Consider the following 72,089-nt stretch of genomic DNA (forward strand, 5'->3'; position numbering starts at 1 on the left):
AGAACTATGTTGAACAGAAGTGGAGAGAGAGGGCATCCCTGTCTTGTTCCAGATTTTAGAGGGAATGCCTTCAGTTTTTCTCCATTCAGAATGATGCTAGCCTGAGGCTTAGCATAGATTGCTTTTACAATATTGAGGTATGTTCCTGTTATCCCTAGTTTTTCTAGAGTTTTGAACATAAAGGGATGCTGTACTGTGTCGAATGCTTTTTCCGCATCTATCGAGATGATCATATGGTTCTTATTTTTAAGTCTATTGATATGGTGAATAACATTTATTGATTTCCGTATATTGAACCAGCCTTGCATCCCAGGGATGAATCCTACTTGATGATGGTGCACAATTTTTTTGATATGTTTTTGTATCTGATTAGCCAGAATTTTATTGAGGATTTTTGCATCTAGGTTCATTAGAGATATTGGTCTGTAGTTTTCTTTGAAGTGTCTTTGTCTGGTTTAGGTATCAGGGTGATGTTGGCCTCATAGAATGAATTTGGAAGTTCTCCCTCTTTTTCTATTTCCTGAAGTAGCTTGAAAAGTATTGGTATTAGTTCTTCTTTAAAGGTTTTGTAAAACTCTGCTGTATACCCATCCGGTCCTGGGCTTTTCTTAGTTGGTAGTCTTTTGATGGTTTCTTCTATTTCCTCAATTGATATTGGTCTGTTTAGGTTGTCTATATCCTCCTGACTCAATCTGGGCAGATCATATGACTTAAGAAATTTATCTATGCCTTCACTATCTTCTAATTTATTGGAGTATAAGGATTCAAAATAGTTTTTGATTTTCTTCTGTATTTCTGAAGTGTCTGTTGTGATATTGCCTTTTTCATCCCGTATGCTAGTAATTAGAGTTCTCTCTCTTCTTCTCTTCGCTAGCATGGCTAAGGGTCTGTCGATTTTGTTTATTTTTTCAAAGAACCAACTTTTAGTTTTGTCAATTTTTTCAATTGTTTCTTTTGTTTCGATTTCATTAATTTCAGCTCTGATTTTAATTATTTCTTGCCTTCTACTTCTTTTGCTGTTGTTTTGCTCTTCTTTTTCTAGGATTTTGAGATGAAGTATGAGATCATTTATTTGTTGTTTTTTTCTTTTTTTTAAGGAATGAACTCCAAGCAATAAATTTTCCTCTTAGAACTGCTTTCAATGTGTCCCATAGATTCTGATATGTTGTGTCTGTGTTTTCATTTATCTCTAAGAATTTTTTAATTTCCTCCTTGATGTCTTCTATAACCCATTGATCATTCAGTAACCTATTGTTCATTCTCCAAGTGATGTATGCTTTTTCCTTCCTTCTTTTATTGTTGATTTTCAGTTTCATTCCATTATGATCAGATAAGATGCATGGTATTATCTCTACTCCTTTATATTGTCTAAGAGTTGCCCTGTGACATAATATATGATCAATTTTTGAGAAGGATCCATGTGCTGCTGAGAAAAAAGTGTAACTGCTTGATGTTGGGTGGTATATTCTATATATGTCAATTAAGTCTAGGTTGTTAATTGTGTTATTGAGTTCTATAGTTTCCTTATTCAACTTTTGTTTGGAAGATCTGTCCAGTGGCGAGAGAGGTGTGTTGAAGTCTCCCATGATTATTGTATGGTGGTCTATTAGACTCTTGAACTTGAGCAGAGTTTGTTTGATGAACATAGCTGCACCATTGTTTGGGGCATAAATATTTATGATTGTTATGTCTTGTTGGTGTATGGTTCCCTTAAGCAGTATGTAGTGTCCCTCTTTATCCCTTTTGATTAACTTTGGCTTGAAATCTATTTTATTTGATATGAGTATGGACACTCCTGCTTGTTTCCGAAGTCCATATGAGTGATATGATTTTTCCCAACCTTTCACCTTCAGCCTATGTATGTCTTTTCCTATCAAATGCATCTCCTGTAGGCAGCATATTGTTGGGTCTTGTTTTGTGATCCATTCTACTAGCCTGTGTCTCTTAATTGGTGAGTTTAAGCCATTAACATTTAGGGTTATTATTGAGATATGGGTTGTTGTTCCAGCCATATTTGTTTATTTCTGTTACTAAACATGGTTTGTTTTCCTCTTTGATTATTCCCCCCCCTTTACTGTCCTACCTCCCACTGTTGGTTTTCATTGTTATTTTCCATTTCCTCTTCCTGTAATGTTTTGCCGAGGATGTTTTGAAGAGATGGTTTTCTAGCTGCATATTCTTTTAACTTTTGTTTGTCGTGGAAGGTTTTAATTTCATCTTCCATCCTGAAGCTTAATTTCGCTGGATACACAATTCTTGGTTGGAACCCATTTTCTTTCAGTGTTTGAAATATGTTATTCCAAGATCTTCTAGCTTTCAGAGTCTGTGTTGAAAGATCAGCTGTTATCCTGATTGGCTTACCCCTAAATGTAATCTGCTTCCTTTCTCTTGTAGCTTTTAAAATTCTCTCCTTATTCTGTATGTTGGGCATCTTCATTATAATGTGTCTAGGTGTGGATCTCTTATGATTTTGCACATTCGGCGTCCTGTAGGCTTCTAGGATTTGGGATTCTGTCTCATTCTTCAAGTCTGGGAAGTTTTCTCGTATTATTTCATTGAATAGACTGCTCATTCCTTTGGTTTGGAGTTCTGTACCTTCCTGTATCCCAATGACTCTTAAGTTTGGTCTCTTAATGTTATCCCATATTTCTTGGATGTTCTGCTCATGGTTTCTTAACAGTCTTGCTGAGCTGTCTATGTTCTTTTCCAGTTGAAATACTTTGTCTTCATTGTCTGATGTTCTATCTTCTAAGTGTTCTACTCTGCTGGTAGTATTCTCCATTGAGTTTTTAAGTTAGTTTATTGCTTCCTGCATTTCTAGGATTTCTGTTTGTTTGTTTATTATAACCTCTATCTCCCTGTATAGTTGATCCTTTGCTTCCTGGATTTGTTTGCGTAATTCATTGTCAAAGTGATCTTTCATTGTCTGATTTTGCTGTCTAATGTCTTCCTTGAGACTCCAGATCATCTGAAGCATGTATATCCTGAATTCTTTATCTGACATTCCATCTGCTGCAGCTGTTACCTATTCTAAAGTTGCGTTGACCTGCATTGCTTGTGGTCCTTTCTTTCCTTGTCTTTTCATACTGCTTGTGTTTCTTTCCTGCAGGCGCGGGCGGCGGCTCTGCTCTCTCCTTATTCCAATTGGGGTGTCGTGACTACCACGCCGGCAGGTCACTGGGCCTGTTCTGGGAGCTGGCGGCGGCTCTATTCTGCCCCTACTCCAATTGGGGTGACGAGTGTACCACGCCGGTAGGCCACCGGGCCTGATCCGCCGGTCGGTTGCAGGTTTGCGTACCCTGCAGGCACGGGCGGCGGCTCTGCTCTGCCCCTACTCCAAATGGGTTGACGTGTCTGTCGTACCGGCAGGCCACTGGGCCTGTCCCGCTGGTCGGTCGCAGGTCTGCCCACCTTTCGGGCACGGGTGGTGGCTCTGCTCTGCCCCTACTCCAATTGGGGTGTCGTGACTACCCCGCCTGCAGGTCGCTGGGCCTGTTCCTGGCACGGGCAGCGACTCTGCTCTGCCCCTACTCCAATTAGGGTGATGTGTGTACCACGCCGGCAGGCTCCTGGGCCTGATCCGCCGGTCTGTCGCAGGTCTGCCTACCTTGCAGGCGCGGGCGGCGGCTCTGTCCTGCCCCTCCTACCACGCCTGCGGACCGCTGGGCCTGATCTGCAGGTTGGTCACAGGTCTGCTCACCCTGTGGGCACGGTTGGCAGTTCTGCTCCGCCCCCACTCTAATTGGGGTCACGTGACCACCACACCGGCAGGGCCTGATCCGGGCGTGGGCGAAGGATCTGCTCTGCCCCTACTCCAGTTGGGGTGACGTGTGTACCACGCTGGCAGGCCGCTGGGCCTGACCCGCCAGTCTGTCACAGGTCTGCTTACCTTGCCGGCGCGGGTGGCGGCTCTGCCCTGCCCCTCCTACCACGCCTGTGTACCACTGGGTTGCGGGTCTGCCCACCTTGCGGGCGCGGGTGGTGGCTCCGCTCCGCCCCCTCTCCAATTGGGGTCACATGATCACCACGCCAGCGAGCCGCTGGGCCTGCTCCGGGCGCTGGCGGCGGCCCGGCTCCTCCCCTCTGGCTCGACGACAAATCGAGAGAGACTCGGGTGTCTGTGCCTCACCCCCCCTACCAGGAGACCAACTGTTTCTGTCGCCGTTGGTATTGATGAAGTTCTCTCCTCCGCCGCTTTCTGATGACATCAGATCTCTGCCATGTTGGTATCCTATGCGAATGGCAGCATTTCGTTCCCCTTGCCGGGCAACCAAAGCAACGGGTGAGTCCTGACCGGCCCTCAGCAGGACCCGGACCGAGAAGCAGTTTCCGCGGGCTCCTAGCCCTGGGCCAGGGCAGTTCCGGGAGCCGGAACTCGGCCGCTCCGTGCTTGGTGTATGCTCCGATAAGAGCAGGCTCCAAGAAGCAGCCCCCGCGGGCTCAGTTCCAGGAGCCGGAACTGGGTCGCTCCGTGCTCGGTGTATGCTCTGATAAGAGCAGGCTCCAAGAAGCAGTTTCCGCTGGCTCCTTAGCCCAGGGCCAGGGCAGTTCCAAGGGCCGGAACTCGGCCGCTCCGTGCTCGGTGTATGCTCTGATAAGAGCAGGCTCCAAGAAGCAGCCTCCGCAGGCTCCCCAGCCCTGGGCTAGGGCAGTTCCGGGAGCCGGAACTCGGCAGCCCCGCGCTCGGTGCTCGCTCCGATAAGAGCAGGCTCTAAGAAGCACCCCGGCACTGAGCCCGAGCAATCTGTCCACAAGCTGCAGGCGAATGGCAGCCTGAAGTTACCTGTTCTATGGCTGAATGAGCTGCGGTCAGTCGAAAACAGGGATGGTGACGTCAGCTCTCCAACATGGTGGCTGCTGGCCTCCTCTGTGGTCTGACCGGTGTGGAGAACTGAGATGGACCGCTTCTTTCTCCCGTCTTGAACCCAGAATTCAGCCATGAGTACGATGCTTGCACGGCTGGCAGAAACTGCAGCGCTGTATCCCTGCGTCGCTATCTCCTCGTTTCCCAGCGCGTGCTGCAGACTCTAGCCGCAGGGTGATTTGCTGAATAAGCAGTGTTACCCTCCGTGCGACAAATCTCTCGCGTTTGAGTCCCCGTAGCCGATCCTCGTGCGATGGAAATCCTTCCTCCAGGTTCCGGAGCACCCCACTATTGCTGGAAATTCCTAACAAGATAGCCTTTAGCCGTCCTGACTTGTCATACTCCCACACAGTGACGCAGCACACGGGGGCAATGCACTCCCCTCGCCGCCATCTTCCCGATCGAATTATTATTGGTTTTAATACTTGTGCTATATGAGTCTTATTAAGGAAGTTGGGGCCTAATCAGACTTGATTGAGATTTGGGCCTACTTTTTCTTCCATTAGACACAATGTCTCAGGTTTAATTCCTAGGTCCTTGATCCACTTTGAGTTGAGTTTTGTGCATGGTGAGAGATAGGGGTTTAATTTCATTTCATTGCATATGGATTTCCAGTTTTCCTACCACCATTTGTTGAAGAGGCTATCTTTTCTTCAGTGTACATTTTTGGCACTAATATAAGATAACTATCTAATATAACTGTAATTATGTGGGTTAGTGTCTATGTCCTCTATTCTGTACCATTGGTCTACAAGTTTATTTTGTGCCAATATCATGCTGTTTTTGTTACTATTGCTCTGTAGTATAGTTTAAGGTCTGATATAGTGATGCCACCTGCTTGACTCTTCTTGCTAAGGTTGCTTTACTATTCTGGGTCTCTTATTTTTTTCCAGATGAATTTCATAACTGCTTTATCTACTGCTATGAGGAATACCATTGGGATTTTGATTTGAATTGCATTAAATTTGTATAGTGCTTTTGTAGTATGGTAATTTTGACAATATTAATTCTGCCTATCCAAGGAGAAGGGAGATCTTTTCATCTTCTAAGGTCTTCTTTAATTTCTTTCTTTAGTGTTCTGTAGTTTTCATTGTAGAGGTCTTTATCTCTTTCATTATGTTGATTCCCAATTATTTTTATTTTATTTTATTGAGGCTATTATAAATGGGGTAGTTTTTCTCATTTCTCTTTCAGAAGATTTGTCACTGATATATAGAAATGCCTTTTATTTATGGGTGTTGATTTTGTATCCTGCTACCTTGTTGAATTAATTTACTAGTTCTACAAGTTTTCTGGTAGAATTTTTTGGGTCTTCTAGGTATAGAATTATATCATTGACAAATAGTGCTAATTTGAGTTCTTCTTTTCTTATTCGTGTCCCTTTAATTTCTTTTGTCTCTCTAATTGCTCAGGACAGTGTTTCAAGAACTATGTTAAATAGAAGTGGTGAAAGAGGGCATCCCTGTCTTGTTCCAGTTTTTAGAGGGAATGCTTTAAATTTTTCTCCATTTAGAATGATGTAGGCCTGTGGCTTAGCATATTTAGCTTTTATGATGTTGAGATTTGTTCCTGTTATCCCTAGTTTTTCTAGTGTTTTGAACATGAAGGGGTGCTGTATTTTGTTGAATGCTTTCTCTGTGTCTATTGAGATGATCATATGATTCTTATTTTAAGTCTATTGATGTGATGAATTACATTTATTGATTTCTGTATGTTGAACCAACCTTGCATCCCTGGGATAAACCCCACTTGATCATGGTGCTCTATCTTTTTAATATTTTTTTTAAAAATTGAATTTGCTGGAATTTTATTGAAAATTTTTGCATTGGAGATATTAGTCTGAAGATTTCTGTCTTTAGTGTGTCTTTGCCTGGTTTTGGAATCAGGTTTATATTGCCTCATAGAATGAGTTTGGAAGTGCTCCCAATTTTTCTGTTTCATAAAATAATTTTAAGAGTATAAATATTAGTTCTTCTTTTATAGGTCTTGTAGGACTCAGCTGTGTGTCCATCTGGCATCTTGGTTGGTAGGCTTCTGATGGCATCTTTTATTTTATTGCTTGAAATTGATCTGTTTAAATTGTGTATATCATCCTGATTTAATTTGGGCTAATCGTTTGACTCTCGAAATTTGTCAATGCCTTCAATATTCTCTATTTTATTGGAGTACAAGCTTTCAAAATAATTTCTAATTATCTTCTATATTTCTGTAGTGTCTGTTTTGATATTTCCTTTTTCATCATGCATGTTAGTAATTTGAGTTTTCTCTCTCCTTCTCTTTGTTAGTATGGCTAAGAGTTTGTCAATTTTATTTATTTTTTGAAGAACCAACTTTTTATTTTGTCAATTTTTAAATTGTTTCTTTTGTTTCAATTTCATTGATTTCAGCTCTGATTTTAATTATTTCCTGTCTTCTATTGCTTTTGGTGTTGATTTGTTCTTCTTTTCTAGGGCTTTTAGATGTAATATAACTCATTTATTTGTTGACTTTTTCTTCTTTTAAGGAATAATCTCCATGCAATGAACTTTCTTCTTAGTAGTGCCTTCATAATGTCCCTGAGATCTGATAGAATGCAGAATAGTGTCTCTACATTTTTTGTATTTGTTTAGAGTTGCTTTGTGTCCTAATATATGGTCTATTTTAGAGAAGAATCCATGTGCTGCTGAGAAGAAAATATATTCACTCATTGAAGGATGAAACATTCTATATATGTCAGTTAATTCTAACTTATTGATTGTATTATTGAGTTCTATAGTTCTTTTCTAGCTGGTTTGGAAGATCTATCCAGTGGTGAAAGGAGTATGTTAAAGTCACCCAGAATTATTGTATTGTGGTCAATTTGACTCTTGAACTTGAGAAGAGTTTGTTTGATAAACATAGAGGCTCCATTGTTTGAGGTATATATATTTATAATTATTATGTCTTGTTGGTGTATGGTTCCCTTGAGCAGTATTAAATGTCCTCCTTTTTCCTTTTTGATTAACTTTAGCTTAAAGACTATTTTATCTTATACGAGGATGGAAACCCCTGCTTGCTTCTGCAGTCATATAAGTGGTATAATTTTTCCCAACCTTTCACCTTCAGTCTGTGTATGTCTTTTCCTATGAGATGAGTCTCTTGGAGGCAGTATATTGTTGGGTCTTATTTTTTTATCCAACCAGATAGCTTATGTCTTTTGATTGGTGAGTTTAGGCCATTAACATTCAGGGTTATTATTGAGACATGATTTGTATTCTCAGCCATTTTTGTTTATTTTTAGTATTTAACTTGACTTGGTTTCTCCTTTGATTAGTTTTTCCTTTAGTGTAATACCTCCCTCTGCTGATTTTCATTATTGTTTTTCATTTCCTCTTCATAGAATATTTTACCAAGAATGTTCTGTAGTGCAGGTTTTGTAGCTGAAAATTCTTTTAACTTTTGTTTATCATGGAAAATTTTTATTTTATTCTCAAATCTAAAGCTTAATTTTGCTGGATACAAGATGCTTGGTTGGCATCCCATTTTCTTTTTAAAGCTTGGTATATGTTGTTCTAGGATCTTCTAGCTTTCAGGATCTGTGTTGAAAAATCTGCAAATAACCTCATTGGTTTTCCCCTATATGTAATCTGATTTCTTTCTCTTGTGCCTTCTAATATTCTCTCCTTATTCTGTATGTTAGGCATTTCCATTATAATGTGCCTTGGTGTGGATCTGTTGTGATTTTGTACATTTGGTGCCCTGTAAGCCTCTTGAATTTGGTTTTCCAATTTGTTCTTCATGTTTGAAAAATTTTCTGATATTATTTCATTGAATAGATTGTTCATTCCTTTGGTTTGGACCTCTATGCCTTCCTCTATCCTAATAACTCTTAAATTTGTTCTTTTTATTTCTTTCCATTTTCACTGTGTGGTCTACATTATTTTTCAAGATTATATATTTTGTCTTCATTGTTTTCCAAGTGGTGTAATCTGTTGGTGATGCTTTAAATTGAGCTTTTAAATTGGTTTATTGTTTCTTTCATTTCAAGGATTCCTGGTTTTTTTTTTTTTTAGAACCTCTATGTCCCTATTGAAGTAATCCTTTGCTTCCTGTATTTGTTTATGTAGCTCTTTGTCAAAATGATCTTTTGCTGCCTGTATTTGCTCCCTGATATCATCCTTTAATTCACAGAACATTTTAATTATGTACATCCTGAACTCCTTCTCTGTAATTTCATCTGCTCTGCTGGTTATAGATTCTAATAATGTGGTTTCTTGATTTGTTTGGGGCACTTTCTTCCCTTGTCTTTTCATGTTGTTTGTTTGTTTTTCCTTCTAGCACTGTGGATCTGAGGTGTTACTGTTTTTACCCTATAAGCTTATGGTGCCCCTGTAGGGTTCCAATACCTCTCCTTTGAGGAGTAGGGCAATGTTAACAGACCCCGATATAAACAATATACCGCCTAAAAACAAATAGTTGCTAATAGAAGTTTACAGTTTGGCCACAATTACAGAAATGGTGAATTTAATTATTATCTATAATATAATCAGTAGGTTTGTAAAAGTTTCTGATGGTGGACAAAGAACCGGGGGTAAGGTGTAGGAAGATATGCTGAGGAGGTAGGAGGTGAGGATATAGAGTTATTATAACTTAGGAAGTGTGAAAGAGAAATCTGAAGAAGAAGGTTATTAGCAGGAGAATAGAAAGTAATTTTGGGTGGACAAGTAAGTGAGAAGATAGTAGAGTACATGAAACAAACACATATATTTTAAGAAAAATAAAAAAAAAATATTAAAATAGTAAAAATTGGGGGAAAAAGAAATATACAAAAAAAAAAAAAGAAAAAAGAATTTACAACACAACTGTAATATACTATTCACTTGTTTCAGTCCTCAATATCCTAATCCATGTAAAGTACTTGCTTTCACATATGTTGTGGATGTGAGGGTGGAGAATAGATAGGGAGAAGAAAGAAAAAAAGAAAAAAAAAATCTTGAAGGAAAAATGAGGATTGTTTTTGTTGGAGATGAGTATCTTTCCTGCTTCCCCTCTCATCCAATAGGTGGGATTGTCTGTTGTTAACCGGTATCTCTGCCCTCAGGATGGTGAAGGTAACCAGGGAGGGTGGGTTAGTCCTGGGTGGAGGGCATCTGGAAGTAGGATGTGACACCTGTTGTCCCGAAGGGAGACTGCACCCAGGAATCTCTTTTTGGGCCCATTCCTGTGATGTGAGCATTTGGTATTATCTCCTTATCTTGCCTAAAAACCTCCCAGTTCCTGGACTCTGTTAGTCTCTAAACTGTATCACATGCACCCTCTCCCATACTGCTTCCTAATGAGGGACTTTTCTCTCCAGGGCTCTTGTGTATGGTGTTTTGGGCATGCTTCGCACCTGCCCTGCTGAAAGCTGTTTTTTTTTTTTTTTTTATTGGGCAGTCACTGTGCCAGGGTAGTGGCTGCTGGGGAGAGGGGGAGTTAGAAGAAACTGGGTACCTGGCTGGCTGGAGTTCCAAACTGGGAGTTGCTCCCAGTAAAGATGGTGATGAAGGTGACCCAATGAGTTCAGAGACTGGGTCTGTGGTGTGCAGTGTGTGGCTGTGGCTGTGTTCAGAGCCTGTGTGAAGTTCCCTGGTGCAGGCAGGTTACAGCGCATGGGGGACTATCTCCATTGCTGCAGAGTCCCAAGATTGAGGTGACCAGGGGAGCCCCACATTGGTTGATGGGGGCCCACACAGAAGTGGCAGCAGGAGATCCTGCATATGGGTAGCTGCCAGGTGTCTTTCATGGGAGCTGTGTCTTCGATTTCTGCTTGGGTGGATGGCTGAAAGTCTTGAGCTGGTGCTGATGCCGATGGTCCCACTTGGCTACCCAGTAGTACTACATGGGCGAGTAGTTGGGAGACCTACTCTGATGCTGAGGCCTGGAACCCTGCATGGGCACAGAGGCCATGATTCCTGTGCAGAAGCAGGAATATCGCTTGCAGAGAAGCAGTATTCTCACTTCTTGAGTCCCAGGTCACAGAGCGACACAGAATGCTGCCTCCCTCTGGCCCTCCATCTTGGATCCCCTATGTTACAGCAATTTAGAGGAGAAATTTAGTAGGCAGAGGTTGTGTGGTGTATGTCACTAAATACAAAGAGAATTCTAGAATGCCACAACAACCAGATCAAATGATGGTAGTAAGGAAGACTGCAAAAATGTAGCTACTTGAAAAAAAGGGGTCTGCACAGTTTGAATGCTGGCTAATAGACTAGCAGCATATCCATCGCCTGGGGACTTGTTAGAATCTCAGGTTTCACCACAAATGTACTGAATTAAAACCTGCCTTTCAACAAGATTACTCAGGTGGTTCATATGAACACTAAAAATTGAGAAACTGGGATTGCTAAGTTTGTTTCCAAGTGCTGATTATCAAACCAAGACCATTTTAGCTAAATAAGAATGCCTGGAGAGTTTGCTAAAAATAGAAATTCTCAGCACCCTTCATCAGAGGTTTTAATTCATTAGGTTTCAAGCCCAGGAATATTAGCAGGTTACCCACTTCATTCTCCCCAGGGATTGTGATGCAACATTGCCCTAGGCTTAGGACAATGTATCCCAAATTTGATTTCATCTAGTTCTAGATCAGTGATGCTCAACTTTGGCTGCACATTACAATCCTTAGCGAAATTCTAAAATATGTTGACAGCTGGGCCCCACCTGGAGAGATTCTGGTTTATCTGCACTTATTGTAGAACTCAGGAATCTGTTTTTAAAGGTTTCTAGTTGACTTTAATGGGTGACCAGTATTGAGAAACACTATTTCTTTAAATATTGTTAAAATAGTTCAGCTGAGAAAAATTGAAAAAGACTTTGTGTGTGTAACATGCGTGTGTGTGTGTATGTATATATATTACATATAGAAATATGTTATATATATTACATAGAAGAGTTAAATGTAAGATGGATCTTATAGGATGATTAATTTTATTGTGGTGGAAGAGGTGGATTAAAAGAGACAGGAATGTGGAAACCATCTGTGATAATGTAGTTGAGAACTGTGGAAACAGAATTTAAAATATAAAGGATTTAAAATACAAAGAATTAAATGAAGAAAATATGACTGTGGGGGTAGTTCATGCAAAATCCTTGACCAAATTCAAAAGAGAAACAACATGCTTACTAGGAAAAAATGTAGTCTGGTTATGGTTGTTGTTTTAAGGAAAGTGTTTTCATTGCTGTTTCCAAAAAGGACTGACAAGAACAATGTAGAGGAGGAAATCTTCATCTGCCACTCATAGTTTCAGAGGTCTCAGTCCATAGATGGCCAACTCCATTGCTGTGGACCTGAGATAAAGCTGAACATCATGGCAGAAGGACATGGTGGAGGAAAGCAGTTCAGGAGATGGCAACAGGGAAGCAGAGAGAACTTCACTCATCAAGGACAAAATAAAACTCAAAGGCATGCCCCTGTGGCCTGATTTCTCCATCCATATCCTATATACCTATAGTTACCACCCAGTTAATCCATCAGCGGAGTAAGCTATTTATTAGGTTAAGGCCAATCATTTCACCTCTGAAAATTCTTGCATTGTCTCACACATGAGTTTTTTGGGGACACCTCATTTCTAACCATAATAGTAAGATCCACACACCAGGTGAAGTCAGCAAAGATATTAAAGATAGAAAACAATTTTTTTTGTACAGTAAAATTATAGACCCAAAATTCAAGAACTTCTATTTGGTGATATTTGTCAAAAGGTGGTATGACTTAAAATAAAACCCAAGACCAGTTTTAGAAAAAAAGGGCCAAGACAAGCAATATCCTTCTGTTTTGAGAAACAATCTTTTTTTTTTTTTGGAGTCCCGTGTGAATAGAGGGTCTGGAGAGGGAGGAAGATCAGGATGCTTAATCTTAATCATTAACCTTTAGTAAAGGTTATTTAGTCTATTTAGTCTAGAGTGCCTCTTTGGGGGGAAATGATCAATTAATTAAAAGTTCAAACTTCCTGAAAGTCTGACTCTCTCTTCATCAAAGACTTCTACTCTCCTTTGTTCATTTCCAGAGGGTCCAGTTTTGTGTATGTGCCTTACATTTCTCATAGTGCTTCCTTATTCAGCTGGACTTTGCTCTTTTCTGCCTCATACCAGGTCACCACTGAAGCTAAGTCTATTGGTCTGATCTAGACCTGCTGAGGTATGTTTATACTACCTTGACTTTTGACTGATGGGTAAGTCCCTGGCTCCTCCATTTCATCTCCAGTCATGATGTGCCTGCTACTATCTCCTGTGTTGCCTCAAGGCCTCTAGTTGTTCAGCATTCTTTCAGCACCTCTGCAGTCCCCAGATCTCTTGACACTCAGTAACCACAAGTTATTTGTAACAAATCAGGGGTTAACTCCTGTCACTCTTATTTACTGTTATGGTTTGGATGTGAGGTGCCTCCCAAAAGTTCACATGGGAGACAATGCAAGAAGGTTCAGAGGAGAAATGATTGGGTTGTGAGAGTCTTAACCCAATCAGTGAATTAATCCCCTTTAGGAATTAACAGCAGTAACTGAAGGCTGGTAGGGTGTGACTGGAGGAAGTGGGCATTGGGGCATGACTTTGGGTATATGTTTTGTATCTGGCAAGTGGAGTCTTTCTCTCTCTGCTTTCTGATCATCATGTGAGCCACTTCCCTCTGCTACATTCTTCTGCCATGATGTTCAGCCTCACTTTGAGCCCAGAGGAATGAAGTCAGCTGTCTATAAATTGAGACCTCTGAAACTGTGAGCCCCCAAATAAACTTTTTCTCCACAATAATGTGTTGGTCAGGTCTTTTCACTGCTGTGACTACATCCCCAACTCTTTTCCCTCAGCAGAGTCTAAATTTTACTTTCTCTCTGGTGGGATTTGCTTTGTCTTCTTTATACTATGGCTTCTCATAAAACCCTATTTTGGACACCCAGGCTTTAATTTTTATATGGAAGAAAGATATTTTTTATAAAACTCTCAGTTGGATTATAATATGTAGTCTTTAATAATTAAATATGCAGATTATAATATGCAGTCTTTAATAGTTAAATATTGATATTGTTATCTCTTTTCCAGATATAGCATTTCTAATCCTCCCTATGACAGAATATCCTCAATTCTCTTCCTAATGTATATGAAAAAATTTTAAAATTTGGAGATCCAAAGTCTTGGAGCAGGAATGTCAGGTTAGGTTTGTTATGGAGTCTCTGTGTTATCAGCCCACAACTCTATTTTCTGAGAAGACCTAAAGGACACTCTTGTAGAAACTACTGATTAAATACTTCAGTGAGGGGGCACACTCACATCCTTGAATGTACTGCAGTGGGTCTGCTCTGTAAGCCATATAGTGATGAGTTCCCTGATCTTAGTAGGGATAATGGAACCTTGGAAGATTTGAGGTCAAGTGGCAACATTTAACTGCCAAAATAAGGTGATATGAAATTTTTGCTATAAAGGGTAGCAAGTTCTGACTATCATAAAGGTAATCAGAATATTTTGACCTGCAGTAATTTATCACTGAGTAAATGATAATGTTCTTACCAAGACTAAAAGGAGAAATATAGGCATTGAATTTTATTCTGCTATTTATGGATTTCCAGTTTTTTCAGCACAATTTGTTGAAGAGGCTATCTTTTCTCTAATGAATGTTTATGGTGCCTTTACCTAGTATGAGATAACTGAATTTATGTAGGTTTGTCTCTGTGTCTTCTATTCTTTTTAATTGGTCTTCATGCCTGTTTTGGTGCCAATACAATGCTCGTTTTGTCACTATACCTCTGTAGTATACTTAAGGTCTTGTATTGAGATGCCTCCAGATTAACTTTTCTCACTGAGAATTGCTTTGGCTATTATGGGTTTCTTATTTTTCCAAATGAATTTCATGACTGCATTTTCTATTTCTATGAATAATGCCATTGGATTTTAATAGGATTTGCATTAAATCTGTATAGCACTTTTGGTAATATGGTCATTTTGACAATATTAATTCTGCCTATCCAAGAACTTGGGAGATCTTTCTATCTTCTAAAGTGTTCTTCAATTTCTTTCTTTTGTGATCTGTGGTTTTCACTGTAGAGATCTTTCACCTTTTTTGTTAGATTGATTTCCAAATGTTTTATTTTATTTTATTTTTTTTGAAGCTATTGGGAACGGGATATTTTCCCCTTATTTCTTCTGCTATGCATTCATCAATCAGTAGAGTATAATTTAATTTCTATGTTAGAGTATCTTCTATTTTTTATTTTATCATTTATTTCTAATTTCATTTCATTATGATCTGATAGAAATCAAGGTATTATCTCTATTTTTTTTTGTTTTTTGTTTGCCAAGAGTTGCTTTGTGGCCTAAGATACAGATTGTTTTAGAAAATGATCTGTGCCCTGCTGAGAAGAAAGTATATTCAGTCATTGATGGTTGTAATAATCTATGTATGTCTGTTAAGTCCAAATTATTAATTGTACTTTTTAGTTCTATAACTTTTTTTTATTTAGTTTTTGTATGTAAGATTTATACAGTGATTAGAGGGGCATGTTAGAGTCACCCAGCATGACTGTGTTGTGGTCTATTAGATTCTTGAAATTGAGAAAGGTTTGTTTGATGCACATAGATTTGCCATTGTTTGGGGTATAAATATTTATGATTGTTATTTCTTGTATAATTAATTCCTTTAAGCAATATGAAATTACCTTCTTTGTCTCTTCTGATTAACTTTGGTTTGACATCCACTTTATCTGATATGAGGATGGAAACCCCTGCTTGTCTATGAGATCCATGTGTATGATATGGTTTTTTCTATTCTTTCATCTCCAGATTGTGGATGTCTTTGCCTATGAGGTGAGTCTCCTGGAGACAACATATTGTTAGGTCTTGTTTTTTTAACCCAATCCACCAGTCTGTGTCTTCTGATTGATTTGGGTTTAGGTCATTTACACTCAAAATCTTCTTCTTCTTCTTCTTTTTCTTATTTTTTTTATGTTAAAACTAATTTATTCACTTCTTTTTTTATTGGTTGTTCAAAACATTACAAAGCTCATGACATATCATCTTTCATGCATTTGATTCAAGTGGGTTATGAACTCCCATTTTTACCCCAAATACAAGTTGCAGAATCACATCGGTTACACATCCACATTTTTACATAATGCCATATTAGTGACTGTTGTATTCTGCTACCTTTCCTATCCCCTACTATCCCCCCTCCCCTTCCCTCTCATCTTCCCTCTCTACCCCATCTGCTGTAATTCAATTCTCTCCCTTGTTTTTTTTCCCCTTTCCCCTTACAAACTCTTATATGTAATTTTGTGTAACAATGAGGATCTCCTTCCATTTCCATACAGTTTCCCTTCTCTCTCCCTTTCTCTCCCCCTACTCGTCTCTGTTTAATGTTGATCTTTTCCTCATGCTCTTCCTCCCTGTTCTGTTCTTAGTTGCTCTCTTTATATCAAAGAAGACATTTGGCATTTGATTTTTAAGGACTGGCTAGCTTCACTTAGCATAATCTGCTCTAATGCCATCCATTTCCCTGCAAATTCCATGATTTTGTCATTTTTTAGTGCTGCGTAATAAACAATAAGAGAGGTAAATAGGGAACCTACATCCTGGGAACAAATTTTTACTCCTCACACTTCAGATAGAGCCCTAATATCCAGAATATACAAAGAACTCAAAAAATTAAACAATAAGATAACAAATAACCCTATCAACAAATGGGCCAAGGACCTGAACAGACACTTCTCAGAGAAGGACATACAATCAATCAATAAGTACATGAAAAAATGCTCACCATCTCTAGCAGTCAAAGAAATGCAAATCAAAACCACCCTAAGATACCATCTCACTCCAGTAAGATTGGCAGCCATTATGAAGTCAAACAACAATAAGTGCTGGCGAGGATGTGGGGAAAAGGGTACACTTGTACATTGCTGGTGGGACTGCAAATTGGTGCGGCCAATATGGAAAGCAGTATGGAAATTCCTGGGAAAGCTGGGAATGGAACCACCATTTGACCCAGCTATCGCCCTTCTCGGTCTATTCCCTGAGGACCTTAAAAGAGCATACTATAGGGCTACTGCCACATCAATGATCATAGCAGCACAATTCACAATAGCTAGACTCTGGAATCAACCTAGATGCTCTTCAATAGATGAATGGATAAAAAAAAAATGTGACATTTATACACAATGGAGTATTACGCAGCACCAAAATCTTATTATTGAGAAATTATTTTTATGTCCTGTCATTTTGATTTATTTCTGATTTTTAATTTGGTTACTTTCTCCTTTGATTGACTATTCTTCCAGTATACTTCCTCCCTGTGCTGGTTTTCACTTTTATTTTTCATTTCTTCTTTATGAAATATTTTATTGAGAATGTTTTATATTGTAGGCTTTCTTACTGTGAATTCTTTTAACTTTTGTTTATCATGAGTGGGTTTTCTTATGAATTCTGAAGCTTAGTTTTCCTGAGTGTAGTATTCTTGGCTGGCATCCATTGTCTTTCAAAGCTTGGTATATATTATTCCAATAACTCCTAGCTTTGAGGGTCTGGGTGGAGAAATCAGCTGAGAACTGATTTCTCTAAACGAATGTGACCTGTAATTTTTCTCTAGCAGCCTTTAAAAGTCTATTCTTATTCTTTAGGCTGGTCATTTTCATAATAATGTGCTTTCATATAGGTTTGTTGTAATTTTGTATATTTGTAGTCTTGTAAGCCTCCTGTATTTGATTTTCCATTTCGTACTTAGGGTTTGGGAAATTTTATGATATTATTTAATTAAGCAGATTCTGAATTCCTTTGGTTTGTATCTTCAAGCCTTCATCTATCCCAATAAATCTTAAATTTGGCTTTTTATGTTATTTCTTGGAAGTTCTGTTTGTGGTCTCTTAACAACTTTTCTCCATGGTAAACTTTATTTTTAAGATTATATATTTTGTTTTCATTGCCGGAAACTCTGTCTTCCAAGTGGTCTAATCTGGTAGTGATGCTTTTCATTGAATTTTTAATTTGGTTTATTGATACCTTCCTTTCAAGGAATTCTGCTTGATTTCTTTTTTTTCAGAATCTCTAGCTCTTTAGTGAAGTGATATTTCACTTCCTGTATTTTATCTTTAATATTACTCCTCACATTGTCTTTTATGTCACAGATTAGTTTATGTATGAGCTTTCTAAACTCCTTCTCTGACATATCTTCCACTGTGGTGTTGATAGAATCTCTTGTTGAAGTATCTTGGTTTGTTTAGGTGTTTTTTTCCTCCTTTGGTTTTTCACATTGTTTGTGTGTCTACCCATCAAATAGTATGAATCTGAAACAGTAGATTTTCTATCCTGTAGACTTATAATGTCCCTGAAGCTTTCCAGTACCTCGCAGTTTAGAGGTAGGCAAAGATAACAATAACTAATGCAAAAAAATATACAGCATTAAACCAAATAGTTCCTACTTTGACCTCTACAATGTTAATTGTCAAAATAAACAGAAATGATGTGATCAGTTATTGCCTACACTAAAGATAGCAAGTTTGCAAAATGGTTTAACAATCTGAAGGGTGAACAGGAAAAGAGCAAAAGAGATGTAGGATATAATGATTATGAGGGAGAAGGAGAGAAAGTAGAAGTAAAAAATTAAAGGAAGGGTGAAAGAAAGAACATTAACAGTTTGGCTGTTAGCAGAAGGAAAGAGAATCAAGGGAAACAGATAAGTGAGAGAAAAATATATATAAGAAAATTTAAAAAAATGAATGCAAGAACAAAACTGAAATATACTGATCAAACATCCTAGCCCTCAAGGCTGAGCCATGAAAATTATCTGCCTTCAAAAAATGATAGAAATGAGAAAGAAGACAAATATGTATATGTGTAAGTGTCCATGAACCATTGAGCTCACAATTAAACATAGAAAAGAAAAAAAGATAAGTTCTTCATGAAAAGTTAAAGAAATGTTTCTGTTGGAGTTCAAAAAGTTCCCTGGCTTCCTTTCTCAGCAGTGTTAATTGTGGTGGATTAGAGTACAATGTCTGCTCCACCTTCAGGGTGGAATCACTAAAGTCCGATAGGAGGTCCTATTGGTAGAGCTCCTGGAAGTGGGGTTTAGGCCTAGGTAGGCTCTAGGTACTTTGTTGAATGGCAATTGGTCTGAAGATATTAAATCAGGGCACCTCCAGGACCCAGTAGTTGTTGGTCCACTCTGAGGACTACACTCCAAGAATTTCTGCTGGGATACACTTTTTCAATGGAGGTGCCAATTCTTTGTCCCTTCTGTTATCTGCAGACCTCATGTTTTTGTTCTTTCTGATTCAGTCTCCAGACTCAGTCACTCCATTACTGATCTGACCTGTCAAATTCCAGGCTGGACACATTCTCCCCATCTGGTCCTGTGAGATGCCAGACTCAAGGGTCTTAGGAAGTTGGGTATGTTTCTAAGACCTCTATTCTCTTCTATAAACCCCTCCTCATGTCTGATTTTCTCCTGGTGACTTAGGCATGCTCTATGTTGTACAATGCGGGTTTGCCAGACCTGTATTTCAAGCTCAGCTCAGGTTTGCCAGGAATCTCACAGCTGCTGGCCCCCACAGCATGGCTGCAAAATCACTCTTTCTTCTGTCCTCCATGGCAGCTGGGAGAGTTGCAGCTTCTTTCTTGCACAAGGATATTGTGCAGCATACCTTTCAGCTTAGTCAGGCAATGTTTGATCTCTTATCTCTCCATACCCACACAAGTCACAGGCCTCCTAAAAATGTAGATTCCTTTAATTCCCTTATCCCTCCACTTATCTCATGGGAGAACTACTCCAGATGGCACTGGTGGTGATGGCAGTGGGGGATTTCTTTCTTATTTTATTATATCCAATATCCCAAGTCTCCAACTGTTTTTGAATGTCTAGTATTAATTCCCAGTGAAGTTTCTTCTTTTTTTCCCCACCCACTTTATTGAGAAGCTGCCTATCTGCTTTCTTGATTTCACACCATGGGGCAGCCAGGAAAGTGACTTTCTCGCTTTTGCCATCTTGACTCTTCTTCTTACATGTATATTAATTCCTAAACAATATAGTGGTGTTTTAAAACTTCATATAAATGTTAGTAGACTTCTTCTATTCTTTTTCCACTGTGAGGTTTTTAATATTAATACCTGTGGTTTGATGTTACTTATTTCATAGCCATGTGGCTTTCCAAAGTACAAATAAACCATAGTTTACATATCTTGTCATTGATGGACATTTAGATTGTATCCAAAATCTTTGCTTCTATAAGAAGTGCTTGTATCTGACTCCTGGGGCATATTTGCAAAAATTTCTGTAGTAGAATTGCTGAGTTAGAAAATCTGTGCTTCTTCAACTTTTTCAGATATTGCCCAATTGCTCTTTCACCAACACAATTACTTGATGTCTTTGTTGAGTTTCCAAATTATTATAATTATTTTTTGAGGTGGAATTCTTGCTATGTTGTTGCTCAGGCTGGGCTTGAACTTGTGATCCTCTAGCTTCAACTTCCCAAGTATCTGGGATTGCAGGTGCATGTCCCTGCACCTGCTAATTTCTAAATTTTTATTCATATTCATGTGATGGATATGAAAAGATGTAGCTTTCATTAGTGTTTCCCTCATTACTAGTGAAATCAAGTACTTTTCTCAAATTTTTATTCATTTTCCTGTTGAGCTGTTTATCTTATTAATTTTTCCTTGTATATTTTCAATAATGATCCTTTGCCATTGAAGAGCGCTGAGGATAAGTTTTCTCTGACTGTATTTGGTCTTTTCACTTTTTCAAATGAGGAACTTTAATGCTTAAAAGTTTTAAATTCCAATGAGTTATCTTCTTTATTGTTTATTTTATTTCATGGAGATCTTGTTTGATTGAAAGTTTTATATTTTCTTCAGGTTACCTATATTTTCTAACAAGTTTCAAAATTTTGCTTTTAGTATGCATGCTTTTAATTATTTTGGAATAGATTTTTTTTCCATATGGATAACCAACATTGTTTTACATACTTTAACCCCAAACATTTCCTTTCTGTGAAATATTATACTTTCCAAAACATGCCCATTCCCTGGTTTTCTATTCTATTCTGTTTTATCTACTTCTGAAGTCATTTCCACTATTTAATAAGCCTTGGTATTGGGCCAGTAAGCATCCCCCACCCCACTTAATTTTTTTGTATATTTTTTTCAAAATGTTTTTGGGTATTTGTGGACTTTTGATTTTTCATATAAAATTTAGAATCAGTTTGTTAAACTCAAAAAATATTCTTTAGATTTTGGGCTGGAATTGCATCAATTTTATAGACAAATTGGGCAAAAAGTGATTTTTGTGTATATGTTTAGTACTTTTTAGTGTATTTTCATAAAGTTTTATAATGTTTCACTAATCCTTTGATAACTTTATTTTTAGGTACCTTATATTTTTTGTTTCCTATTAGTACAAAGAGAATCTCTTAAAGTCCTTGTTCTCTTGCTAGTTGTCTTGGGCAGCACTCTAAGCAATCAGAGACTATCTCTCTCTATAGACAGTTTGCAACATGGCTATTTCCCTCTCTCTCCTAAGCTAACCAGAGAAAACTCTTGCTTTCACCTGATGAGGTCAGGACCACTCATGAGTAAAAGTTAATGACTAAAAGTTAACTGGGACCTTGAAAACTCTGAAAAATTATTTTTGCCATGTAATGTACAACCACTGGAGTAAAATATCATATTCACAGGCTGTCACCACAAACAAATGGAATGAATTTATACAAGTTGAGGGTCAACAGGGGCTCAATTTAGTATTTTGGCTACCCAACTACTGTCTATATGTAGAGTATTGATTTTCTTCCTTTCTCGAAGAAGCATTTTCTTTCTTGTATAATAGCATCTTTGTTTGTGTGTGTGTGTGTGTGTGTGTGTGTGTGTATGTGTGTGTGTTTGTGTGACAGATTGAACTCAGGGTCTCATGCATACAAGGTATGCTGTCTACCACTGAACCAATCATTAGTCCTCACAGCATCAATTTTTGAAGGCATTACTTAATCTATTTCTTTTCCAAATATATGAATGCACCTTAAGATACTATCTGCTTTAAACTGATAGATTGTATTCAGTGCCATTTCTTAGATAAGCGTGGGGGCAGTCTTTTTCATATACTCTTTGAAAGTTGAGAAATTTATGGATTTTAATCCAGGAACCTCTGGGTTTCGGCTATATTCAGAGATGCATGGACACACACACACACACACACACACACACACACACCCCAGACCTGTGACATATTTGGTAATTTACCTCAAAGATTTGTTACAGTCTTGTTAGAGTAGGTCCTGGTATAACATTCTTTCCCAGTTTTATGAGGGCATTTGAGATCCTAAAGTGACAAGAAAAAAACAGACAAACTTTGATGGTGTTTTGTTTTACCTTTGGGAGATGTTTTCCTTATTGGGAATACCAACACTTCAGTACCTTTTAGAGTTCAGAAGGTGTCATACCACATGCATACATCATGAACTTACCAGTGAAGCCATAGGTGAGGAAAGCACATTGAGATTGGTGACCCTCCAAATTATAGCAATTGAATTAGACAGAACTGGGATTTAATGCAGGACTTTTGACTTCAAGTATAGAGCTCTTTATCTGCCTCACTACCACACAAGTGGAGTTTATATATACATTTCATACTTGCATTAAAATAATAGAGTTTGAAGCATTGGAAGAGCACAATCTTATTTTGTTCAACTCTGAGGTGGTTCCAAAGGATGAATCTGTCCCTCTTCCATAGATTTATGTTCAATTTTCTTGAATCAACTTTATTTTATGCTATCTCCTATCATTTATAATTTGGCATGTGTTTCTTGTCTGCCTCATGTTTTCCTTTTATTTTTATGAGACTGTGTATCTTCTTACTTATAAGAACAAATGGCAAGCAACATGTCACTTAGAAGATTTATTCAAGAACTTCATTTTATTCCAACTTACACTATTTCTTAATCACATTTCATCGTCTTGAGGCAAATTTTTTAACAAAACAATGACAATAATGTCCAGAATGGAAATATTTATGAGATTTGGAGATTTATGAAGACATTCTTCTATGTAAGCAGCTTTCTTTAAGTAGATGGACCACAAAAAACAAGTAGCCATACCTTCACGAATATAATGAGGGATAGTAAAACAGTTGACTTTTAACATTCAGTTATTTTGAGTAGGAAATATAGACACATAGTAGATTCAAACAGGTCCAAAGAGTGTTAGGTAAGAAGTGAGTTTTTCTCATCCTAAATTCTAGTCAGTATCAGAAGTTTGGTGGCTTATAGTGAGAATTTGGTGAAGTTTAATTTCTTTCCAAAATGGGAAAGTGATATTTTAGCATTTGAAGGTATAAACAAATTTAAGAATGAGTTGGAAATAGCAGTAAAACACATTCATATGCAGAAAATTTCTGGGTGTTCCATTTCAAGAGTCATATCCTTGGACTGACATAATGTTGAATGAGAGAAAATATCACTGTACACATTTGCTGTATTAAGTAAAAGATGGCACCCAATCATCACAAATCAAACTGCTTCTATACAGTTCTGGTTAAGCTTGTTTACAGGGTATCACTTCTCCAGTTACCTTTACTTGGGCTAGTCTCTCAGTTATAGTATGGAAGACACTTATGTCATTAAATAAACAGGAGGTATTGTGGGTTCAATTGTGTCCCCTGCAAAAGATATGGTGAAGTCCAAACCTCTGGAATTTGTGAATGTGATCTTACTTGGAAACAACATCATTGAGGAAATAATCAAATTAAGATGAGGTTGTATTGGATGGGGTAGTGACTAATCTAGTCTAGTGACCAATATCCTTTTTATAAACCATGTAAAGACACAGATGCACACAGTGAGAATGCCAGGGGATGGCAGAAACAAAGAGTGGAATCATGCAGGTGCGAGGCAAGGGATGACAAAGATGGCCAGCAACCAGCAGAATTTAGGACAGAAAGATGGGGTAGATTCTCCTTTAGAGCCTCTGGAAGGAACCAACTTTTCTGACACCTTGACTTTGGACCTCTAGTCTCAAAAAATGTGAGACAAAAACTGCTGTTGTTTAAAGCCACACATATTGTGGTAGTTGGTTATGGCAGCCCCCAAACTAATGCAGGAGGAAAGGCAGAATGAAAACCTTTTTTATTACTGAGGAGCTACTTATTGGCTAGGCACTATGCCATACACACAGGATCTCATTACTGTTCTCACAATAGCATTGCAAGGAAGATTTTGATACCCCTTTTATAGATGCAAAAAGTCAGGCTCAGAAAGTCCTAGATAACTATTCCAAAATCACACTTTAGATGGTCTCTATCTAATAGAGAGGGTATCACACCACATTATTACTGATGATCTCCCTTTTATAGAGGAGCTGCTAAATTGAGAAATGGTTTTAGCTATGTGGGGCTAATGTGATTGGTTTCAGCAGGATGAGAAACAAAAATTACATTTCATACCAATGCCTGAAATTTCATTATTTCTATCATTAATATTTATTTTCACAATGTAAATATTCCTAGAACAAATAACATTATATGCTGAAATCACAAATATGTGAGAGTTTTTTCCCCCTGATGTCATAGAGGCTCTGCAGCTTAAGAACATTTGACATAGTGATGGAAATGAGAGTGGAGAGTGAAAAGAGATGGAAAGGAGGAAGAGTAGCAGTGTAAGACACATCCTTCACGCTTCATAATTTTGTTGGGGTCTGGAAAATACATCTTACACGTTCTTGGTCCTTAATCACTTTTATTGATTGAGCTGACACTGTCTTCACTCAAGGTTTATATTTATAATAGTGTTAAATATGAGGACTAAGTTGAATTATTTGGTAGATATAGAACAACATAATGCATGTTTGACACATTATCTGGCTCAAGCAACTGTTTGATATTCTGAATATGGTTACAAAATTTTAATATTTTTTAAGCTTCACAGAATATATTTTCATCATAAAGAACATAGAAAACACAGATAAAAGAAGAAAATGACAACTGATCTTAATCATTCTATCTAATTTGGTATTTCTTTTAGAATATATTGTATAAAAACTTCAAACATCAAATGGGACACTATATTTTTTCTAATATACATTTTTCTATATTGAAAAAAATATTAAATAAGATGAAATTTTTAATTTAGGAGAGATGAAGAAATATACATTTGGTATGCCTAATACAGTTTAAAGGTTATTCAAATTTGTGCTAATAAGCTTTTCAAATTTTAGGTGCCATTAGGCAGACTAAGAAAAAGAACATTTAAAAGATTCATTTGCATTTTTTTTTGCAGAGCTTGCCAAGTGCACAGAGAAGAATCTGATTTACTGTATTTGTTGTCAATTTGTCTGATATAGCTGCATCCAGTAAGAATAAGTAATGATTTTCTTGTGCTTTTCCCAGTTCAATCCCATTAAAATAATTTAAAAGTGAAATTATAGAATGCACATTAGAGGTAAACCACAAGGTGGCTGTTTAATAAAAGTAAGAAACAGTCAAACTGGTTAGATGTTCAGAGATTTTTATTATAATGAAGATTGTTTTCATTACTGTCATTTCTAGTTCTGTACATCATGTATTCAGTTCTTTTAGAAGAATCGATATGTTGATGATAAGGGAATAATGATAACTCCTGGGGTAACATGGTATTACCTTACCTGTGGTAGATTGAATTTGCAACAGTTAGAAGATGAAATACTGGATTGCTCTAGTAACTGACTGATGTGAGGGAAATATGGCTGTTGAAGGAGAACCACAGGCTCAGATTATCCAAACATCAACTGAGGACACTGAGAACCAGATGCTTTCATAGTATTTAAAGTCATCTTATCTCCTGTGGCCAGAGAATGGAACTGGAATTTAATTATGAGGATGGTTAAGGTGCAAAGAAGAGCTGTGAGCACCAACTTGCTTACTCCTAAAATTATAGTGGAAACTATAGAACTGGAAGGAAGACATAAGTTGTACCAGGGAATTTTGCAGCCTTTATTTGCATGTTAACAGAAGTGACTCCCATCGATGAGCTAAAGAAGAGTAGTTTTCTTTGTCTGAAAAGAAAGGCCTTAACATTGGAGAATTAATGATGCACTCCTTTTTTCTTTCAGTGCTTGGAGGCTAAATATGAATCATATCTGAGTGCATGTAAGGGATAAAGCCTGGAGGCAATAGTTTACTTTCCAAAGAATTATAAGCTCTTGGTAAAAAGTACACACAGGAGCTGGGGGGAATATGTGTGGGCAGAGATATTGAGGGCATTGGCCTGAGGCTTGGTGCAAGAATGTAAGGCTGGTAAGTAGAAAGCTATTGACATGGGTTCATAGTTCCATGACACAAGATTTAATGTTCTAGTGAGGACACCTGGATCCCATTGCAATGCCATACTTGCATAGCTCTTTGAAGCTTGGTGGAGAAGCCAGACTTCTTTGATAGAGCATTGAAGATTGGAATTAGAAGCTCTGTGAGTTGGGCATGTTAGAATGAATTTTTTTATGTAAAATTGAAAAACTCCTGCCTGTTCCCTGGGAGAGCCCCAATGACAATTCATCCATTTAAAAAAAAATAGGACTGCACTTTTGAGGAATCTTTGAAAAATTCTGTTAAGGGCTGTTCTCAATAGTCTTCAGCTGACAACTTGAGATTGCCATCTGTGGTTACCTAGAGAAAATGGAAATAATAGGATTTAAAATTTCTGAGGCCGAATAGTGGCACCTTAGAAATAACTAGAGCATTAAGACCAGAGTGGCAACAAGGAGGCCTTGACTGACTGGGATCTGTGGAAAGCTCATCATGGTGCTCACAGGAGAAGAGAGATGGAAAGACCATCAGGGTGTAGCTTGTTAACAAACAAAAAAAGAGTGAGTTATTAACCTAAGATTGATGTTAGATAGGACAAAAGACCATGGAAACTAAATTCCAGATCTGATCTAGTTCATAAATCCAGAGCCCAGTGATTGAAAGAAAGGCTGGTTTCACTTGAGGAGGGACCCACAGAGTGTCCTTCATGTATATACCATAAATAGTTCTTCAATCCTCCCTCAAAAGGACTTAAAACCAGGTATCAGATTATGCGTTGGATAAAGATATTTTAAGGGGTCTTAGTAAATGACTTACAGGTGGCACTCAAAATTGGGAACCAGAAATATTATCATAAGCCCTGGTTATAGTGAAACTTTGGAAGAGCACATGCTAAAGGGAGTCCTAAGCTAAATATGTCTTACAGTAATTCTAACTTTCCATACCAAGAAAAAAAATCCAAAATGAAATTGCAACCTAGGAAAAATTACAGGGGTTAATGCAGGGTTGTTTCCAACACATATCCTTTCAATTCACCTTTTTGACCCATGGAAAAAACATATGGATTTTGGTACATGATGGTGGATTACCATGAACTTAAACAGTAGGTGGGCCAACTGCAGCCAAACCAGGTATTTTGTCTCTACTAAAATTCATCAATATAGCCTCTGATACTTGGTATTAATCTAAAAAATACAACATTTTCAATCCGTATCAATCAAGAGTTATAAAATAGATTCACTTTTATGTTAAATGAATAGCAGTATATATTCACTGTCTTGCTCTAGGGCATTATTAACTCTCCTGTTTTATAAAATTTCAGCCTTCAGGGGCTTTAATCATCTTAATATTTTACAGCTCATTATACTGGTTCACTATATGATGCTATTGTGCTAACTAGATCTGATGTGCAGAGAGTAGAAAGCACTCTAATTCCCTCAATAAGATTCATATGTAACAAATGGTGGAAGAAAAACACTATGAAGTTTCAGTGAGCTGCTTTATTGTTGACATTTTTAAGGGGTTTAATCACCTTGGATATTTCAAGACATTTTCTTCAGAGGAAAGGATAAGCTATTGCACTTTTTACCCACTACAACTAAGAATTTGTACTCACTACACAGTGCTTACTGGGCCACTTTTAATTTATGAGCTATATATTGCATTTAAAATCACTGCTTAGACCCATTTATGGAGTGACTTGATGGATGCCAGTATCAAATTTTCAGGCTATGGTATAAGCTGCCCTATCTCTCAGGTAGATCCAATCATGCAGCGGGTGGGTAAGGACTTTGGATATCTGTGATCTCAATCCTTATTCCTAGGATTTAGAATAAGGTCATGTCTTTCATAGGAAATACTTAAGAGCAGCAGTTACTGATGCACCAATGAGTGACAATATAGACCAGTTGCCCACCACAATCTAGGAGTTGTTAGATTGCTAAATTGTAAAGTTTTAATGAGCACAAAGACAACTGAACTTGAAACTGAATTGAAAGAGTTCAAGAGCGCACACTAAATTATGTCAAGATTTTGTGTCATCTACTTATATTGCACTAACATCTCTCTCTCACTTCACACTTATGAGACTACTTCACAGATTGATCGGCTTCATATGAGAGACCAAATGTGAACTGTGCTCTCAATATAGCCCTACCTAGAAGTGGGAAGCAGGGAATATTCCCCATGAGCAGGGTGTGAGCATTAGGCATGTTGTTTACTTTGTATGAAAGAGAAATGGGCTAATATAAGGATATGCCACCCAGGAGGGTGGTAGATGACTTGGCTTTGTCAGGCAACTGAAATGGACAACATTAGAAGATTGAGGACCGGAAGATCTGATAAAAAGTCATGGGCTATACTTATGAAAGTGTGTGGCTCTGACGCAGCCAATAGGAGGAATGGATAATCTGGTGGATGTTACCTTCTATCTTAAGTCATTCAGAGCTTGCACAACAGATAAATAGATAAATAGACTAGCAGAGGTAGTAGAGATGGAGACTGTACAAAGGCTCAATAGCATGAATTTCCATTTACCATGGCTGATCTATCTACTGCTGCTGCTAAATACTGGACCTATCAGAAACAAAGATGACTTAGATAAATTTCTTACATGTTATTGTTTTGGTATAGATATGAAGTGTCCTCCCCCAAAAAAGATGCTATTGTGCTAACTAGATCTGATGTGCAGAGAGTAGAAATCACTCTAGTTCCCTCAGTAAGATTCGTATGTATCAAATGGTGGAAGAAAAACACTATGAAGTTTCAGTGAGCTACTTTATTGTTGACATTTTTAAGGGGTTTAATCACCTTGGATATTTCAAGACATTTTCTTCACAGGAAAGGATAAGCTATCCAAAGCTCACCAGTGTGTTAGTCCCTTGATAGGGATTAACTAAGTGGTGACTAAAGGCTGGAAGGGTGTGGCTGATAGAGGTGGGTCATTGGGGGTATGCCTATGGGGTTAATATTTTCTCCTGGTTAAGCAGAGATCCCCCCGTCTCTCTTTGTTTCTTTCTCTGCCCCTGCTTCCTGGTGCCATGTTCCCAGTTGCTTTCCTCTGCCACACCCTTCTGCCGTGGTGTTCTGCCTCACTTCTGACCCAGAGCAGTAGATCAACCATCTATGGACTGAGAACTCTGAAACCACGAGTCCCAAAATAAACTCTTACTCATCTAAAATTGTTCCTGTCTTTTGGTCACAGCAGTGAAAAAGCTGACTAAAACAGTTATCTATCAAGGAGATCAATAAGTCACTTGGTGGCAAGCTGATTACATCAATCCCCCCTTTCATCCAGAAGACAGCAGTGATTTTGCCTTACTTGAATTGATATATCCTCCAGATATGAGTTTCCATGAGTTCATCAGTTTCAACATCATCACTTACGCACTTACAGAATGCATGATTTACAAAAGAGATACCATATGACATCTTCTGAGATCAAGGAATTCATTTCATAAAGCCTGTGTTAATGAATGTGGGGTAAGATGTCCACATCACCTGGAACCAACTTGATGATGATTAAGGTTATGAAGTGGCTTAGCCATTGCCCTTCAAGATTGACTCAAATAACCAATGATATACAATGAGATGTCCTCCATGACTAAAATACACAGATCCAGGAACCAATATGTGGAAACGGAACTGGTCCATCTCACTGTCACTCTCTGAGGTTCATCTGTGGAATTCACATTTTCCCTTTTTGTCAAGTTAGCTCTACTGTATTGGGGGATATTTTTACTCAGCATTACATAAACTTTGAATCCAAAGTTGCAACTACTTCAAAAGTCAAGATTACTTCTATGTTATTATGGGCTCTTCATGCCAGCAGAGCAGCAACCAAAGAAAGGAATTACTATATTGTAAAGGTGATGAGCCTGATGATTATGAAGATCAACACTGTAAAACTTAGGAGTTGCTCTAGTCTTATCATATCTGGTGAAAGTGATGAAGAAGCAATTAGAGGGACTGTAGCATAGTAAGAGCCGAAAGTCTGAGACACTTCATTAGGCATGCAACCTGGAAATCTGGATCAGCTGAGGAGGGATTGAGCAATGCAGCACAGATAGAAAAGAAAGCAAGAGCAGGAGGGAATGAGGCGGGGGGGGGGGGGGGGGAGGGGGGAGGAGAGGAGGGGAGGAGGGAGGGGAAAGTGAGAGGATAAATATGCATTATGGTTTGGGTATCAGATGAGGCATCTGTGGCTTGTGTCTCTAACCCTTGTGTGGTAAGCATTTTGAAGAGGCCATCACCTGGGACACTCAGCAATAGTTTTTATTTAATATAGGGCACAAGTGGATCTAAGTGATATGGGAGGTGGACTGTATCAAGATGAATTTGGTGCTGTCCTCACATCCTCTCAGCCATAACTTCATGGCTGTGGCTGGGTAGGGGACAGTTCCAGGTATGTTTTGATTCATTTTGCACTGATTTCTTGCCTCAAATCTGTGTTGTATGCCTATGATTTCAGGCCTAGGGCTCCTCTGATGCTGTGGACAGAGGAGGTGTTAACACAAGTATGGATACAGGTTTTAGGGAGTAGATCTGGGGAGGTAAATTTAAGTGTTTCTAGATTGCAGAGGTGTTGAAGACATGAGAAAGAGATTGCCCTTGGAGAATTTTGAATAAAATTAGATCACAAGGAAGACTCCCAAAGAATATGTAAGACACTTATATCTGAGGAACAAGTGCTAGGAAAGAATTGTCAAGAGCAGTCTTGAGTATGCTTAGTGCTTTTGTTGAAGGAGGTCTCTCTTTGCAACCCTCTTGATTTTACAAGGAAAATTTAAAAAATCTTAAATACATAGTAGTTTGTAACTAATAAATTTGTAAATGTTAACATTTAATATAATAATCATGTAATACTCAGTTATCAATATTATTCCCATTTTAGAGATAAGAAAGTTGGATCCCTGACTTTATTGATAATGAGTACATAGATGGATTTTTTTCACTGTTTGTAAATTAAATTTATTTTTTTTAACATTTTTTGAGAGAGAGAGAGAGAGAGAGAGAGAGAGAGAGAGAATTTAATTTATTTTTTAGTTTTCAGTGGACACAACATCTTTGTTTGTATGTGGTGCTGAGGATCGAACCCGGGCCGCACGCATGCCAGGAGAGCGCGCTACCGCTTGAGCCACATCCCCAGCCCAATTAAATTTATTTTTAACTGTGCATAAAAACATAAAAATTATACATATTAATGCATAGCATAGATGAATATTAAAAGCATGTCTCTTGTTAAACTGCAGAAAGTAGCTGTTCTTTTTAGTTCCTGATTGCAAGTTTACAGCTTCAGGCTTCATATTTATTTATAAGTCTATTCCTATTATGATGTTCATTACAGCCTGCTGTTGATATGTGTGTCTAAAACAGTACAAAGACTTTTCTAGCTATGCCTTAAATCAGTGTATATTGATTCACCTAGTTGAAGAAGCATTCACTAGTTATCTTTTTGCGTCATCTAAGTGTTGTAGAGAAGCTTTGAATATTAGATTAACATGTTGTTCCCCCTTTTTGGAACTTACAGACTGAAATGAATGTGTAAAACAAATATATGTGTGTATATGATGAAAGTGTCGTATTGATATTGGATTTACTTCAAACAAATTTGTAGGACAGAGAAAGTAGAATAAAAATTAACATTTTAAATAAAAATATTTTCTTTGTTGTTCTGACCACATAGGTAAGTAACAAAGATGTTTCTCTTGGGGAAAATTATACTAAGTTTTGTAGATATATACATTTTTTTTGTAATGGAAATAGTCAAATTTGTCACATTTCTAAATTTCAGTGAGCCTAGCCAGAAATGTTCAAAATGAGATTTTGTAGTTTGTCATTAACAATACAAATAAGACTCTAGAGGGCACCCTACTCCCATTGTGTTTTGCGAGTTGGAGGAATTCTTGAATGCAGATATTTTAAATTCTTTTTTCTGTAATAGTTTTAAGAAGGTTAGAATTCTTATGCTAAGATATAAATAGCAGTGTTTACCAGCAGGAATTTTGTGTTCTATGTTAAATGCATCAGGCGGGATGGTTTAAGTTCTTTAATACCTAGGATACAATTAAATTTTCAAGAGTATACCCTGCTTTTACACAGTTGAAATTACAGTGTATATTGGTATAACTGGTTTTCCTACCTTAGTAACATTTTCTTAATTACCTTGATCATTAATACTAATACTATTACTATTGATCCTAAGTCAGCACTTTGGGATTTTTTGGGGGGAGGGAGCAGTTATCATTTTCAAAATGCTTTGGTTCAAGTAGGCAGGCTCTTCCCCATTTCAGTTCATCTTAAATCTACATGGGCTGCCTCATGAAGTTCCTAGGTAATAGTAGGTGCAAATTGAATGTTCCTTAAGGCTGAATCTGAAGTTCAAAAAATTTAATATTAATGAACATATTACATTTATATCTGTACCCTCTTTCCTAGGCCATTCAGAGGCTAGGTAGAGGTAACAACTAGGTCAAGTAGGATTTAATTTAGCCCACAGACCAGTTCTGCCTGTTAGGCTTTATAAATCTGAAATTGACTACATTTCAGCTATTGTGTTCTAAATTCCAAACAATGCTCTCATTTCTCCATTGTCTCATACCTAGCTGTTTTATACATTCCCACATCTGCCTGATACTAGAGTTATGTGTATTTAAAAACCTCTGGATAGAACTAGGATCTTCTGTAGGCAGCAGATGTCACTCTTTTACATCATTTTATGATTGGCGAAGTACTTTCTCTTTAGTTTGGTTTACTGGGCCCCTGTCTAAAACCCTGTCAGCTTCTTACATCTCTTCACTCTTTATAGCTTGGATTTTATTCCTGTGTGTGGGTTCAACTTTCCCAGACCTGACCAAAGGGAATAAAGCTCTGAGGAATAGCTCATTACTGCTTTCCCTGTTCTAACTTTGTGTTCAGTGTAATGACTTGTGTTGCACAAAGCTCTCATTATGTGCCCCATCACCAGGAAGTAGATACCAACTATCTTTTTTTCTGAATCTCATCTTGGTAACTCTTAGTTACCCAAATCCTCAAGTAAGGTGAATCCTGTTTCACTCTTTCTAAACATGGAGTCCTGCTGAACTCTAGAACCAGTAGAGGGGGCTATGGTACCTGTTGGCACTTAACATTTTAAAATTCTTCCATTCCATATACTCATTGCAGTGTTTCTCTTCCCATCTATAAAGACACACCTATTGGACTCTTGCCACCAACCCGGGGAATCAAACTCTTTACCTAGTAAATAATATTTTATAATCCCCTAGTACTTAAAAAAACATTATTTCATTTACTTCTATTGGCTCTGATATTAACCATCTATAAATTGGATATCATCACTTCTTTTACATAGATGATATAAATGTGACTGAAAAAGTCATATTGTTGATATCAGGGTGCTTTTTTGTTTAAAGCAACTACAATTCATAAGAGGCTTTAACTGCCTTGTTTGGACTTCTTGCTATTTCTGCATCTGCTTAAGCTCTTGCCCCACATTGTGTGGCCCCAATGTTTTTGTTCTGTCCATCTGAATCAGAGCTCCTATTTTGACTCCAACAAATGGGCTACCTTATTAGGAATGAGGCTCACTAATCCCAGAGCTCAGAATGTCAGGAGACACACATAGAGGCGTCTTCTTGGCTAGTAACTTACCACTCTTTTAAAACAATGCATCCCTAATTTATCTGACCAGAATTCCCAGGCCTCTTGTTTTATGCACAGATTGCCAGATTACCAGGTTTCTTTCCTGGACACACTGGTTTTTTTTTTAAATTTTTTTTTTAAATTCTTAGGTCTGAGCAAGGCCTGACAATTTTAAAATAAGGGCTCTAAACAGTTCTACCTTCCCGCAAACTCAGAAATCAACTTCTTAGAGCAGAGTCTTTCAGAAGGATGAGAAATTAACCTGGTCATGCTCACTTGCTTTTCTGTACCATTTTTCTGAGTTAAATGCATTTGGACAGTATTGTAGTTTGGAGCTGGGATGTATCCTAAATGTATGTGTATTGAAGGCTTGGTCCCTAGCTAGTAGAACTATTAGGAGGTGATAAAACATCAAAGGATGTGCCCTTGAATGGTATGTGTTGTCCCCAGCAACCCCTCCAACCAATCCTACTTCCTGGCCACCTTGAGAGGAACAGCTCTGTTTTGCCATGTACTCCCTGCCATGATATTCTGCCTCACCAGAGGTTCAGAGTCAACAGAATAAAATGATCATGGACTAAAACTTCATGAAAGAGTGAAACAAAATAAATCTTTCCTACTGTAAGTTGTTTTTCTCAGGTATTTTGTCATAGAGATAGAAAACTAACAGAGGCATCTTTGTACTTTTTCACCTCCTCTGCCTAGCTCCTTCCTTCAGTAACAATTCCCTATATAATTTGGGTTTGGAAAGCCAATTTATCTACAGAAATTCCTTATTCTAAATTGAATTGGAATAATTAAAATTAAAATTTTTTTCCCACCTAAGATGATTTAAGTTTTAACATAGCATAGTATGTTTAAAAGCCACCCAGTAATGAAAGAGTTTTGGAATCAGATTCTTTTCCAATCTTATAAGGAGATGACATGTCTTTCCCTAAGTGATCTGATTTCATCCCCTGCAGAAGCTACCAAACTATAACTCCTGAGATAAATTCCATGAGGCCCTTGGTATATTGTAAACACAAAGCAGACATATAAATATCACATAGGAAAAAGTTAACAATTGCATAATGGTTATTTGTGTCATGGTGAGTCTGAAAGGCTCACCATGCTCTACTAGAAATAGACTAGAAATAGATTCTGATCTTAAGTGTTGCGAATCCTCCTTAAGGATTCTGTTTTGTCACGTGCCCTTGTCTGTGCGAGCATCATCCTAACAGAGCCATGGGAAGGCAAGGCTACATCCTCAGAGAAGAGGCCTCATGGAGTAGAATCATTCTAGCAGATTTGCCATGGCTGAAGGGCTGGCCCTCAGCTAGATAGGCTTAAAATCCTAATTCAGTCAGTTCCAGGGATGGATTAAACTTAAAAACTGCCAACGCTCTGAAAACTATTGTATAAAATCAGAGTGTCAATCTTTTAATCTAACAGTAATCTATGATAAAAACTAGAATCCTCCTAGCAGCTTGACCAGAATCTGTTTTTTCCTGCATGTTGATCTTCTTAGGAACCAATTTTGTTGCCAGAAAGACTGATGGCTAAATTTTCTGTTTTATCTTGACACAATCTGTGTAGGCACTGCCAATTTTTAAAAGAATCTATTATAATTTTTAACTTATCAATTTTCTTTCTGCTTAAGGCACATTTTTTTCAGCTATATTTTGAACTTTAATGAGCTATGCTTATTTTCATTGACTTGGGAATTATTTCCAAGGGAATAATTTTCCATGATAAATCTAACACATATTCTTATCAACTTCACTACATTAAAGAATGACTGAAAGTTTCTTTTTCATTATATTATTTATTTCATTTTTCTTATGTTTCTGCAGAGACTATCAGAAGTTATTTTTGACCAAAATATATTTTATTTTCCAAATCTGGAAGATATGAATCACTAATTCAGCATATTTAGAAAAAGAAAATTTACTTTAGGCAAGTTTTGCAGATGACATTTAACATGAATAATAATTTGCCTTGTTAGAGAGAAAAAATATTTAAAACATGAATTTCTTTTAATTATGAAATAAGAAGCTGACATACCTATGTTTTACCCTTTCATGTTGACAATTTTGATTAGGTTATACTTGAATTTGGCATATTCAATTTGTTGTTTTTTTTTTTACTAAGAGTTGAACACTTAAATATGGTAATCTGAAAAAAATTAACTTTTCATTTACTTGAGATCTCAGATTTTATCTATTTTTTCTGAGCATAATGAGTTTTTTTGAGCATAAATATTGTTCCACTATTATTTGACTATCTGACAAGCTCTTTATTAATATTCAAGATAGCACAACAGCTGGCTTCAATTTGACAGGAAAAAAGATAAATGTACCCTGGCCTCCAACATTTTTGATGTGTTTTGAATAAGAAATGCCAACCTGCTTGCATGCTTTTATACAGATGAAGAAAACATTAAAAGAAATCAATTACCAGTGATGATTTTATGATAAGTGATAATTTTTATTTTTAAAAAATCTCAAAGAAATAATATTTCACCAGGCAACAATGCATATTTACAGTAAAACAAAAATCTACAACAGAAAGCAGTTATAAAAAGATGAAGTCATAGGCGTGCTTGAAGAAGCAGGAATGACTTATGCCATTTAAAATGACTATACTTTTCCAAATTGAGATAATTTAATACTATTATTTCTCTTTCAAATATGTGTACCTAGAATCCATGTATGTTCAGATATTTTGGTGAGTTTCATTGGTCTTGCAGCAATTTTAAGTAGATTGGGAAGGAGAACCATGTGCCAGCAACTCTGACCTCTTGTACTGCCTCCTTGTCACAGTTAATCATCACCACCATCCTTTGATCGGGTTGTATCCTTCCCACTCAGAGACGTGAAAATGAGTCTCAGAGAGATTAAATCATTGCTGAAGGTCACAGCCTTAGTAATTCCAGCAAAATTGATGTTAGAACCTCACTGGTTTAGTAATTCATTCCACACCATGCAATATACTTGGTAAACCATAAATCATGCACTTGGAAGAATTTTAATTATTACCTTATAATAGAGTTCTGATAGAATCTTTTACTGTCATTCTTTACACCAATTAATTTTAGTAGAGTTTGAGCAAAACACAATTCACAAATCAGGCAAGTATTATCTAAAAGTCTGCTTACAATATAATCCCAGAACCAGAACAGATTCTAAAAATTCCAATCAACAATGTGATCTGACAGCATTTATGGGCTACATCCAATAAAATACATATAATACCACTAAATAAAGAAAGGATTTTAAAAATGGGCTTAAAAATGGGCTTAAACTATCTGTATATTCTTTGTTAGAAAGACAAATACAACTTAGTTGTTTACTGCTTAATTAGTTAATTGTCTACAGTGCCTCCTTGATGCAACCAAGACTCTGTTATTTTTAATTTTTTGGTATCAGGGATTGAACCCAAGGGCTTTTAATGACTGAGCCACATACCCAGCCTTTTTAAATTTTTATTTTGAGACAGGGTGTTGCTAGGTTGCTTGAAGCCTTCTTAAATTGCTGAGGCTGGCTTTGAACCTGCGATCCTCCTGCCTCAGCCTTCCAAGTCGCTGGCATTACAAGTGTGCACAACTGCACCCAGTTCAAAACTCAGTTATTTTGATTAAACTCTGTATTGCTTTGATTTGTTGGGACCAGTGCTGGTGAGTCTAATTCTATGGCTTCCCACAAAATTTTATTTAGCAATTCTTCCCTTTGGCTCAAGCTCCTAAGTGAGAGTATAAGTTAAACTTAGGACATCAGCACTATTCTTAGTCATTATCATCCTGGATTTTGTCTTAGTACATCATCGATAGTTTACAATATACTCATAATCATACATTTCTTAAAGTTGTCATTCCAGCCAAAGAGGGACCATTTAGCATTCAACAGATGGCTGCAAAGAGACAGTTAAGACTTCAAGAACACAATGCAGCAGTGAGATGACTGTTAGGGCTATTAGGAGATAATACTCAGAGTTTGGAGTATGCTTCTTAGCCACAGTCCACATACACCAAGCAAATTGAAACTGAATGATCAAACAAATGAGCCAGATGCAGAATCTATGTTAGCCAAGTAGCCTATTTGTTAATTTTCTTTTAATGTGAGTCTCTGCAATACCCATTAAATTTATACACATTTAACAAAAAGTGTTAGTAACTGCACAGACTCCTCTCTGTTCAGTTAGTAAGTAATTTAATATTCTATACTGGGTTAAATGAAAATAGACTGAGGACAAGTATTATCTAAAAGTCTGCTTACAATATAATCCCAGCAAGAGAAAGAGATGGGCATACACAAGAATAAATGAGGGGTGAGCATCTTATGATGGGGAGGCTTGATCTTATGTCTTGGGGAAAGCTGCTCACATCTAAGATGCCATACTTCAGAGGAAACTTTTCCATAGTCAGTCTTTCTTTAAAGTCTCTAACAGGTATATAGCTCCAGGAATAGAGAGGGGCAATTAATGTATAAGATATAAGTAGACTCAAGGTTTGAAATCCTGACACTTTACTGTAGTGTGAATGGTGAGAAGAACTTAGAACAGTTATCATGACATTTATCCATAATTTGTATTATCCTGTTCACTTCATGAGGAGTAGAGTATAGAGCCTTTAGCAATGAAAGCTGTAAAGACTTGGGAAAGACCAGACAGCCAGACCATCTATGAGCCCAAGCTTAATATTGAATTTTTTTTCAAATATAAGTTTTGTTTCTCCAACTGAGGCATATAACATTGTCCATTAAACAGACTACCATAGGCTATTTGATTTGGATCAAACTTAGTAAGTTCATTCAGGTTGTACATCAATAATCTCAGCTCTGGTTTATTCAGCATGAAAAAATCTGCATTTCTCTAATATTCAATAAATTCCTGTTCTGCCTGATGTTGTATTATCAGTTTTATGAATAATAGTCTCTCCATTAGAGTTCTAGGAATTTTAGATTATATGATCCACAAAATTATCAAAAACCTGTACTTGACAGAGTCCTTTCCATAAGACTCTTTAAAAATGAAACACTTCAGGCCAGAGTAAACAATTAACCATCTATGACAAGACTTAAAATGGCCAGGATTAAAGATCTGATGAGAGTTCGTTACAATTATAATACAACTGAAAAGGAAATTCAGTTATTTCCATTGCACATAACATTTTAAGATAACTATATGACTGGCAACATTATGTCAGATATGTGAATTTCAATTTTTGAAACAAAAGGATAACTCATCTATATAAACACAACTATGTAAACACAACCCAAAGATCCAGTAAGACCTACTATTCAACAATGATGTCATGTAATAAAGAAGTTTAATCAGTTTATGTCTCTTTTGGACATTCCAGGGGCCCTCATGGAATGTCCCAAAGTAAGTTTGAAGTCAAAAGACCCAATCTAGACCTTGAGTTTTCCTATCTGTCAAAGGTTCAAAACTCTTGACAAAATAAGATTACAAATCAGTGCAAAATAATCATTTATCTAACCAAAGTTTATGATAACGCTTCAAAAGCAAATACAAAAGTCATATAGCAATAGGAAAGACCCAAGCTTTTCAACAGAGAAGATTCGGTTTTCTTGAGTAAAAGATTTAAAAAAGCTGTTTTTCATTAATGGCAGATTAATTCTCCTATAGGAATTTGGTTAACATAGAAAACAAATTCTTATTTTGCATAGTTATAATTTTATATTAATGCTCAATTCCTAGAAAAACTTTTAATTTCTTCCTAATTCTAGACAGCTTGATGATATAATATTTTTTTACAAGATTAACCTCTACACATTTTCTAAAACCTTATATCCCTTCAGTTATTTGTCCTGTACTTTTATCATTTTGGAATAAATATTCTCGTTTAGGCTAAAAATGTACTATTTTTTTTTTCTTAAAAATTCGCATCTTTCATATCTTATAACTTTACCCACTGAAAATGTGTCTTAATTTCCTTCCAAGTGATCAGGAGTAGACACTCAGAAATGAAGACTTTTTCCACAGATATAGATGTCCTCCTGTAAAAATAAGTCTCAGAATAACTAAGAATAACGGAATCCATGATTCCCTGTTGTCTCATAACCTTTCCTTCCTACAGAAAGCAGGATACTTTTTGTCTAATGGAGTTAGAACCCCAAGACTTGTGTACAGGACCCAGTCCTATTTCTTTCCCAACTTCCCCAAACAGTCTGGACCAAAAAGTTAGCTCAAACAGACTCATAAACTCATTGTTCAAAACAGAAATCCACGGAGCTTTAGAGTCCGAGCATGAACTTGCCCTGTTCCCCAGATGCTACAAGGTGGCGGGGTGGGGTGTGGATTGTGGCTCAGCGGTAGTGTGTTCACCTAGCACATGCAAGGACCTGGGTTTGATCCTCAGCACCACACAAAAATAAATAAGTAAAATAAAGGTACTGAGTCCAACTACAACTAAAATTAAATAAATATTTTTTTTAAAACCCCCCAAAAAACCATGACCCCAATCAGCTCCCTGATACCTATGTCTGGTTACCTGATACTCCAGGTGTTGTTGGAGTTCTGTTTTGGATCCTGCTGCCTCCACCAAAATTGTTAAAAGGAAAAATCCTTAGACCATTTGAATTTAGTAGATAGAGTTTGAGCAAAACAAGACATGATTCATGAACCGGACAGCTTCCAGATTCAGAGCAGGTTGTAAGAACTCCAAAGAACAATATGATCTGATAGCACTGACAGAAAAACAGACATGAGGTGGAGAAAACAATTTAATTGACTATAGCTTAATCAACTAGTCAGCTTAACCACTTAGTTGTTTACAGCTTAGTTAATTGTGTGTAGGTCTCTTGCAAACAACCAAAGGCTTAGTTTGTGTTCAAATTTGATATTGATCTGATCTGTTGGGACCAGTGCAGGTGCTCAGTTTAAATCTGTGGTCTCTCACGACATTTTTTTTTTTTTAAATAGGAGCATAGCATAGCATTTGACTTCAAATCTATTAAATGTTTGGACTTCATTTTTGATCCATTAATTCTAGAAACTATTACCTCAAACTCCATGGGTTATATCTAATAACATTTGAGTTTCATCATAAATGTTTTTTATATGTATACACACACAGGGCTTTATTCCTTCGACCTTGAAATATCAGAAATAAAATCCCACATTTGAGGGGCTGAGGCTGTGGTAGAATGCTCTCCTAGAGTGTGTGAGGCACTGGGTTTGATTCTCAGCACCGCATATAAATAAATAAAATAAAAAGTCTATCAATAACTAAGATATATATTTTAAAAAATCCCACATTTGAGTCTGATTTTTGGTGGTTGGTGGGTACTCAGGTGTTAAACTCATTACAGTGTGTGTGTGTGTGTGTGTGTACATAATTACTGATTAGAGAAGGTATTTCTGACTTATGAATTAAATATGACCATCAGGCTTCTGAGGAGTATCAATTTGCTTGAGGCAAACTATAGCTTCTGAGGGGTTGGATAAAGGGGGAAAATTATAACAGATCAGTCGTCAGCATTTATCATCTGTCATAATCTAAACAGAACTTTTGTTTATAAGTCGATGAGAGTTAGCTGAATTCCCAGCCTGATTTAATAGGCAATCAACATAAGCAGCTTAAGTATATTGCAAATAAGTTACAAAACCCATATCTTGTTTTCTCATACTTTTCCAGTTGTGCCAAAACCAGTGTCCTCATGTCAACTTTTATTTAATCTTACACAGAGTCTCTCATTCCTTTTCTTGTTATGTTCTCTTGAATGGTAGCCATTGCTTCTAGACTACCGTTTTCATTTTCTCTCTGTGAGAAGGAAGAATATTAATGGTTCTGGTATAAGAGCTCTCTCTTTCTTTATTCCTCTTTTCTGAATTTACATGTGTATTAGTTAGCTTTTCATTCTTGTGCACAAAATGCTTGACAAAGATAAGCTAGAGGAGAAAAACATTATTTTGGCTCATGGTTTTGGAAGTTTAGTCCCTGGCTGACTTCTAGGCAGAAATATCATGGTGGAAGGGCATGACAAGGAAAGTTCCTCAGCTCATGGCAGCAGGGGAGTGAGTGGAGAGAGAGAGAGAGAGAGAGAGAGAGAGAGGAAGAGAGAGAAAGAGAGAGAGAGAGAGAGAGAGAGAGAGAGAGAGAGAGACACAGACATGTGTCAGGGACAGATACAGTATCCAAGGCCATGCTTCCAGTGTCCTACTTGTAGCCATGCCTATTGTTTATATCCTTTCATTCATTTATATTCATTCATTAATCCACCAATGAAGTCAGAGCATCTCATGATCCATTGTTGTCACCTCTGAACATTGCTGCATTGCCTAACATATGGGCTTTTGGGGGACATTCTAGATCCAAACCATAATAACATGCCTTTAATTACTTCTTGAAAACAAACAAACAAAAGCATACCTCACTGAAAAAAAATAGTATTTTGTTGTACAGTAAAACTATTGGAAATAAAGTTATGCTCTATATGAGAGTTTAGGGAGGAAACTGAGATGAGAAGGCAAGATTAGACAAGATAAGGTGAGACTGAGAGTAGTACCCAAGTCCAGGGATGAGATGAGTCAGATCCAGAGAGAACCTGGAAGTTGAATTCAGGGAGAAAAGCACAAGACCTTGGCAGAAGGACTGGCTGAATACTTACTTGTATTATTTTGAGTAATTTATTACCCTCTCTGATCTGCAGTTTATAATCTCTCTAAAAAAATTATACCCATATCAACTAGGGATTGAAAGTAAATGAACATGCTTGGTCAATTGTAAGGAGGATCACAAAGTGTCATTGAGATGTAGCTGGAGGCATAGTGGCAAAGAGCCAGGAATTGAGGAGAAGTGGGGATCCTAAGGTCTAATGCCTGGTCGTAGTTGGTCTTGGTTGTAAAGCAAAGGTCAGGACTGTGTGACATGTAGGACTGCTGGTGAAAGGCACATTCTCTAAATGAAGGATTTGGCCTGAGAGAAATGCAGGCATGAGGCCCTCTCATAGCTTTCTGATCTTCCATGTTTGGGTGGGTGCCTTTGTTTGATAATTTAAGAAGGCCAATTTGTGTTGCTTGTCCTCTGCTTATAAAAGTGGAAGGCATTTCTTGTGCCAATTAAAGGGAGAAAATGGGAGTCACTGGGGAATCCAAAATACCACTGGAAGACCCAACTCCCAGGATACTACCTAAAATAACTCAGGGTTCTAAAGTATGATTATCATAAGTCTTCTAAGAAGCCCTTTTAAGAACTTCAAAAATCTCATTCACTAGGCAAGGTATTTTAGCATTAGATGTAAATGAAAAGAAAGACATTGATAAATTTCTGCAGCATCTCTCTTTAGGAGTGCCACCTCTTCCCCTTTATCATAACAATCAGCTAGGTCTGGTTGAGTATTTATGATCCTGATCCTCCATAGTGTGCTCCAGGTCTCAGCAGCACTGTATCCTGGAGACATCAGTGACTATACAGGGGTAGGATAGTGACTCACTGGCTATTCAGTCTCCATCAAGGCTTGTTACTTCTATAGTCCATATGGCATTTGGAATCGTTGCAACCATTTTTATGCCACACTGGTGAATCCTGTCTGATTCAAAGGAAAGAAGAGGCAGGCAGAACCAAAGTCAAAGAAGAGAACACAGTCCTGAAAATATTGTTTAAATTACTGGATTCAGCAAGAAATGCTCTTGCCAGCTGCCTGTGCTGATGAGATGAGCTAGATTCAAAAGAGCTGGCTGCAACATTAAAATAAGAAATCGGCATGGCATTTGCAGGTAAATGGATAAAGTTAGAGAAGATAAGGTGAAGTTAGCCAATCCCAAAAAACCAAATGCAAAATGTTTTCTTTGATATAAGGAGGCTGATTCATTGTGGGATAGGGAGGAATAGACGAAAACTCTAGATAGGGCAGAGGGGTGGGAGGGCAAAGGAGGGGCCATGGGGTAATTAATGATGGTGGAATGTGATGATCATTATTATCCAAAGTACATGTATGAAGACACAAATTGGTGTGAGTATACTATGTATACAACCAGATATATGAAGAACTGAGTTCTATATATGTAATAAGAATTGTAATGCTTTCCACTGTTGTATATAAATTAAAAAGAAAGAAAGAAAGAAAGAAAGAAAATGGAGAACAAACCACACAACACATGGGCCTGAGTTTCTCAGGTCGAGGGTGGGACTCTTTTGCGACCTCAAGGGTCCTCTTCCACGCTGGAAGGCAAGAGAATGAGTGCACCTGGCACCCCTCTATTTATTAGGGAAAATAAATTTGATAGAATATTATACCCAAATAAGGCAGGGGATAGTACTTCAAAAGGGGGGTTGCCCAACCTCACTGGGTAACGCTTAAGCCCAAAGCTGAGGCGCTTCCTTGTAGAGCAGAGGTAAGGGCCACTTGTTTTGCACAGTGAGGCGCATGATGCCAGTCCAATACCCTCTTTACTCAAAGCTGGAGGTGGAGGTGCTTAGCTCATGCATACGCAGGGTGCCCCGAAAAAGTGCCCTTTTGATTTCTTCGATTTTCCTGTCATTTGATTCTGAATGTGCTTAGTCTCACACAGAATGCACCATGTTCAGCTTCAAATATTTCATGTTATGTTCCATACTTTATAATTTAGTGAAGCAAAAAAAATATTTTTGACTAAAATTAATTTAATTTGTAGGATCCCATACCAAGTGTAGGTGCTGCTGAGGTGTTTGATATTGTTTTTAGAAATAACAGGTAGATCTGCCTCATAAAGCCGATTATGAAAACTTTTCTCATACAGATCTCTGTCTTTGTCTGAGTGGATTAAATGCAATTGTTTAAGAAAAGAAATAGTTCCTATAGCAACTTGAAATAATAGATCTCAGATGACCTTAGGAGGTATGTCATAGTAAATTAGAAAAGGGTGCAGTTATTCTTTCTTAGATATATTTGTTGACAATTAAAGATTGCTTAAAATGTCAACTGTGAAGACATATGTTGTCTCATTTACCTTGAATAGCAGCTTTACTTAAGTGCTAAAATTTACAAATGATCATCATGTCTAAGAACAGTAATAATAAAATTGTTACAGAAACGGCAAAATTGCTTTGTTACCTCAGAAAAACTTTGCAACCTTCTTTTATCATTATTCAAGGTTGTAAAACTAACACATTATATGAAGATGTGAAAGAAGGCTAATGATTTTCTGAGAACATAGTATTATATTAAATTGCTGATTATAACTTTATCTAATCTTGTTTATCATAATGGTTCATTTTTAAAATATGAGATGAATAAAAGCCCAATGAATTTATCTGAGTTAGTGATTGCTCTGAGTTAAAAAATTTCAATTTATATCTGCTTTCTTGAGGAAAATATTGAGGTGCCCAAAATTTTAAAAAATATCTAAAACTCACTTTTATAGTAGTTATAGAATGTGGGCTGGGCATGGTGGTGCATGCCTATCATCCCAGTGACTAACTAACTAGGGAGGCTAAAGCAGAAGGATTATGAGTTCAAAGCCAGCCTCAGCAACTTAGTGATGCCCTAAGCAATTCACTGAGACTCTCTTTCTAAATAAAATATAAAATAGAGCTGGAGATGTGGCTCAGGGGTTAAAAGCCCCTGGGTTCAATCCCTGGTACCAAAGAAAAAAAAGGGGAGAGGACAGGGAATAGCTTAACTATAATGATAGACTGAAAAGGTCTTGAATATGTGTTTTATATTATATTATTTCATTTTGATTAGGCAATACTAAAATAAAACTAAAAATACAGTGGAAATTCAATCCCATCCATTTACTCCATATACCCAACACACATCCTGCATTATTCCTCCCAACCCTCCTCTCATACAGGCAGCCACCTTTTTATTTTATTTTTAAAGGGAGCTATCTGCTTCTAAAGTTTCTTTTTTACATAATCAAGGGAATTACAGAAAGCAAAATATTAATTTCTCTCATTTGATATTTGAAAACTTACTATAGATTCTACTTTCTTTGCTTTGCATGTTTTGTAAATGTTCTGATAATTTAAAAGTTTTCTGTTTTCGCCCCTGGTTGTTGCCTTTATAAGTATAATTGCATATTGTGTCCTTAGTTCTACAGTATTAATTCTACTAAGAGAATGACAGGATTAACATGTTTCATGTTTCTCCAGGCATGCTCTTTTTCATGTATCAGCTGATGATTTAATAAGATAATTTTTCTTGTTTTTACTCTAATATTGTTAAATTTTTTGTGTTTATATTAATTGTTCAGCTTCAAATAATATTTTCAAATGTCCAGATGTCATAGACAATCCAATCAGCATATTATTCATTTTCTACCTTTTTCTTTATACCTTTTTTTAAAATAGATTGTACTGTTGCTACATCTTCAGAGGATTCTGATCATTCACCCTTGTCCCCACTTTTATTTAGAGTTGCTTCTACAAGTAAATATATTTCAGTCCTTGTTTCTGTCTCTTTGCTGACCTTGTCTGGGTGAAGCTTGTACTTCTGTCTTTTCATCAAGAAAACCTATGAGGCCAACCTTCCCTGAGTTCATTTGTTTTCAAAATTGGTTGTACAAAACCTTCCCACTTGAATGAAGCCTTGGCAGAACTTAAACTTCTTAGCTTATGCTAAGATAGACCTTATAAATACTGCTCTGTTGTCTTCTAGTATTATGAGACATTGTGGATATTCATCAATCCAAATCTGATGTTTCTTCCCCCTGAGGAGATATTTAAATTTGTTGTTGAACTTTATAAGTAATTATCTCTCCACTCCTCCTCTTTTTTCCCCCTTCTTCTCCTTCTCCTTATTTTCCTTTTTAAAATGCCCTAAAGCTAGATTAGACCATATAGTTGAGCTTTCTGCTTCAATTTTTCCTGCTTATATAAAATATTCTATGAATTATATCTTTAAATACTTGTTTTATTCCAAGTTTATTCTCTCAAGCCTCTAGTTATATGTATGATTTATCTCCTTTGTATTTCTTCTATATATCATATCTTCTTTCTAGTTCTTTAAAAATTTTATTTTCATGTTATTTACTCTTTTGGAGCTGAAAAGTCTCTTATTATATTTTTCATAGAATTGATTCTTAATTTTCAATTTTGTTTTCATTTCTATGATGGACTTGTTTTTATTTTCACTTTCTTTCCTGAGTTCTTCTGAATCATGATTTCTCTTCTGTTCTGTTACTTGCATTGCTTATGTTTTCTCATCGGGTTTCTGGTTCATATTCACAGATGAGATTGCTTTATTACATCCTTAAAATTCATGGCAAAATGTTTTATCTATTTGTGATGTATGTCCCTCTTTTGGCAATTTTTTTCTGCTATCTTCTACTGTTTCTCATACTGTTTTTTTTTTTTTTTGTTGTTGTTGTTGTTTGTTTGTTTTTTTATCAGTGCCATGTCATATCCCTCAAAGTGATGAGTTAGATTTTCCTGCCTCTACTGTTGGACAGAGGTGTCTTCCGGGTGTTTTTGCTGGCATTTTCTGTGCTCTCCCCAGAGGAGTTCTGGGGATCTTTGTTTCATGACTTCATGGAGTGGCTTCTGTTTATTTGGTGCCTACCTTGCTCTCTCCTGATTGGAACTCGTTGTGTGTGGAGAGGTAAGAGTTCTGTTGTCTCAGTGTGATCCTATAACCACTGGAGGAAGCATCAGCCTGGCTTGCCATTCCCTTCTGTCCACACTGCTCCTGCTGTCCTCCCACCTGTGTAACTTGGTCATTCTTTATGAATTTTAGCTGCGTTTCATAAATTTCTTTTTGTGAATTATATCTGATCCTTTTCTTGAGGAGGATGCTGAAAATAGTTTCTAGGTTTTCCTTTGTGTAACCTTCAAGGAGAAAGGAGAAAAAATTTTTTTTCCTATGCCTGATTTTTAATTTTAACATCAAATTTCAATTTGATCTATTTTCAGATTTACAGAAAAACTTTTAAAAGCCCTTTTGTATCCTCATCCTGCTTTCTCTAATTTCAATATCTTGCATACCCATGATATAATTATCAGAATAGGAAATTAATATTAGTGTAATATTATCATAGCATCATATAAACCAAACTCCATTAGAAATTCATTGATTTTTGCATTAATGTTCCTTTTTTCTTTCAGAATTCGCTGCAGGATTTCATGTCGCATTTAGTTTTTATTTCTCCATAGTTTCCTCCATTCTGTGATAGTTTGTTGGTCTTTTCTTGTCTTTCTGACCTTGACATTTCAGAATAGTATTGATTAGTTATTTTGCATAAAGTTTATCAGTTCATTTTTTCCCAATATTTACTCATGGCTGGGGTGAGGTTACATATTTTTGACAAAAAAATTCAGATTCCAATACAAAGGTCCTAACCTTTATATTTAGAATTTTTATAAATTAGCCACTCTGACATCTCATATGAGCAGGATTATGTTCTTTTCCTTCTGAAAAATTATCCCAAAGTAGAAGATAAAATTTAAAAAAATTTCCTGATTCCATTTTTGTTGGATATAGAATAGAGTTACTTTAGCAGACAGAAAATTATATTAAAGCTACAAACCTCAGCTGAAGTTGAACAGTAGCTTTATGGAAGAAGTGAGTAAAAATAAGAAAAAGTTCTCTCACTGAGAAAATTGAAAGAATTCAGTGACATCAGATCTCATAAAACATCAACCAAAATTCATTTCTTAAGTGAAAGACAATTTGAAATTTTAAGAAAATTTCATATATAAAACTGGGTGGGAAGGGAGGGCAGAGAGAGGGACAGTGGAAATCTCTAAAACTAAGTGATAAAGAAATGATTACAGGAAAACTACCCCATTTACAATAGCCTCAAAAAAATAAAATAAAATACTTGGGAATTAACTTAATGAAAAAAGTGAAAAACTTCTACAATGAAAATTACAGAAAGCTAAAAAAAAATTTTAAAAAGACCTTAGAAGATGGAATGATCTCCCTTGTTCTTGGATAGGCAGAGGTAATATTGTCAAAATGACCATATTACCAAAAGCACTATACAGATTTAATGCAATTCCAATCAAAATCCCAATGCTATTCTTCATAGCACTAGAAAAAGCAGTCATGAAATTTATCTGGACACAGCCACATCAATGTTTATAGCAGCACAATTCACAATAGCTAAATTGTGGAACCAACCTAGATGCCCTTCAGTTTCTTTATATATGTTCACAGTTTATATATATATATATATATATATATATATATATATATATATATATATATATATACACACATATATATATATATACACACACACACACACACACACACACATACACACACACACACACACCACATACTGGAATACTATTCAGCATTAAAAGAGAATAAAATCACCGTATTTTCAAGTAAATGGATGGAGTTGGAGAATAATATGCTAAGTGAAGTTAGCCAATCCCAAAAAACAAAATGCTGAATGTTTTCTCTGATATGAAGATTCTGATTCATAATGGGGATGGTGGGCGAGAAGCATGGGAGAAATGGAAGAACTTTGGAAAGGGCAAAGGGGTGGGAGCAGAAGGGAGGGGGCATGGGGGTAGAAAAGACTGTGGAATGAGGTGGATGTCCATTACCCCAAGTACATGTATGAAGACACAAATGGTGTGACTCTACTTTGTGAACAACCAGAGATATGAACATTTGTGCTCTATATGTGTACCATGAATTGAAATTCATTCTGCAATCATATATAACATAAATTAAAGTAAATTAAAAAAGTGAAGAGAAAAAGAAATGATTTAATGAAAGTTTAAAAAACAAATGATGTAGGCATAAACTGAGTTAGTGGTAGAAACTCTCCTAAACCCTGTTTGGTTCAGTTCATCAGAAAGGCCCACAATAGATAAGCCAGACAGAATATATTTGAAGGAAGTAGAGAAGAATAGTGCCTTCAGGTCTTGAAATCCAGAGATCTTGAGTAACTACCCTGGCTCTTCAATCCTCCCTTCATAGGAACTTTGCAAAAATTGCTAATTAAGCAAAATTCAACCCCTTCAATGATAAGAAATTGAAAACAAACTGGCACTACATTAATGTAAAAGACTATGAGATTAAAAGGAGAAAAAAAAAAAACCACTAAAACTTATTGGCACACAAACTACTTTGTAGAAAAAGATTAACGCAGAGCAGATGAAAACTGAAATGAAACATTTGGCCATGAATTTTAAATCAAAAGCTTAATAAGGCAATCACTTCTTTAAAGGAAAACCAAAAAGTAGAAATAAAAGAAGTAAGGAAGAAGATGGCAAGCTAAAATGAGTTGTTAAAATTACAATTGGAAAAGCTTAGGAGAAAGTGGATATAAAAACCAAAACCATCACAGAGATGAAAATAAAATGAAAACAAAAGAGAATAGGCACAGAAACTGTAGGTGGGACAGAGAAAATAGAAATAAGAATCATGAGCTAAAAGATCAGAAAAGGAAGGTGAAAATAAAAGATAGGCAAATAAAATGTGATATGCATAATTGGAGGTCTCAGGGTAACTCAAGACACCATTCTTGAAGCAAAAAGATTTGAACTGATGAAATGAAAAGAAACAGCATGATCCAGGGAAATCTAAACCAGAATGAGCCATAGTGAAATATTTCCTCATGAAAATATGGGGCTTCATGGATAAAGAATAAATCTTCTGGGTATCTAGACCAAATGGTCAAGGAATACATAAGGAAGTATATATGTAAGTTAGGTTGATATCAGTTTTCAAGTAAATTCAACTGAAGACAACAAGAGAACAATTCACACAAGGTCCTCAAATTATGTATGACCAAATAATTTTCTAAACAGTCAAACAGTTCTTTAGGAATAAAGGCTAAAATGAACTGTTTTGAATTTGAAAGAATCTAGGGAATATTTTCCTGTTTTTTTCCTTTTAAAGTAACTTTTGAGAACAAACAAAAACCTTATTTGAAGATGATATGATTGTACATTAAAAAAGAATCCCAAAATAAGTAGTTAAAAACTTATTCCAAATAAGAATATTCAGGAAAGTAATTGGACACAGAATATATGGAAATTGATAATATTTAAACATACAGGCAACAACTATAAAAAATTGGAACAATTAACTCCATAAAATATGTAGAAATAAAGAAATCAAGAAATACCTAGGGCTGGGTATGGTAGTATACACCCGCAATTCCAGTGGCTCAGTAAGCTGAGGCAGGAGGATTGTGGGTTCAAAGCCAGCTTTAGCAAAAGCGAGGCACTAAGCAACTTAGTGAGACCCTGTCTCTAAGTAAAATAACAAAATAGGGCTGGAGATGTGGCTCAGTGGTCAAGTGCCCCTGAGTTCAATCCCTGGTACCCCTTCCCACCCCAAAAAATACATAGAACTCATATGTAGAAAATTTTAGAAGACTCCTGAAGGACACAAAATATTTGAATTAATGAGAAGATAAAACCAGATTTTTATAGATTCAAAGCCATAAAGCAACCAGTTCTAAATAAGGTGACGTAAATTTAAAATGATCCAATAAGAATATCAAATGTTTTCAAACTAGAAAAATTAATTATAGATTTTATGTAGAAAAAAATAAATGAACAGAGATATTGAGAAAATCTCAGGGAAAAATGAGAAATGCTGACAGGAACTTATTTTAATCATTTTTTTCCACCAATGTAATCAAAATAACTGACAAGAACACTTTTAGAGTAGAAAAAGTTTATTTGACATTCAGTTTCAGAGGTATCAGACAGCAGACAGCCAACTCCATTGCTCTGGGTCAGAGGTGAGGCAGAACACCATGGCAGATGGGCATGGAGGAGGAAAGCAGCTCAGGACATGGCAACCAAGGAAGTGGAGAGCTATATTCATCAGGGACAAAATATAAACCCAATGACATGGCCTCCTCCAGTCCCACCTGCCTACAATTATCACTCAGTTAATTCATATCAGTGGATCAATAAACTGATTAGGTTAAAGCTTTTATAATCCAATCATTTCACCTCTAAACTTTCTTGCATTGTCTTACACTTGAGCTTTTGGGGACACTTCGTATCTAAACCATAGCACTCGGGCCCACAAAAGCTCTGTTTTCAAAAGTTCCTATAGTCTGAATAGTTCCAGCATTTCCCAAAAGTCCAAGTCCAAAATCTTCAAGACTCAAGGCAAATTCTTACTTCTTTTTGCCTGTAAAGACAACAAGTTACATATATCTACTATATGAAGGCACATAAACCTTTCTGTTCCACAAGGGAGAAATAGGGCTATAGAAAGAAGGGATAGGACCAAAGCAAGACCAAAATTCAGCTGGGCAAACATCCGTAGCTCCATGTTCAGCATCTGGGGCACATGGCATGGATATGTTCTCTCCAAAGGCTTTGTGCAGCTCTATTCCTATGGCCTTTCTGGGTACAGCTCAGATGGCCTCTCTCAAGGCTTGCTTCTGCTGGATTCCTGTGGCTTTCCTCAGTAGGTGTCCCATGTTACTGACATTCCTTAATCTCAGTGGTCTCCAGTGCAGCTTTGGCTTCCTTCTCACATATTCAAACATTGCCCTCTCAGAGGTGGCCAACAGGAACTCTGCACTTTGCCTAGACTCCCATGCTTTCCTTTGAAATCTTGTTGGAAGCCTCCACGACCCCCTAATTCCAGCATCTTGTACTCATGAAGAACCAGCAGAATCTGGTTGGTTGCCAAGGTCTGCCACCATCTCCAGCAGTGGCTAAATCTCTGGGGACCATGGCTGCACCAGCCTCTGAGGACCTGGGAGGCTGAGCAAGGTGAAACTTCCTGGGTCCCCCTGAGTGCCTCTATAGTCTCTTCCCCAAAGAACTTTTACTTTTACATCCTTGAGTCTAAGATAGACACGATCTTACCAATTCTTAAGATGCACTCATGCCATCTTTCCTATTATTTCTGGGTAAATTTTCTTTAGTGTAAAGTCTTTAATAACCACAACTTCCTTAGCTCCAGTTGTATTCACTCACACTTTCCTAACCAGACTGAAAATTTTCCGTTTTTTTCTGCTTGCCTTCTACTCCTGATTATCACAGTGAACTTTGCTAAAAGCTGCTAGAAATACTCATACCACCACCTGAATAGTTCACTGCCTTGAAATTTCTTTTGCCAGATTAATTAGTCCATCACCTTTACATTCAGCCTCACAAAAAGTCTCAGGACATGGACAAAATGTAGACAACTTCTTTGCCAAAACATTATGTTCATGTTATATGAATAGCCTCTAGTCCAACTCCAATAGAGTCCTCGTTCTCCTTTCAAACTCATGAGCCAAGTCTTTACTGTTCACAGTTTTACTACATTCTGGTCTTCTGAGCTCCCACCAGAATTGCCCATTAAGCTTTGCTTACAACATTCTAAAGCTTTTTCAACTTTCATCTCTAAACTTTTCAAAATTCCTCTTTGTACAAACCAGCTCCAAAGTCTTCTGAACCATATGATCAGGTTAATCACAACAATGACCCCACTTATCTGTACCAATTTCTATTTAGTCAGCTTGTTTGCTACTGTGACTGAAAGACCTGACCAAAACAATTTAGAGGAGGAAGTTTACTTGGTACTCATGGTTTCAGAGGCCTTAGACCATAGTTGGCTGACTCTATTGCTCTGGCCAGAGGTGAGGCAGAACATCATGGAAGATGGGCATGGAGAAGGAAAGCAGCTCAGAACATGGCAACCAGGAAGCAGAGACTTTTCTCACCAGGGAGCGAATGTCTCAATATTTTAACAAACAAGTGGTAAGTGAATAAATAAATGACTGAAAGTAAATGACACAAAATCTAGCATTTTACAAATTTAAAATTATCCAATATGAAGTCATCCAGTATTTTACACTTAAAACAAGAGGGTAAAAATAAATTATCAACAAATGGTCCTGGGATGATGGATAGCTCTCTAGAAAAATAAAACTGAGCCCACAATATACATTGTATGTCATGACAAATTCCAAATGCATCAAGGATTTGCATGTAATAATAATAAAGCCATTAAAACTATAGATGAAAATTCATTTTTTAGTGGAGAAGGTTTTTCTAAGTATGAACCAGAAGGCATAATAAAAAAGATCAGTGATTAATGAATTAAGAAATACTAAGATAATTTTTTTATGGAAAAATCTCCACATGGTAAGTTAAATAAAAATCGCAAATTTTGGCAAAAATTTAAACCCATACCATAGGCAAAAAGTTAATTTCACCATTATACAGAAAGGTCATATAACATACATGAGCTCTGATATAGATATTTGTCAGTTGTTCCTGGGAAGAGGACAGTTGGAACTGGGCAGGTAGAGACAGGCCTGAAAGGACTTTGGAACCTTGTAATTTGGACTGTGTAAAATATCTATTACATACTCAATGAATTTAATTAAAAACAACACTGAGGACTGGGATATAGGTCAATACTAGCACTTACCTATTGTGTGTTTTAGTCAGCTTTTTTTGCTGCTGTGACTAAAGGATCTGATCAGAACAACTGTAAGGAGGAAAAGTTTGTTTGAGGGCTCACAGTTTCAGAGGTCATAGTTCAGAGAAGACCAGCTCCGTTCCTTTTGCTTGAGGTGAGGTTGAACATCATGGCAGAAGAGGGTGGCGGAGGGAAGCCATTCATATCATCAAGAAGCAGAGAAAGAGAGTTCACTCTCCAGATACAAATATGTACCCCAAAGCCATGCCTCAATTCTCACCTCCTCCAACCACCCGCTACCCTTTCAGCTACCCATCAGGGATTAATTCACTGATTAGGTTAAGATTCTCACAACCCAACCATTTCTCCTCTGAATCTTTTTGCATTGTCTTACATGTGAGCTTCTGGGGACACCTCACATCCAAACCATAACAGTATGTGAGGCCCTGTGTTCAGTCCCCAACACTGCAAACACAAAGTAAAACAAACAGAAAAACAAACAACCAACAACATCAACAACAACAAAAATTTCTTAAAGAAAAAATAGAGAAACTTAGTATGAACTGAATTAAAAAAACATCTTTAAAAAATCACAATGTAGCTATGTATCCAATTCCTTCCCATGATCAGATATGAGAACAGGTTTTTATTAGGACATTCAATTGACTTGTTGTTCTGCAATTTTGAAACAGATTATACTATTGAGATCCTATAAATCGTAAGGTATTTCATATAATAATTGCAACTGCAGATTATTTTCCCAGGGAATGACATTTTATCCTATCTTTTATTTCACACCTGTTTTCAATATTTCTGGAACAGGTTCCAATCGTTACACTGAATGTAGTAATTAAGGTTTGACTAAAGATGAATCATCATCCATATATGCTGTGTGAATTTTGATCACTCTAATATCTGCTACTGCTGTTAAAACAATTCATTTGCATTTCATCAAGTATTCTTGTAGACTTTCTTCCTTTAGTCTTTACATTAGAAAGTTGTTTTTCTCTCAGAGTACCACAAAGTGCTACTTACGCGTGAGATGACAGTTTTGCATTTCAAGGCAAGAGTTACATTATTCAGTGAATAATAGTGACACCTGCAATCCTTACTGTCTCAGAAAATGTTAATAGAACCAGCTTCACACTACAAAAATGACAGTTTAAAACCTTTTTCAACAAGTAAGACTCTCCCTGCTATTGCTTGACTTATTTCAAAAACTTATGCTCTTTTTTCTGCCTTGTTTCTGAAGTTATTTTCATTCTCTCTAATATTTAGTATCTTAATATAATAAACACTTTGAAGATTGTGATAGTATATTTTCCCCTTTTGATTTCTTCTGCAGAGAAATATACATGAGAAGGCTCTCCATATTTTCTGAATTTTCCTGAGTCTGACTCAAGCCCTATTGAGTTATGTTGGTGTATGAGGTCACATTGTACTTAGTAAAGGCTCTTTCAGCCTGTCTCAATTTATCCAACTTGCATTTCCCCAGCAAGACATCTCAATGTTGAGTGAGCTGAGTGTGGTTGGCTAAGGATTGCTTTCTTATGCATTCTACTCCTCCTAGCACATTTACATACTTTGTCTCCACACTTTTTCTTTTGACGGTTTTTGAATTAGAATAGTGTAATTTTAACTCACTATTCCATAAACTGACATGATTTAAAAGAAAGTGGTGGTGTTTCTATAACTAAACCTTACTCTTTGAAAAGACTCAAAAGAACAGGTTACTTAAAAATCCCGTCAGATTGAGTCTTATTAATAAGACAACAGTAAAATATCACACAATATAAAAGTATCTCTTGTTCAGATTGTTCTGAAGAATATCTCTTTGATATCTCCAACATTAAAAAATGGAAACTAGAATCACTGGGTTACATAATGGGTGTGGTTCACACAAGACTGCGTTCAAAACTACTAAGCAGAGCCCCAGTGGTGGACTCATTATCAGAGAGGTTTTGGCTCTGCATAAAAAATCAGACAGTAAATTTACATTTTTGTATTTCAAATCCAGACAAGATGCTTAAAGTAGGTATGCAACACTTTTTAAATGACTGACTTTTTCACAACAACTGCTTTTGATTAATTGACCAGTGAACCATTGCTGATGTGTCAGATAGAATTTCTACAGAACATAAATTTGAATGTCTGGCCTTTCAATCAATCCATTTGAATAAAATTTTTGTGAGGTTTGTCCTTGGAAGAATATAATGTTCTCTTAGGATATAGGCAAATAGAAATATTTGAGAGAAATTTCTGAAATAGGTGCAGGGAAAAGGGAAACAAATGTGAGTGTTGCATGTCCAGAAGTTACATTCTGATTCTTGCTGCAAGAAATTTATGATGTGGGTCACAGTGAATACCTCTCTTCTTTTCCCCATGACTTCCATGAATAAGATACAAGTATTCCAAGCCTATATTCAGGATATTCCAAAGGTAAATAATCGGATAGAACAGTAGCCATTTCTATTTCAGAGTGGATGAGTTTTCAGGCTAAGTGTAAATGACTGAGACTGATGGGAGTCTTAGAGAATAATGTGGGTAGGGAACAGAAAGAAAAGCACAAAGAGCAAGCTTGGAAGAATGAGACAGGGTATACCTTCTTAATCTCGTATTGGATGAGAAAAATCTATTTAACTACACAGTCAAATATATTTTTGATTTTCAAAATTACCCATGCACTCTTTTTTATATTGAATGTTCTCCCCATTTATGCTGACCTGCTGTCCCCTGACATTTCAGTCTTAACTACATTTGAGTAAACTCTATTTTTATGCATCTTATTTTATTTCATTTACATTGGAATAAAATGAAGCAAACATGAAATTTATCTTTATTTGTAATGTTATAGGATTTGAAAATAAATCTCTATACCTAAATGGATACAGTATAATACGAACAATATCAAATTATAAGGTTTGAGTTTACCATTAAGTTATAAAGTTATTTTTCTATTTTTAAGGCTGAAGATTCTCTGCAAAACTCTTTTTCAAGGCTAGAATCCATAGGTAACTTAAAATTGTATTTTCAATGGTGGCACAGTTAATGAAAGTGTATATATTTTTTGGCTGTAAATCTGATGAAATACTTGATTGAAATAAAAATCAATCCCCCCATATTATTATGCATTCTAAAGTCTTTCTTCCTTTTCTACACATCTGTTCAGCATTCTCTCATTCTTGATATACATCAGTCTGAAAAAGAATAAAAATTGTTTAAAATTGGCATGAAAATGGCAAGAAGAAAACAATCATATAATGTAGTATCAGCTTTTCTGATTTCACTTATTTGATAACTAATGCTCTCATTAAATGGGAATTTCTAAAGCAAATGGTGACTGTTTTTATTTTAGCTGGACTCTGAGTTCCTGTTATGTTTTTGAGAATAGCAAAATATTATATAATTTGACAATTCACCAACGTTATACTGGAAAGAAATCAGAATTCCATGTGAAAATCTTGCTAGAGAAAAAAAGAAAAAAAGTGAACTGTCATAAAATATTTTCTTTGCCTCTTTAGACAATTAGCTTTTAAAAATGCCTTTATGAGTATATTATAGTTAAAAACAATAGTGGGATAAGTGCGTGAAACTTAACTTGCTCCCTTTCAGTCCCCAGTGCCACCTTTCCCTGCCCCTTCTTCTCTTTACCTTCCTCTACTCTACTGGTCTTCCTACCATTTATTAATTTTTTGAATGGATACTTTATAGATATATGTAAAGGTGGAAATCACTGTGGTATATTCATGTATGTACCTAGCATAATTTTTGTCAGACTCACTTCATAGTTACACCTTTTTCTTTTTCCCTTTCTTCCTTTCCCCTAATTTTCTTCCTCTACTCCATTGATCTTTCCTCTCTTTTTATGACATTTACTCCCCTCACCACATTTTCCCCTTTGGTCTAGCTTTCACATTTGACAGTCAACATTTGACACTCAACTTTCTGGGTCTGGCTTATCTCACTTAGTGGGATGTCCGCCAGTCCCATCCACTTACCAGCAAATGCCATAATTTTATTTTTTTTTATAGTGGAGTAAAATTCCATTGTATATGCACATTGTATTTTCTTAATCCATTCATATGTTGATAGGTACTTGGGCTGGTTCCATAACTTGATTATTGTGAATTGTGTTATTATAAACATTGGTGTGCCTGTGTCATTATAGTATGCTGCTTTTAGTTGTTTTGGATGTTCAATATTTTTTATATATTTGTCATTTGTATTTTTTTTGGTATATTTGTCATTTGTATTTCTTCTTTTCAGAAATGTTGTTATTGTTTTTTGGTGTTAAATCTTTTTAGTTCTTTTTTTAAAGTGTGGATACTAATCCCCTATTGGAGGAGTAGCTGGCAAAGATTTTCTCCCATTCTGCAGGCCCTCTCTTCACATTCTTAATTAGATTCTTTGCTGTGCAGAAACTTTTTGATTTGATGGCATCCTACTTATTGATTCTTGGTCTTATTTCTTGAGCTTTAGGGGTTAGTGTACCTGTACTAATGTGTTGGAGTGTTGACCCTAAGTTTTCTTCTACCAGCCACAAAGTATCTGGTCTAATTCCTAGATCTTAGATTCACTTTTAAAAATACTTTTTAAAATTTCTTTTAATGAGTTGTACATGACAGTAGAATGTACTTTTATACATCATATATAATGGAGTGTAATTTCTCATTCTTCTGGTTGTACTTGATGTAGAATCACACTGGTCATATAGTTACATATGTATATAGGGTAATAATGTCTGATTCATTCTACTATATTCCTCACTCCCATAATCCCTCCCCCTCTCTTCATCCCCCTCGACCTAATCTAAAGTAACTCCATTCTTCCATAGTGCCACCGCCCCCAATTGTGAATTAGCACCCGCATATCAGAGAAAACATTAAGCCTTTGGTTGTTTGGGATTGGCTTATTTCACTTAGCATGATATTCTCCAGCTCCATTTACTGGCAAATGCCATAGGATTTTTTAATTTTTTTGACCTTTGTGCAGGGTGAGAGATAGGGATTATTTCTTTCTTTCACATGTAGATATTGTTTTAGTCAGTTTTTTTTTTTAAATCACTGAGACATAAAGACCTGACAAGAACAATGAGAGGAGAAAAATTTCATTTGAGGGCTCACAGTTTCAGAGGTCTCAGTCCATACCTGGCCAACTCCATTGCTCTAGGCCCAAGGTGAGGCAGAACATCATGGCACAGGGTGAATGGAGGAAAGTGGCTTAGAACATGGCAGCAGGAAACAGCTTCAGTCTCTAGGGACAAAATATATACCTCAAAGGCACACCCCCAATGACCCACATCCTCTAGCCACACCCCACATGCCCAGTTACCACTCACTTAATCAAAGGGTTAATGTACTGATTAGGTTAAGGTTCCTGCAACTTAATCATTCCACTTCTAAGCCTTGAGCTTTTGAGGACACCTCATATCTAAACCACAACAGATATACAGTTTTTCCAGCACCATTTGTGTATAAGGTTATCTTTTATTCAACATATATTTTTGGGCACTTTTGTCCAGTATCACATGACTAAGACTATGTGGGTTTTTCTGCATCTTCTTTCTATTCCATTGGTCTTTGTGTCTGTTTTGGTGCCAATAACAGGCTGTTTTTGTTACTCTAGCTCTGTATTATAATTTGAGATCAGGTATTATGATGCTTTTAGCATCACTCTTGTTCAGTATTTCTTTTGAGTATTCTGAATTTTTTTATTTTCCAAATAAATTTTAGGACTATCCTTTCTAGTCTGTGAAGAATGCCATTGATATTTTGATAGAGATTGTATTGAATCTGTATAATGCTTTTGGTAGTATGACCATTTTATAATATTATTTCTGTCTATCTGAGAACACAGGAGGTCTTTCCATCTAAGTTCATCTCCAATTTCTTTCTTTAGTGTTCCATAGTTTTCTTCACAGAGATATTTAACCTCATTGGTTACATTCATTCTAGGGATTTTTTTTGGGGGGGTTATTGTAAATGGGATAATTTTTCTGATTTTTTTAAACAGATTCACTATTGAAGTATAGGAAAACTACTGATTTATGAATGTTGATCTTGTATTCTACTACTTAGCTGAATTTGTTTATCACCTCTAGAAGTCTTCTGGTGGAGATTTTTTGGTCCATCATGTCATCAGCAAACAGAGATAGTTTGAGCTCCTCCTTTCCTATTTGTGTCCCTTTAATTTCCTTCTCTTGTATGATTGCCCTGGATAGATTTTCAAAAACTACATTGAATAAGATGATGAGAGTGGCATCCTTGTCTTGTTCCTGATTTTAGAGGAAATATTCAGTTTTTTTTTTTTTTTGTGCGGGGGGTGGTTACCAGAGATGGAATCTAGGGGTGATCCACAACTGAACTGTATCCCCGGCTCTATTTTATTTAGAGACAGGGTCTCACTGAGTTGTTAGCACCTAACTTTTGCTGAGGCTGGCTTTGAACTCAGCCTCCCAAGCCACTGGGATTACAAGTGTTTGCCACTGCGCCCAGCTTCTTTCAGTTTTTCTCCATTCAGGATGATGTTGGCTTTGCATTTGTCAGAGATAACCTTTATAATGTTGAGGCAAGTTCCTTTTATTCTTATTTTCTACAGCATTTTTAACGTGCATGGATACTGGCTTTTGTCAAAGACCTATTATACATCTATGAAAGTTATAACATGATTCTCATCCTTAATTCTATTTATATAGTAAACTTCATTTATTGATTTGAGTATGTTGAATTAATCTTGTGTCCCTGGGATGGAACCCACTTGATTATGGTGTACTATCTTTTTGATATGTTTTGGAATGTGGTTTGCTAATATTAAGGATTTTCACATCTATATTCTCAGAGATATTATTCTCTCTCTATTTTTTCCTGGATGTGTCTTTTTCTGGTTTTGGTATCAGGGTTATATTGGCTTCTTAGAGTGTATTTGGGAGTGTTCCCACTCTATTTATGGAACAATTTGAAGAAGACTTGTATAAATTCTTCTTTAAAGATCTGGTGGAACTCAGCTAAGAATCCATCTGGTCCTGGACTTTGTTGGTAGGCTTTTCATTGCTGCTTCAACTTCATTGCAGTGCAATTTCATTTCATTGATATTGACCTGATTATTCCTGGTTCAATATGGACAGAGCATATGTGTCTAGAAATTTTTCAATGTCTTATACATTTTCCAATTTACTGGGATACAATTTTTCAAAATAGTTTCTAATTATCTGAATTTCAAGAGTATCTGTAGTGATAGCTCCTTTTCTATCTCTAATTTTATTGATTGCGTCTTCTTTCTCTTTCTGTTGGTTAGTTTGGCTTAGGGTTTGTCAACATTATTTATCTTATCCAAGAAAAATCTGTTTTTTACATTGATCTTTGTATTATATTTTTATTCTCAATTTCATTAATTTCATCTTTAATTATAATTATTATTTTCTGTATTCTAATAATTTTGGAATTAATTTGTGCTTCTTTTCTAGGACATTGAGGCATAGCATTAAATTGTTTATTTGGATTTTTTCTTTTTTTTAATGTAGATACTCAATGGTATACACTTTCCTCTTAGTACTTCATACTGTCCCAGGGAATTTGATATGTTGCATCTATGTTCTCATTTGAATTTCTTGACTTTTTTTTCTCTCATTTCTTCTGTTTCATTCCTCTTTTAGAAGAGTATTGTTCAATCTTTATGTGTTTTTATGGTTGCTATAATTTATCTTGTTACTGATTTCTAATTTTATTCCATTATGATCTAATATGATGCACAGAATTATATTAATTTTTTTATTTGCTGAGACTTACATTGTGACATAGAATATGTTCTACTTAAAAAAAAGTTCTATGAAATTGAATTCAGCTGTTTTCAGGTAAAATACTTTGTACATGTCTGTCAGGTCCATTTGATTTCAAGTGTTATTTAGGATGGAAATATCTTTATTGATTTTATGTCTGAATGACTTATATGTTGGTCAAAAGGTATGTTAAAATCACTCAGTATTAATGTATTGGGGTCTACTTATGACTTAAGGTCAGAAGTATTTTATTTTGGAGCTGATGCCATTTTTATTACTGTGGCTCTGTAGTATAGTTTAAGGTCTAGTTTTATTGTGATGCCTCCTGCTTTGCTCTTCTTGCTAAGGATTTCTTTGACTATTCTGGGTCTCTTATTTCTCCAAATCAATTTCATGATTACGTTTTCTAGTGCTATAAAGAATGTCATTGGATTTTTTATAGGAATTGCATTAAATCTGTATAATGCTTTTGGTAGTATGGCCATTTTGACAACATTAATTTTCCCTATCCAAGAGCATGGGAGATCTTTCCATCTTTCTTTGATTTAAGGGTGTTAGTTTTATATCCTGCTACTTTTCTGAATTTGTTTATTAGTTCTAGAAGTTGTCTTTTAGAATTTTCCCACATGAATAGTTATCTCATACTAGACAACAGCACCAAAAACTTTCATTGGAGAAAAGATAGCCTCTTCTACAAATGGTGCAAAGAAAACTGGAAATCCACATGTAGAAAACTGAAATTAAATACCTACTTCTCACCCTGCATGAAAATCAGCTTAAAGTAGATCAAAGACTTAAGAACTGGAACAGAGACCCTGTGCCTAATTGAAGGAAAAGTAGGCCCAAATCTTCACCATGTTGGCTTAGGAGCTGACTTCCTTAACAAGATTCCTAAAGCACAAGAAGCAAAATCAAGAATCAATAAATGCAATGGATTAAAACTAAAAAGCTTCTTCTTATCAAAGGAAATAATCAATAATGTGAAGAGAGAGCCTATGGAACACACCACATGCACCTTAGAGCATTAATCTCCAGGATATCTAAAGAACTCAAAAACAAAACAAAACAAAAAAAACCTCAACACCAAAAAAACAAACAGTCCAATCAATAAATTGGCAAAGGAACCAAACAGACATGTCAGGGAAGAAGAAATATGATTGATCAATAAATATATGAAAAAAATGTTCAATATCTCTAGCAATTAGAGAATTGCAAAATCAAAACTACTCTAAGATTTCATTTCACTCCAGTCAGAATGGCAATGATCAAGAATACAAGTAACAATAAATGTTGGTGAGGATGTGGGGAAAAGGGAACAATCATACATTGCTGGTGGGACTGCACATTGGTGCAACCATTATGGAAAACAGTATGGAGATTCCTCAGAAAATTTGGAATAGATCTACCATTTGACCTAGCTATCCCACTCCTCTGTCTATACCCAAAGGACTTAAAATCAGCATACTATACTGATGCAGGCACAACAATGTTTATAGCAGCTCAATTCACAATAACCAAACTGTGGAACCAACCTATATGCCCTTCAACATATAAATGGATAAAGAAAATGTGGTATATAAACACAATGAAATATTATTCAGCCTTAAAGAAGAATGAAATGATGGCATTTGTAGGTAAATGGATGGAGCTAGAGAATATAAGTAAAATAAGCCAATCCCCCCAAAACAAAGGCCAAATGTTTTCTCTGATATGTGGATGCTAATTCATAACAAGTGGGTTGGGGCTAGGGAAGAATAGAGGTACTTTGGGTTAGATAGAGGGGAGTGAAGGGAGGGGAGGGATTTGGGTTATGAAGGATAGCAGAATGAATTGGACTGTATTACCCAATGTGTATATATGTTTGCATGACTGGTGTGATTCTACATTGCATATAACTAGAAGAATGAGAAGTTGTACTCTATTTATGTATGATGTGTCAAAATGCATTCTACTGTCATGTGTAACTAATTAGAACAAATTTTAAAAAGAAGGATTTTTTAAAAAGTAATTTGTAATTAGATGTACTGACATTTGGGGCATAAATATTTACTATTGTTATATTTTCTTGTTGGACTGTTTCCATTACTAGGACATAGTGGCCTTCTTTGTCTCTTCTGATTCATTTTTACTTGATATCTTTGTCAGATATGAGAATAGCTATTCCTGCCCATTTCCAGCTTAATTTGCATGAAATATATATATTTTTTTATCTTTTTACTTTGAGCCTGTGGGTGTCTGCCTATGAGTCTGTTGCAAATTTCGTATAGTTGGATCTTGTTTATTTATTTTAATTTTTTAAACCCCTTCTGCCAATCTATGTTTTTAAATTGTGGAGTTGAGACCATTTACATTCAGTATTATTATGGATAGATGTTTTTTATTTCTTGCCATTATGGTTTACTTGCTATATTTAATTCAGTAATAATTTTCATTTTGTTAGTTGTGCTTCTAGAGAACCTCATCCATTTGGAAGATTTGTTGTTTGTTTCTTAGTTTTTCTGTGTGTAGCAGATCTTTAAGTATTTTTTGAAATGTTGCTTTAATGGTCATGAATTGTCTTGGTTTATCCTTATCATGCAAAGTTTTTATTCCTCATGAATTCTGAAAAAAAAATGGCTTTGTTGGGTATAACAATCTTACCTGGCAATTGTTTTCTTTTAGAGCTTGGATATCTCATTTCCAGCCTTCTTTGATTTTTAAAGTCTGAGGTGAGGAGTCAGAAAGTGAGCCTTATTGGTTTACCTCTAATTGGGTCCTGACAGTTTTCCTTTCCAACTTTTTATATTCTTTCCTTATTTTCTGTGTTAGACATTTTGATTACGATATGTCTTTGAGTTTCTTTTTTCATATTGTCTATTTGGGGATTCTATATGCTTCCTGTATATGAATTTCCATTTCATTTCTAAGGTTAGGAGAAGTTTTTCTGCTATTATTTTATTTGGAAGTTTCATATTGCCTTTAGTCTTTCTACGTCCTTTTCTATGCCCTATCAGATTTGGTCTCTTATTGTTGTCCAGAATTCTTGTATATTTTGATGGTGGCCTTTTTTTTTTCTTTATTGTATACTGTAGTAGTTAAGTTCATATATCCTGTCTTCAAGGCATAGAGTTCTGTCTTTGAGGCCTGAAGTTTTATTTTCTGAGTAATCTAATCTGTTCGTGATACTTTCAGATGAAATTTAAATTTGATTCATTGTTTCTTTCATTTCTAGGAGTTTTGATTGGTTTCTTTTCAGTGTCTCCATTTCTTTATTGAAATGGTCTTTTACCTCCTGTATTTGTAGTTTTAATTTATCCCTTAGACTTTTTAGATCATTGAACATTTTTATAATCTTTCTGTGGAATTTTATCCCCTTTGATATCTGTTGTTTACTTTATTGTAGGGTTTTCAGTTTTTTGGGGGGGAGACTTGCTTGCCTGTTTTCTCATATTTTCAGAGATCTTGGATTTGCATATCAGTTGAGATGGATTCTTATTCCTCTTTGCTATGTGTGTCCTTTGGTGAATAGTTATCTTTTTTTGTTGCCCCACTCCTCTGCAGTAGGCTGGTGGCACATCTCTAACTTATTATTTTTTTGTTTTATGTTCAAGCTTCTGACTTTGTGTCTCTATAATTATTTTACTCTTCAATATTGAATTTCAGCGAATTCCTTCAATTACCCACCTTGCTGGCAAGCAATATTCCTGCTGCTTGAATATTAAGATCAACAGTTGGAAAATGCACCCATTCTCTAAACTGTCATTTTTTATCTTGGATTAACTTTTACCTAAGATATCTTCTGTTAAAGTGAGTCCCAAAATTCATAGTACTGCACATGTGCAAGTGTTCTGCAACAGTAGTCACCTGTGACAATTAAATTTGTCAAATTGGCCTGTTCCATGATGCCTAGATAGCTGGCTAAGCTTTATTTTAGGGATTCATATGAAGATATGCATTTGAATTGATTAATTGAGTAAAATAGATGGGCTTCTTCACTGTGGGCTGGCATCATACTATCCTTTAAGGGCCTGAATAGAACAAAAATGTAGATAGAGAAAGGTTGGATTTACCCTCCTACCCGATGCTTGAGCTGGAACACTGATCTTCTATAACTTTTAGTGCTCCTGGTTTTCTACCTTTCAGACTTGGACTGGAATCTATTACATTGGTTCTATAGCTGTCAAGTCTTCAACTACACCACCAGCTTTTCTGTGTCATCAACTTGTAGAGAATAGATTGTGGGACTTTTTAACTACCATGATTTTGTAAGTCAATACTTTATCTCCACCTTTATCTCTATCCTGTCTCTATTGGTTCTGTTTCTATGTAGAACTCTAAGACAGGACCTGAAGTCTTATTAATAAATATTAATTAGAAATCAGGAGAAGGAGGGGAAAGAAGAAAAGATGTGCTCAGTTCACAGTGTCCATGTTCTAGTGAGTCTCTGTATTGTCTATAATCCCAAGGAAGAAATTGGTGCTGGACTCATCCCTATGTAGAAAACTATCAATCTGCATTGAAAAATATAATGTGAGATATGAATAAAAGATTGGAATAAATTTTTGGCTAAAAAAGAATTAGTAATATTAAAAAATGAATCTTCTAAATGATAATATAAAATAAATTCATTTTTAATAATTTCCAATAAGATATTTTTTAATCTGATGAAGTTTAAAAAAAAATTTTTTATGAAGGAATAACTGCCTGAGATAAGGCAAGGCATATTTAAAATAGAGAAGTAGTATCTGCTTTACCAGATGAGAACATGCTGTAATTTACTGTATTTGAATCAATATGGCATTGGTATCAGAACAGATGAGTGGAAAGGAATCCAGAATCTGAAGTACAACCAGCTTTGGCTCCAGGCCACAATAACTGGAAGTTTGGTGAGAAATACAAAGAAGACAGGTTTAACAACCCTTATCCCTTGATGCATGGATAAAAATTTAACATACAGCTAAGACAGTATTCTAAATCATTGGCAAAATAGTGTTTTTTACAACATATGGTGTTAACCCAATTGGCTGTCCATCAGGAAGTAAATAAAATTGTATCAGTGCCTTATACTATATAGACAAATTTTGGAGGGAAAAATTTAAGTGTAATAATAAACACCTACGAGAAAATCTGGAATACCACATGTATAAATGAGGCAGAAACTAGAATCCTTATTATTTTTTGAAGTGAATAGATAAAACAAGAGATTTTGAAAAGGATTTGTATGCAGAACACAGAAGGATAATATCTATAATTCACAGACAGTTCTTCACAAAATAACAAGAAGATAATCCAATAGAAAAATGAGCAAAGGATAAAACAGGCAAATTTTAGAATCACTAATCCCCAAAGGAGCAAACTCCTTATAGGCAGGCAAATGCAAATTAAACTAACATTTGTAAAACTTTTAGACTGGTGAAAACTGAAAAGAAGGAAAACACCATTTTCTGCCGAGGCATGGATAGGCAAGGGGAGTTTGAAGATGTAACAATAAAAATGTAAATTATTATTGCATCTCTTTTGGAAAGTAATCTGGTAATGTCTAGTAGAAGAAAATAAAATACACTAAGCTCTGATTTAGCAGTCTCACTCTGAGAAATCTAACTAGTAAAAATAATAGCACCAATGAAGATGGTATACATAATCTTGGTTGTCACATTATTCACAGTGGCAAGAGCTAGAAAAAAAAGTGAGTATCTATCATAGCACATTTATAATTTTGTAGACATTAAAAAAAGACTGTATTAGAACCATACAAAGGAATTGGAGGAATTTCCATGAAGTGGTTGTTGAGTGATAAAAACAGGATATGTTGTATAATATGTTGTTATTTATATTATATATTATATAATACAATATATAATATGTATAATATATATAAAATATACAATACAATATATACATATTATATATTGTTTTATATATTATATATATTCCCAGTTTTAAAATATAAGATTCTTTATAAGACATATCAGGGCGCATACAGGATTGCCTGGAGCCCTTAGTTTGGGCAATGAATTAGCAGATAAATCTACACATGACATACATATTTTCTCCACAATAGAAGAAGCTATAAATTTTCATAAAAGGTTCCATGTCAATGTTAATACTTTACAAAAGCATTTTAAAATAACTAAGGAACAAGCCAGACATATAATAAAACAATGTCAAAATTGTGTGACATTTTTACCACAAGTTAATCTTGGAGTCAATCCTAGAGGATTGATACCTAACCATATTTGGCAGATGGACGTCACACACTTGCCAGAATATGGAAAATTAAAATATTTGCATGTTACAGTTGATACTTCTTCCAGATTTTTGATGGGCTCCCTTCATGCCGGAGAAAAAACTAAAGATATTATAGCTCATTGCTTACAAAATTTTGCCACTGTGGGCGTTCCAAAAGAGTTAAAAACAGATAATGGTCCTGGCTATACCTCTAACTCTTTTGAACAATTTTGCTCATCATTTGGCATTACTCACATAACAGGAATTCCATACAATCCACAGGGACAAGGCATAGTTGAAAGAGCTCATCAAACTATTAAAATGTACTTATTAAAGCAAAAAGAGGGAATTGGAAAGGGGTATATATCCCCCAAAGATAAACTTAAAATAACCCTTTTTACTCTAAACTTTTTAAATTTGGATTCATCAGGGCTTAGTGCTACGGAAAGACATATGTATCCAAAAAATGTACATAAGCCTAAGGTACTTTGGAAGGATATTCTAACAGGACAATGGAAAGGTCCTGACCCAGTGATTGTCTGGAGTCGGGTTTCTGTTTGTGTGTTTCCACAGGGAGAACAACAGACGATTTGGATTCCAGAGAGACTAACCAAAACAATTTCTACAGACCAAAAAGAAGATGATTTGACTCAAATCCATAACAGCTGATATCCAGAACTCCAGCTTGGCTATTCTTACATCTGCAACAGCGATTAACCAGGATGCTTTTTTCAATATCTATTTTATTATTGCCTTTTCCCACATCATAAAGTTCTATTTCATTTTTGAGCTCATGCAGACCTAGGTTAATGTTTTTCTGATCAGTTTTATTTTTTGACTGTGGAGTTTTTAAACATTGCAATGGAGATTTCACCTATGTAAAGCTACAAGGCCTTTACTATTGTCTTATGTGTTGTATGTTATGTGTGCACACTTCTGTTTTGTGTTGTATGTCTGTATGTGCATATGTCCATATATCATATATGAGGAGCGCTCATGAATAAATGGATCTGAATTTTTTTTTATTATTCACGTGATTTTAATGGTTTAATTTAAATTGGGTAAACAGCTGCTGAGGATTGTTTTAATATGTGAACAAATAAGGAGGTTAACAGATCTGTTTGTTTACTTTCACCTTTCCTTTTCATTATATTTAATAATTCTGTTCAGGATAATGTAAATTGTTCAGAAAATTGTTTTCTTAGTATCTGTTGGAATGTTACATAATTTTTTTTAGCATCATTGTCAGAATTCCTATTTTCATCCCAGTGCCGGTGAAGACAAAGATAAAACCAAACTACAGCTTCTTCGATAGTTATCACAACAAACTGTATAAACTGATGCATCAATGAATAATAACTCAACAAGTAATGCTCATTCAAGGATTCGATTTATTTTGGGAGGAAATGGACATATTGATAGATTCCTCTGCTTTGAACTGCTTGCAGAACTTGCCTGGACTATATATCACTTGTATGCATTGTGATCTATCTGTTGATGCAGTGATTTATGGTAGTGCTGGTGTATCTTTGCTGATGTGTCACCAGTGATGCAATTTTTCCTAAGGAGCCGTCAATTGGCTTGGTGTCGTGGCATTTCTGTATCCTCCTCCCTTCTACTAGTGATGGTCTAAATTTTGGGGCCAACAGAGGTGAGGCAAAGAACCTCACCCCCCTCTCCCCCTCACTGGTGCATAGGCCTATCCACAAGTATGGCTATATGCTGGACTGGTAGTCAGTGACGGGTATGATCCAATTGTAGTGGTATCAACCTAAGACAGGAGGCTGACGCCTAGAGGTCAGTTTTCCAATGACGAGTAAGAACCATATGTTGAATTGGACAACCTAACAGGCATGGTCCCTAAGCCACATTGCTTATTGCTTAATTAAACAGAAGCAGGGAGATGCTAAGAGCCATAGCCAAGTAGTATGATTCATGGCATTTTTGTTTGAAAGGTGACGCCAGCAAGCCATTGAGATGATATGATTATGTTAAGATCTGCATTCATATGGATATTAGACCCTGCTGTTCACCTAGGCCTGCTACGGGACTCCTGGAGAGTTCCCATTGGTTGGGGAAGTGCGGTAGGAGGGAATTCCGGAGAAGGGACTTCCTGTTGGGGTCCAGGAGAACGCTGCGTGGGTTGGTCGGCAATCTGGCTGGGAGCATATGGGGCATTGGCGGCAGTTTCAAAAATAAAGTTTGTTCCTGCTTGAGTGGCTCATGATTTGTGCCCAGCCAGACTGCGGCAATATGTACATTCAACATTTTCTTCATCCATTAATGTGTTCATAGATACTTTGGTTGTTTCTACTTCTTGGCTACTGCAAATAATGCTTTGGTGAATATGGGTATACAAATATTTCTTTGATATCATGATTTCAATGTTTTTGTTATGCATCACATCCATTTACTTCCTAAAATGTAAATAAGGAGTACTAATAATCAGATTAGGCCAAACAAACAAAAGTCATTTTAAGAGCAAACTTCTCTGAAGTCACTTCTAGGACACTAGAATTCTACTTCCAGGTCAGCAAAATCAAACTCTCTCTCTCTATATATATATTTCCTTTCCTTTTCTTCTTTTTCTTTTCAGCATTCATTCATTCTTGCTTTCTTATTTTTTTTTGGAGAAAGAAATATTATTAGACTTGAAAATAGTATAACAAAAATTTTGAATTAATTTTTAACTTTTAGCTGCAGATGTCTGGAAAAAATTTTAGCTAAGCACAGCAAATAGACATAATATCGCATATGAACAATATTTCCCCTTAGATTAAATGAATGCTACTCAAACACAAAATGCTATCTCAAATGTGCTAAAGAAAACTCAATAATTTGGTTGAAAAAGATTGTTTTAAAAATGGAAATATTTGGTTCCATTAGTCTTTGCTTAAAGGCAAACTATATATTAGAAAACACTTCCCTTATATCTACAGCTTGTTTTAAAATTTTTACATAACTATATAGCATGATTCAGAATGAATGTGATTATCTTTTCTTTTCATTCCAGTATAAGGATTAATATCAAAATTCTAATGTTAGTTTAAAATATTCAACAGGTGTTTTGTTTGAAATAATAATTAGAAATTTCATAAGCTTACGCTTCTGCTTTAGAAGTACTGCCTTTTAGAAATTATGGGTAACAATTTTTATGTATCCTTAAGTTTTTTTTTAAATCGGGTATTCTTTGCTTAATGGAATATTGTGTAGGTTTTAAAAAATTTCTCTAATCTTCCTCTGAAATTGAATTTGATGAGTGCTGTGCTCATTTTCATCAGTAAAGAACTTTATCTATAACTCTGAGAATCTCTTTACAGTTTTTAAAGTGAACTGAAGGTATAGCTATCTGGTGTTGAAATTTGCTTTGTGTTTTGGAAACCCATGGGACCAATCAGACATGGCTCGGTATTGGAGAGAGTCTGATTTTCAGTCACCTTCCATGGCTCCCATGTGCTGATGCTCTATAAGTGTCAAAGGCAGTGAGGAACAGCAGGTGAGCAGGAAGTCCCTGTCACCTCTTTGTGCTTTTTCAATATCATCTTCAGAGGCGACTTTTCTTTCTCTTTCTCTTTGTTTTTGATCTTAGGCATTTCTTAAATTTTACACTTGTAAATCTTTCTAATTCCTTGTCTTCTCTTTTGTTTTTTGTACCCATAGACAATCTTGGATGCCAGTGCTAGGTGCATGTTGTTGAACCTGAGGAAGGATGGCTTTATGGGTAAACATGAGCCTATAGGTTTCTTTTCATTTGAACTAGAAATATATGTGGCTTGGCCTTTTAGCCCTGTGCTTTTCACAAGTACACACTGGCTTTAGGAAATCACCATACTGACAAGTTAAAAGCAATGTAACCTGAATTCACATTTTCATGTGTTTCTGTTACCAAGTCTGTTCTCACATGAAAGCTGTACGAACATTAGACTCTTTCAGCATGTGTGAGATGACTCATTATCTATCCATATCCTGGCTGAAGTTATTTCCATGAGCTTACATAAATTGGGGATACTTGTATCCTACTCTCCCAAACAGATCTCTTTTTGGTGGCAGAATTCACGTATGTAAGCAAGTGTTCCAAACTTAATCTCACATGTCATAAATTCA

The sequence above is a fragment of the Marmota flaviventris genome, chromosome 11 (assembly GCF_047511675.1).
Source record: "Marmota flaviventris isolate mMarFla1 chromosome 11, mMarFla1.hap1, whole genome shotgun sequence".
NCBI lineage: Eukaryota > Metazoa > Chordata > Mammalia > Rodentia > Sciuridae > Marmota > Marmota flaviventris.